The sequence below is a fragment of the Glycine max genome, chromosome 12 (genome assembly GCF_000004515.6).
Source record: "Glycine max cultivar Williams 82 chromosome 12, Glycine_max_v4.0, whole genome shotgun sequence".
Lineage (NCBI taxonomy): Eukaryota > Viridiplantae > Streptophyta > Magnoliopsida > Fabales > Fabaceae > Glycine > Glycine max.
Window position 1 is genome coordinate 5278757 of NC_038248.2, and position 60021 is coordinate 5338777.

General features: G+C 32.8%; 6 protein-coding genes and 1 pseudogene across 14 annotated transcripts; 4 read left to right on the forward strand and 3 right to left on the reverse strand.

Annotated features, from left to right (window-relative positions):
• Positions 1-597: 597 nt before the first annotated feature.
• Positions 598-2805, reverse strand: LOC100797804 (LOB domain-containing protein 1-like). The gene is made up of 2 exons (NM_001317549.2): positions 2312-2805; positions 598-1390 (listed from the first exon to the last, which is right to left on the reverse strand). The coding sequence occupies exons 1-2, from the start codon at positions 2552-2554 to the stop codon at positions 1025-1027; spliced, it is 609 nt and encodes a 202-aa protein (NP_001304478.2). The 5' UTR covers positions 2555-2805; the 3' UTR covers positions 598-1024.
• Positions 2806-9546: 6741 nt separating this feature from the next.
• Positions 9547-14198, reverse strand: LOC100798336 (tetraspanin-3). Its single transcript, XM_006592164.4, has 2 exons — positions 13470-14198; positions 9547-10049 (listed from the first exon to the last, which is right to left on the reverse strand). The coding sequence occupies exons 1-2, from the start codon at positions 14091-14093 to the stop codon at positions 9705-9707; spliced, it is 969 nt and encodes a 322-aa protein (XP_006592227.3). The 5' UTR covers positions 14094-14198; the 3' UTR covers positions 9547-9704.
• Positions 14199-24816: 10618 nt separating this feature from the next.
• Positions 24817-25349, forward strand: LOC106795255 (RING-H2 finger protein ATL80-like; annotated as a pseudogene).
• Positions 25350-25770: 421 nt separating this feature from the next.
• LOC100798862 (interactor of constitutive active ROPs 3) lies at positions 25771-32805 on the forward strand. 8 transcript variants are annotated; one of them, XM_006592165.4, is made up of 5 exons: positions 25834-26065; positions 27698-27755; positions 28191-28293; positions 29875-30046; positions 30937-32805. In XM_006592165.4, the coding sequence occupies exons 3-5, from the start codon at positions 28274-28276 to the stop codon at positions 32590-32592; spliced, it is 1848 nt and encodes a 615-aa protein (XP_006592228.1). In that variant the 5' UTR covers positions 25834-26065; positions 27698-27755; positions 28191-28273; the 3' UTR covers positions 32593-32805. The 8 variants fall into 8 exon arrangements, with proteins under 8 accessions (XP_006592230.1, XP_003539735.1, XP_006592228.1 ...); XM_003539688.5 differs by lacking the exon at positions 25834-26065 and adding an exon at positions 26511-26777; XM_006592167.4 differs by lacking the exon at positions 27698-27755 and having other exon boundaries at positions 25771-26065; positions 28205-28293.
• Positions 32806-34725: 1920 nt separating this feature from the next.
• On the forward strand, positions 34726-36593 carry LOC100787234 (40S ribosomal protein S23). Its single transcript, XM_041007527.1, has 4 exons — positions 34726-34787; positions 35705-35872; positions 35956-36082; positions 36182-36593. The coding sequence occupies exons 1-4, from the start codon at positions 34726-34728 to the stop codon at positions 36320-36322; spliced, it is 498 nt and encodes a 165-aa protein (XP_040863461.1). The 3' UTR covers positions 36323-36593.
• A 2285-nt stretch (positions 36594-38878) lies between these two features.
• Positions 38879-41145, reverse strand: LOC100799737 (dof zinc finger protein DOF2.1). Its single transcript, XM_003539689.5, has 2 exons — positions 40720-41145; positions 38879-40034 (listed from the first exon to the last, which is right to left on the reverse strand). Exons 1-2 carry the CDS (start codon positions 40744-40746, stop codon positions 39144-39146), a joined length of 918 nt encoding a protein of 305 aa, XP_003539737.1. The 5' UTR covers positions 40747-41145; the 3' UTR covers positions 38879-39143.
• A 10775-nt stretch (positions 41146-51920) lies between these two features.
• LOC100787759 (arogenate dehydratase/prephenate dehydratase 2, chloroplastic) lies at positions 51921-57339 on the forward strand. 2 transcript variants are annotated; one of them, XM_041007424.1, is made up of 12 exons: positions 51921-52316; positions 52397-52464; positions 53060-53152; positions 54641-54841; positions 54912-54992; positions 55358-55453; positions 55542-55619; positions 55749-55838; positions 55946-56007; positions 56193-56274; positions 56356-56431; positions 57102-57339. In XM_041007424.1, the coding sequence occupies exons 1-11, from the start codon at positions 52100-52102 to the stop codon at positions 56413-56415; spliced, it is 1128 nt and encodes a 375-aa protein (XP_040863358.1). In that variant the 5' UTR covers positions 51921-52099; the 3' UTR covers positions 56416-56431; positions 57102-57339. The 2 variants fall into 2 exon arrangements, with proteins under 2 accessions (XP_040863358.1, XP_040863359.1); XM_041007425.1 differs by lacking the exons at positions 55946-56007; positions 56356-56431; positions 57102-57339 and having other exon boundaries at positions 51922-52316; positions 56193-56263.
• The last annotated feature ends 2682 nt before the right edge of the window (positions 57340-60021 follow it).

A 60021-nucleotide genomic window follows, 5' to 3' on the forward strand; every position in this document is an offset into this window, starting at 1 on the left:
CTTGATTTAGTCTTTAAAAAAAGTCATAGAATAATTACTTAAGATTATAAATGAGACAATTTATTTATTTATCTATTTCAGTTAATATCTTCAAGGATCGATTTAGGTTATTCATTATTTTTTAGGGATTAAATTAGTACGTATTCAAAATTTAGGAAGTATTTTCTTTGAGAAGTTTTAGGATATAATTATATACTAGAAATAAAAGAAAAATGAGTAAAACACTAAATTGTCTCATATTTATAATTTTGAAAGATTATTCAGTAACTTTTTTCTTTAAAAATCAAATTTTGGGTTAATTTTTTTTTTCAGAGACTGAATTAGGTGTTTACTCGAATAAAATCATGCAGTTTTTCCAATCTATTATAATCTATAATACCTCACCCCCTTCTCACTTAAAGGGCGAAGTCGCTGAAGCGAGTCTAAAGGCCAAAGATTGATCTTTGAAAAGTTAAAGTATGAGCATGGAATTGTCATGTTAGATTAATCTCTTATTTTAGAGTTTATATAAGCAAATTTTATACATTTTCTAAGATATGATTTTTCTAAGTGAGAATGTCCATTATAAAATTATATGATAAATAAGACTTAAAACGTAACAATTTCCTTTCTCTTCAATTCCAAACAATTTCCTTTCTCTTCAATTCCAAATATTACATGGAGTAAAACACCATCTATTATTTTTAGGTTGATGTTTTTTGCCTAGCAAGTGATCGAATACATCTCCTAACAATGCATTTTTTATACACAAAGTTAGGAATCAAATTTGATCAACATGCTCAAAGGATTGAATGCAGGACCTTCTTACTAGATAGTAAATCATATTCTTTCCCTCCAAATTTTTCCTCATGCAGGGAATTAAATTAACATAATTGCATAAATCCTAGCTTAATTTGAATTAACTTTTTATTAGTTCTAATTGATTCGTTCAACTTTCTCCTTGGGAGACAATCATACGAACCACTTTGTGAATGTCTAACCGTATTCTATATTTAATTAATATTTATATGATATTGATTCTCCTTCATGTCCAAAGGGGCTGTTCCCATAGTGAGTTTAGGCTAGTGTTGTCCTCAAAGAAGTTCATGCCACTTTGATAGGCACCACCACTGTGGGGAGGAGTTGAAATGAAATCATCCACTAATTGTTGTGGTGATTCCTGTGGACTCTGTGCCATTTTCATGCAAATTAGAGCCACAAGATTGGCTTGCTGAATCTGCATGTTCACAAGCTCAGCTTGTGCCTTGGCCAATTGTGCTTGAAGTTCATTGATCTGCTTTTGGAGCTGGCAAATTGCCCCTGCACAACCATAAACAGGGTCTCTTATTCTTGCACTAGCCTCATACACCATGCTGGTCACTGCATCAGCTCTCTGAGACTCTGGAAGCTCCTGAAAAATAAATGCAAAAAAAAAAAAGTTTAGATGATAAAAAATGCCCAAGTTTTAATTTTCTACCCTTGAGAAAATACATTGGACAAAAAATATTTAATGGTTAAGAAAAATTTAGGTATCTGTTGGTTGCTTCTAGATCTTAAATTTCTTTTTAAAGGCTAAGACTTGGAATACAGGAGAGTGTTAATTAAGTATAACTACTTGAATGCCCACCACCAGGTATTCGTTAGAATTAGGTTGTTGAAAATGCATTTCCAAACTCCGTTTCATCTAATTAGGAAAGAGTTATTGACATTAGGAAAAAAAATAAAGTCAGGAGATTCGCATGATTAGACATTTGTAGGTTTCACTGCTAAAGTAGAGAGTTTTTTTTTTTAAGATAAAATATATTTTTAAGTTGTTATAAAGTAATGTTTGCTTTTACTTTTTAGTAAATAAAAATATCTCTTTTTACTCGTTATTATGTATGAAAATGTGTTATGTGGGATCTTTGTTTCATACATAAGAAACTAAAAAAGACGATTTTATAAAAGACAAAGACCGCAATGGACATATTTCTATAAAAGAGAAATCAAAAAGAAAATATTTTTTTAGAGATCAAAGACGAAAATTTCTATAACTATAGGACTGAAAATATAATTAATCTTATTATTTATTTATCTACACTTTGTCGACACTTTTGTTCATATGTCTTTGTGGAGAGGACGCTTTGACGGGTGATACAGGGAACTACAACTCAACAATGGAGGGATTCTTAACACTGTCATCATCGACTCAGAGAAAAAAAAGATGTTGAAGAGAGAAGAGAACGAAAGATAGATCGCAGATTCGAATTCCAGTTAACAAAAAAAAAATTAATAATACAAATAATTAATATTTGTGGATAAAAAAAATTGTTAGTATTGATCGTGTAACTACCTGAAGGAACTTGATGATGTTGCTGGCACCAAATACCCGGTGTGCAATGGTAAACTTGGCAGGTTCAGTTGGAGGAAAATAAGGTGCCAAGACACATTTCTCAGCACATCTTCTCCTCAAAATCTTGCATGCAGCACAAGGACTCATCACAACAGTAGGAGGTGAAGGTGGTGTTGGTGAGGAAGAAGAGGAATTAGTGGGGGAGTGAGAAAGTGGGGCAGAGGAAATGTCACTGTTTTCCATGTTAATTTTCTCAACTTGCAATTTGTTCCTTTGTGTTTGTCTACTTGTGCTGTGTGTTTTTTAGGAACACAAAGAGAAGAGAAGACAAGAGGGCTTGTTACATTGTTATTCGAAGTTAATCTTTGTGGTTTTTATAAGGGAAATGAGAAGCTTCAAGCCAGTATAGCATTATCACGTGGAAAAAATGATGTCACCAACGACGTGGCTGCTCGCGGTTTCTACTTCTTCGTTAGGTGCTGTGGATTTGGCTCATTGTGTATGAAAACTCTTAGAGTTTGAAAAAAACCGTTTTCATGACCAATTCTTCTGATTGTGACCCAATTTTGATCTTTGAAAAAAAAATAATAAAATTAAAATTTTCGTCACTATTAATTTCTTTCCATATGGAACCAGCTTTTGCATTTTCCACTGGAAATCTTTTGTGGTTTGCCTAACTTGTCTAGGAATGTGGAAAGTGCTTTCCCCTATAGATAGTTAGAAAAAAGAAGTCCATGTGAGTGTAATCGACATGTCCTCTTCAGTCTCCACCTTTGTTGGGCTTGAGTTGCAGCATACCCATAAACCACAAAATGGATAACATATTAATTGAAATTAGCCTGCTTAATTTTCTCTAGAATTCATAGTAATACAATTCTCCTTCCCAAAATTATTTTACGTGTAAAACAAGCAAGGTAACTGTATAAATTGGACACTACGACCTTACTCCTTCATTTGTTTGTTTTCGATTTTTTCCTCTTATTTTTTAACCTTATCATAGCGGACAACACAATGTAAAGCAGCCTCAGAGGACAAAGCAAAAGTAGTCATATTTTCTCACCATCTGAAAAATCTTTGGTTGAGTCAGTCACAATTTTATTTTTAATTTGCTGAATTGATTCAATAAATTGATACGGTGGACTTAAGTTTAGCTAACACTAACACAATTTGTGATGAAACTAAAATGTGATCTCATTCTCATTTTACATATATAATTTTATCGTCCGATGTTAAAAAAAATTAACAAATTAATAATTAATATACTTGATTGAAAAAAAAATAATCTTACTACCTCCAATGTTCCTAGTTGTGGGTAATGTAGCTAGCTAAGCAGGTTTAACATTATAATTAACTTGGTCCACACTATAAACTAGACTTTTTATGCTTGTGCCAAGTGGCTTAATTTTTTACATTATTAGTTAGGAACGGTTTGCTTAAGTGAGTTGATATTAGGGTACTTTGCTGCCACGACAGAGACAAGGCTATCTTTCAAGTTTCTACTCAATCAACTACTACGAAAGACTCTCTGTAATTAGTATCTGCTGGTAGAATATATGCACACGCTTCCTTGGGTGTGTGTGCTTGTTTGCATGTGTGTGCAAGTGCAAGGGAGTTAATTGGCCACAAGGTGGGGCAAGGTTGTTGGGGGTCGTTCAGCTCATTGGACATGGCCATGTAACAAAAAATGTTCAGAATTAGTAAACCAAATTATGAGTTCAAAATTGGCACCATAAGTGTCAAGCTAGAAAAATAACACCGAGAATTTTATTGTGAAAAACCTTCTCGTTGTTAAAAGGAAAAATCAAATGACTTAATTTTGTAAAATATGCCCACTCAATAAGATTGCAATAAATCTCTCAAATTCAATCTGGAAGAATGGTTCATAATATTTCCATGGGTAAAGTATTTTTTAGTGCCTAAATGTTTTAGAATTTTTGTTTTTAATTCTTGAACTTTTTTATTTTTATTTTTTAGTCTTTAAATTTTTTTATCCTTACTTTTAATCATTTTAAAAGGACTAAAATAAAGTACAAATAATATGCTTTAGGTTTTCACAATATGCTTCAAAAGATGTGTGATTTGAACTTCCAAAGCTATTTTTCCAAAATCTTCAATTCTTCTTCTTTTCTTACATAAAACATAAAAAACTAATAAAATTTCTTAAAAGTTAAAGGCACTAAACTTTCTCCTAATTAATAATTATATTAGCGTAAAAGTTATTAAAATAAAGTAAAATATAAGATAAATACTAAAATATGTAAGCATATAAAACATTTATCAATTAACAAGACTACTAGAATGTGGTGCTGGAGAAAATTCCAACACAAAAGGGTCTCTATGATCAAAGTCTTTAAGTTCCAATTAACCAATGTGAACTTTCAAATATTGATAATTAGTGTATAATATATATGGAGTCAATACTCTATTCTACAATGCGTAAAATATAAATCATAGGTCTTTAAGTTCTTAAATAGGTATTATTTAAGACTGTGGGATTCTAACTTATCTTCAAGTGATTAATTTTTCCACGACTTGGAAAATTTTAATTTTAAGTTTCAACTTTGCGGTGGAAGCAGTTGGACCTTTGTAATTTACAACATTTTTCTTCCTCAGTTGCTCTGTATAGCCCTCAAGAGTCTTCAGCGTGTGGACCTTAAGAAAAGAACATTAGCTACCACCACTTTACGGTTTACTCCCACTATAATCAACTCTTTTTTTTTTCTTCCCACTTATAATAAACATGTTCATATTAATGTTAAAGTAGTGGTTAATTAGTATAGACACAAAACAATTTGATTAGTTCATAGCAAGCTGGGAGGGTAAAATTAAAATCTATCTAGTTTAGGAAACAGATATAGGGGACTCCAATAAATGAGAGAGAGATAGAGACGTAATCACTCAACATTCAAGCTCGTGGCTGCATGACTTCTTATCATGTCCAAGATTTGTCACATGTGATGTGATAATTAAATAAATTAGCCAACTAGAGGGAAATATCCTAACTAAATTAAAAGATGTTAATAAGTGAAATATTGCATCTAATGTTCGAATGATTAGTCTCTCACAAAAAATATTTACATTTAATGTCTGATTATATCTCAAATGAAATTATCTCCGAAGAAAAAAACTTATGAAAAGAAAAAAAAAGTAATGAAAGGTTGCATCTAAAACCAGTCAAAGTTGCTGTAGTCCCTACCTGGCTTTCGTCACCATCACCCCTTATCCTGGCATGAAAGGAATGGCTCATATGTTGAATGGTCGTACTACAACATTATACAACATGTGTCCAGGAAATCTTTCATTGGTCTTAGATCAAAATAATTGAACAAAACTATGTCGTGAGCCACATGGTACAGAGACGGATGGGTTGTTGTGCCAAGAGGACCGTGATTAAAAACATTCTCTAGACTTGACCAAAACTTCCAACCAAAGCCTTGGTGGATAAATATTGACTATTGACACACACACGATTGAGTTGTGCACCACATTGATGTGCGAGGATCATGACACATAAGTTCAAGGGAATCATGAGCGATTATGCTTCGTACGCATAGAACACTTATTTCACGCAATCTTTGGAACTGATGAACAACGTACAAATAAGTTATTGTGAGATGAATGGGGATATATATTAATTGAATATTCTTGGATTAACTAGTAGAATCGTAAGAGTCCACTTCATATAAATATCAATAAAATATCTATAAATAACATATCAATTAATTAAACATTTCCGTAATATAATAAAGCAAAATAGTAAATCATAAATTTCATAATACTTAAATAATCAAGTCTAATAATGCATTATTACTCTAAATTAGTTGCAGTTACCTACTCAGACCACCGATAATTCTTTTGATTTATGATTTCATACAAACTACTCAAACCACTAATCACTAAGCCGATCCTAATGGTTACTTGGACTGATAAATAGAGTAATAATCCATCTTTCTTGAATAAATACATAGTTGTACAAATGCATGGACTTACCGGATTGAAGGATCAAGAAAAAGCAAAGACAATGCTGAGACAATTTTTCACTCTCTATGGTCTCTACAATTATCTTCAAGTGAGTCATGTTGGCACTGTCATTGAGATCCAAAGTTAAAAATCCCTTAGGAGATTAATTTAGATTAGCTGATTAGGTTTTTATAGTAAATTTTTTCATTTGGAAATCAATCACTAAATTTATTTTTGCTTTCATTTGGAAATCAATCACTAAATTTATTTTTATAGTAAATTTTTTCATTTGGAAATCAATCACTAAATTTTTTCATTTGGAAATCAATCACCAACATTCAAGGTCAAGACAAAGTTGTTAATTAGTGCCTCAAGTCCAAAGTCATCAATCAATGTTCACCGAAAAACAGAAAATCAAAGCCCTGTTGCAGAATGACATGTTATCGTTATTCAGCAATTTACAGCACGTAAAACTCACCCATTAGAATTACTTTAGCAATCGCTAACTAGATTAGGTAGACTAAACAATCAATAGTAAATAAATTATCCAATAGTAAATAAATGACATGATAATATCTTTGTTTTTGAATGTTGACTACATAGATATTAAGTGATAATATCTTAGTCATTCATCTTAAGTAGACAGCGTTTACACAACATGCAACAATAACTTCACTATATGAAAATGTTACCAAAGGCTAATATGCGAATCAAAAGCTGCATCGTTAAGCGCTTAAACAATTTCGGAAGATGCTAATACAGCAGCAATTGATGAAGAGCTACATATAAAAGTAAAGTTCCCCATTCATTCATATGCTTTCATTGTTAATTATTAATTTATTTATAGCTCTTTAGACAATGACTTCAAAATCAAAATCAAAATCACCTTGTGTGAGTTGTGAGCAAGACTCCATTCCCCCTTAAGTTTGTTTTTTGAAAATGCACAAGCACATTTGTTTTTGAACCTGCACTGCACATTGCACAACAAGGATTCATCTTGCAAAAAGCCACCACACTTCCCCTTTTTCCCTGTTCATTCGACAGCAACCTCAACACTCTTTTGGGGTCTGATAGAGATGGGGTCTTGCTGTGGTGAAAGTGCAGATAACATGCAAGTGAGATATTAAAGCTATAAGAACTTTGTACTTAAGCAGTAGCATTCAATTTGAGTCACAAGATTTTTAAACTTTAAATGATTATAAACAGTCGAAATTCAACACATTCCAAAACAATTTTGTAGTGATTTATCAGGAGCCAGGACACACTACATGACCTTTCATATCTCTTTCTGGTCACTTTTACTCCACAAGTGAAAGTATCCCATCCAAAATCATTTTCCACTTTCCCTACCTAGCAAGTTTAACGACCTAAAAACTATCTGTAAATACCATGTTTAAGAGAAGTCAATAAACAAATCCAAAGATGTTAAACATTTGGCCATATCTTTACATGCTTGATGAAGGAGGGCAATCCAAAATAAAACGTAATAGAAGGTTGCTTTATAGTCTAAAGTTAAAAAAATTCATTTCAGGGGAAAATGAAAATGTAGATAGTTATTAATAACTCAAAGTAGAACATCCCACAAACGTAAGTTTTTATGTCTTGTTACAAAAATTTGTGGCATTTACACATAAAACTACATAAAGCCAAAAAAATCCATACAAAGTACATATGCTCAAATTATGCTGCGAGAACCATCCAAAAGACTAAAATTAATGTTAAACAAACACTTCATCTTTTATATACATAAAAGAAATTGCGAGAAATATAAACTTTCAGAAGCCAAAAAGAGACACTACAAGAGCACATATTGTCAGTACCATATACAAAGAGGAAACACAGATGCTTACTACTGTTATCTATCACCTAGCCAATTCAGGGAAAATGAGGCTGTCTGCAAATGTTTTCTCAATATTTGAACTCTCATTGTAAATGAAGTCCTGAAGAGTGAAGACTAATCATTCTGATACACTTACACTTTAAGCTATTTATTGCTTAAGCAATTGCCATTGCTCCATTAACCGTTATTACAGTAGGAACCTTGTAATCCATATCCTCTCAGAGACACCAGCTATGGAATCAGGACATGAGATTTTTCCCAAATGCATGCAAGACCAACCCCGCCAGCACACACTCACTAACTTATACAATGATACCATCAGGCTTGTCCAAATTGAATGATGTCCAAAACATTTTGGGTGTTGAAAGGTTCAAAGTATAAGCTTACTTCACTCACACTATGAATTTTAGCATTCTTGTGTTGTGTTACACACTTTAACTTGCAAGCATTTCCTATATTTTATAAGCTTACTTCACTCCCGTTACGATCATTAGGCCGGAGTTATAAACATTAGGATTTTTGTGTCCATTTATAGTTTGCCTTGAATAAAAACATTTCCTATATGTTATAAGCTTAACTCACTCATTCTAAACATTGGGCAAGAAGTTAAATTAAAAATATATATAATCCAAATTAAATGTACCTAAAAGTGTAACTAAATTAATTTTTCTATAAATAATACATTTAATTAATTCATCTAGTAGACTAGGAATTGTTATAAATCAATCTTATTCATGTTTTAAATTAAAAATATTAGATATTTTATTAAAAAAATGGATGGAGACTGGAGAGATTAATCTAGTTGCATCACGTTAACTCATTTTCTTAATAGACTAAATGAAGATCAAAACTTCTTGCACCTCATTAAAATCAATCAGCATCTAATTTGTATTCCTAAAAACTCAATCCAGAATGTATTTGGACTTTTCAGAATACAAAGGGAGTGTTAGTTGATTTTAAGGGGGTGGATGAAGAACTTAGTAGATTGAAGACTTCAACTCACCCATATTGTAAACTATAATCTTCTATTAAATATTTTCTTTTAAAAAAAGTTGCTAACAACACACTTTTTTTTTTTTTTTACTTTATAATACCTTTTATTATTTATTAAAATTTATTAAAAATTACTAATTTTATGAATCTCGCTTATTTAATAATATACATAATTTTGTAATTCTTAATAATTTTTCAAAAGCATATTAAAAAAATATTACTAACACCTCTCTTCCTCTGTGAAATTATTCCATCCTCGGCACTACATTGAGGAAGGCACATGAATTGAAGGAAATGGGCTTTGCAGAGTTGCAGTTGTTACGAAATGCATTGCAACCCAATTTTTGCATTCCTTCCACACCTTGCAAGTGAATCCGGTACTAATTCCAACATAACAAAATCAGTATCTTCAAAGCAATAACAGAAGTTGCAAAGTAAGCAATAATAATAATAATTAAATACATTCAGCCTTTCAAGATTAAAACACGTCACGGGTGTTTGATACAAAACCATGAGAGCAACCTAGTTACAAGGGAGAAAAAGGTCCAAAATCATAAGACAAGTAGCTGAAATTAACGTTTTGGCATCCAAATAGTGCCACTAAAGATGAAAAGCACTAGGTTGTGCCTTTGTCATCCTTGCTTCACCATAGGGCTCATCGTTATCCATCTTGCGGTTGTTTCTATATGCTGCATAAGCAATTATGTAAACAATCACAAGGATGATCATAACAACAATGTTGATCACTGAGACCTTCCTCCAACTCTTCTTGAGACTTGCCAGCACACCAGCCTTGCAAGAATCACAGGCATAGCAAAGCTGCTCTTGGTCATTGCTCCACCTTGTGCAATCTGCGTTGGTTCCCATCAATCCTGATCCTGGGATCCACACTGTCTCATTCTGATACACATATCCACAATCTGTTGGGGGCTTGCAGCAACCAGACTATAACACAAAAGAAAACATTAATTACTTCGATAAATTTCTTGATAAATGGGTTTAGCAACAACATATTAAGGTCAATTTAGTTTGACAAAAAAAAAAGCTAAAATAGTTTTTGATCGCTCATTTTATTTTATTTTTAGTTGCAATTTGATCTTATAAGTTTAACAAACTTAATTAGCTCTGGTTTTTAAAAGTGTTTCTATTAGATCAAATTGATTCTTTGGTCAATTTCTTTTATAAAAATTATGCTAGTTCTGATTGACTTAACAAACTCTCCTATGATGTGACTATTGACATCTCTTATAATGTATTACATATTATCAAGTTAACAATGTTAATGTGATAGATTGATGGAAAGACTAACTTAATTTAACATATATATTTTAAGAGATTAAAATAAAACCTTTTAAACATGATAAACCAAACTATAAAAAATAAGTAAACAAATAAATAAGAGACTAAAAGTGTATTTTTAGTCCAAAAAAATTATTAAAGTGTTACTTTATTTTTGTTTTTGTTTTTTTATATAAAAAAAATCTATTAATCCGGTTTAATTAAGTTTTTTATATGGGGGTAACTGTGCATACAGGAGTGTTTTGAACAAATAGAACCTTAACCCCACCTGTTGTTCTGTTCTAAGTTCATGAAAATAGTTGCATGAATATTTTGTGTTTTGAAAAAGAAACGATTTTGTATTTGTCTTTTATTGTTTGTATCTGGTTGCTGTTAAACTATAATTACCCTTTTTCTTTCCCCTAGAAAAATGTTATGGCATGAGCATGCATTCAAAAGTTACTTTGTTTAGTGGAACGGATAACATGCGGACCAGACACCAGCCTGACTGAGACCAAATTGTCTGTGTCTCGTCTACCAATTGGAGCAAAACACGAAACAATAATTCGATAAGGAAACTGTCAAATCATTCTAAAAGATCAAAATATCAGTTACAACATGAGAAATCAACACTTTGAAGTCAGAACCTTAAATCATAAAACTATTGACCATATAAGTAATTAAAGTAAATGTAGCTATTACTTAGCATAAAAAAGGGCAGCTATTACTTTTTCTTGTTACATAGTTAGCTACACATATCTTTACCAACGAGATTCTACAATAAAATGTCAATTATACATCATGTAACGAAAAACAATGTCAATTTTATATGACTATTATTTTAAATAAAATTTATGGGCATAATTAAGAAATTTAACATATAAAAACACAATGTACAAATTGCATTATTGAGTGATAATTAGGTGTATAAAAATGGTCAGGAAGGATTCTTACTTCTACGATTTTGTCCCACCAGCCTCTTACACATGTACTGTACCCTTTTTTTTTGGTGAAAACATATGTACTATACTAGCAAACAGAAATGAGAAAGAATATCCCACTCCAACCTAAAAGATAAATCATACGGGCACAAGAAAATATAAAAAGGGCCACCCCAGCCATTCAAAGTTTAAAAACGTATCCTAGAACATTCTTATGTGAGTTGAGGGAAGCTTGTAAAAACTATAAAGGAGAAAGCGACAACTTATTAGGTTATATGTATACATCAAGTATGCCCCATCCAAAAAAAGTAACAGGTGTAAATGAAGCCCAAAAAGAAACCAAAAAAAGTAAAAGGTGTAAATGAAGCCCAAACAGAAACCAAAAAAAGTCAATAATTCTAATTGACTATGCATATAGTCGGCAATATGATTATCATGCTTAATTAACAAGAAAGAGAAAAAAAGTTAGGAATATGGACAAAAACAAAATTAAAAAAAGGTAAGATCATTAAGCCACCCATAAGTTTCAAATTCCAATACTTTTTTTTAGTCCCCGTTTCAAACACAAAATTTCAAATCATATTTTAAAAAATTAATTACACTACTACTATTTCATATTATGATATACAACTAACACATCTCCTCCATTCAAATTAAGCAATTATCACAAACTATAATTTCTTTGAAATCATAATTATGTTTTATGAATGCCATTGTTCAGTCCCCTAATCCCATTACTTATCTGCAACGTGGGCACCGCTTAATATGGTCCTATCATAGATAGTATCAAGATAAATCACTGTCTATTTGTCATTACTCACAAACCTGTTCAATAGTCTCCACAAAATAAAATCCCTTCATGACATGTTTTAACGTTATCACTCTTTATCTGATGTTACACTATAGAGTATAGAAAATTATGTAAAGATCAAAGCAAAATATGTGAAGATGACACATTTGGTATCTGGTTGTGATGCCACGATTTCCAAAATAATGTCCATCAATTATCACCGCTATACTAACTATACTATAGTGGTGCCATATTTTCTTTTCTTTATTTGTCCCCCGTTAGCTTCGGTTGCAATCAATTGGACAAACAACCACAAGTTACGGGAATTGACGAGTGAGAACCCATCACCCCCACATACCCATTTAATGAAACATGTACTTCATTTCCTCCAACTTTGTTTCTCTATGAGTACCCATACTTTCTTTTAAAGCACTAAACAAAACTTTTCCAACCCCCTCCACCCTTTACTTAATTTCCTTCAAGTTTGCTTCTACGACCCATATACTTTCTTTAAAAACACTAAACAAAATAACTTTAAAAAAAAAAAAAACTACCCCCCCCCTCCTTCCGTATAAAAAAATACAAAAGACGATTTGTCTCTAAGTGGAATGATATAGCATACATCAACTTAATCTCTAATACAATCATTGATCTAAATCAATCATTGAAAATGTTAACTTAAAAAAAATAGAGATTATAGTGTCCACATTTATAAAAAAGAAATCCATATTTTCCTTTTCCATTTGGTGTGTATAATCTTGAAGGATTAAAGGATTATTTTTTTAAAGGACCAAAATATCTCATTTTTTAGTATACATCCATTTAAACATTAAAAAAAATTAACGTGACAAAAACCCCAAACGCACTTCCTTAGGTCAACTTTAACCGAGTAAGTCTTCCGAGATGCTAAAAATATTTTTATAGTATACATCTTATATTTTTCTATAATACTACACCAATTGTTTTTATTATTTCAAGCAATTCAGTTAATTTTTTTTTACTTTAATACATCAATTTAAAAAAATTAAACAGACCTCACAACTTACTCCATAAGTTAAGAATTTTATAAAGGACCTATACAAAAATGTAAATAACTGCAATTCCTCTTCCCAACAACCGTTCCTCTTAAATGATAGAATAAATTGTGCATGTTGTCTTGTTCTTAGAATTGCTGTCAATATGCTTATTAAAGAGTATTAACTTCATTAGAGTTGTCCTTCGGTTATGTATTATATGAGATAAGTTTATTAATTTTAATGATAATTATATATTATGAATAATGATTTGTGTGAATATAAAAATATTTGAGCATGTTAAGGTGGTAAAAGAAGGAAATAAAAAGAATGATTAAGATACCTGAATAGGCGTGAGGTGGGTGAGGTAGAACATATCAGGAGTTTGGGGCATCCCATTAACGGTTCTCCCCATCCTACCACACACTTTAGAATCCCTAATACACGAAGCAATCTTTCCCCAGTAGCTCTCACTCGCCACGCGCTCCTCCAACCACCCCGAATAGTCCTCGAGGTAGTACTCCAAGTACGCGCGGTTCATGACCCTCCGACCGGAGCCTTTGTCAGTGACAACGTAGGCGAATATGATGAACCCGATGAGGACGGCGATGACGAGGAACATGACGACGAGGTAGAGGCGCATGAGGAAGGTGTTGCGGTAGCACGCGCCGGCGAACCCCGCGAGGGACACGACCATGATGCTGACTCCGATGATGATGAGCGGCCACTGCAGGAACTTGAGGCAGTCGGTGTTGTTGGCCCTGCTGCTCAGCCATATTCCGCCACCTAGGATCGGAATCGACAGCAGGAACGTTAGGAAGTTCAGAAGACCGATCAAGTGGTTGCTTGTTCTCATCTTAATTATGGTTTTCTTTTCTAGTGCTCCGAACACAAGTAAGGGAGTATTTATTAGATGCAGATGAGTGTGGTGTGTAATTAAACAAATAACTGTGGCTTGGGAACGCATAGGGCTGTGGGTTTCCGACACGTGTTCATTTTGAAATTCCTGGAATGCCCTTGTTCAATGTTCATTTTGAAATCTTTTAAAACAATTTTGCTCTAATTTTGTTTTTCAAAAATGGTCGGTGCACTCTCAGTAACCTATTTAACATTCATTCGGTAAAGTTTAGAAGATAGTAAGTATGCATCAAACCAAATGTTAACCAATGGAAAGTATAAAATTATGTTGTTTATAATTTTTATAATAAATATTTTTTTTAATTGGTCTTAATTAATGTCTTGAGTGGACAGTAAAACTAATGTATTAATAATATAAAATAATTTTATACCATCTTTTAATCACAAAACTTTAATTTATTAACTTTATAATATTTATCTTAAAAATTTAGTTTTTAATTTGTCGGTACTCAGTACATGTTATTAAGCTCCGTGTGTATATTAAGTGTGTCTAATTATCAATTATAAATTATTGAGTATAATAAATTTATTGAATTTTATAATAATTAAATTAATAACTAATATTGTCCTTTAAATTTTTTTGATTAATTGACAATTTACATTATTAATACATTAAAATTAAATTTTTTAACATTTTGTGAGAGAAAAAGAAATAGAAAAAATAAAAGTATAAATATAAAAAATGAGAATAAAAATTTATATAATTTTATCAATCAAATTAATTTGGATCAATCTGAAATTTTTTTTTACTAAAATTGAATTTGAAAAATAGAGATTGACAAATAAAAAATGAAAATAAAAATTGGGTATACAAATTTTTACTGTTTGAATCAATTTATAGTGTAAAAATTTTTCGACGATTAATGGATATTTCTTTCTTTACCGTTCATGTTTCTTCTTTAGTCCAATTTTTTTATCCTAACTATACACATGCTTCCTTTCATTTGTTGCTTCACACTGCCTTCCTTCCTTCATTCTACCTTCACTTCTTTCTTTCTTTTTTTTCATTTTTTTCTCCTCCTTCTCTCCTGCCTCTTCTCCTCTACGGCTTCCCCTTCTTCCTCCTTCTCTCCTGCCTCTTCTCCTCTACGGCTTCCCCTTCTTCCTCCTTCCCCCTCCATCGCCTCCTTCATGACCTCTAGATAAGTCCATTTTTTTTATTCTTTGCCTCTTCTTTTGATTTTTTTTTCTTCAACAACTTTCTTCCTGCAAGTTTCTGTTTTGAAATTTTTTTATTTTTTTTCAAGTATGTCTAGAGATCTTCAAGATTCATGTACAACAATTCATTTTCCATCCTAGAGATTTCTGCTTCTCTTTTATTGTAAGATTCATATAAGATTAGATGTTGAACTCAATATCTGACATTAAAATTATTCTAATAATACTAATTTCCATTTATCAAGAACGTGTTATAGTAGTACTAAGCTACTCATTTGGACTAGATAGAAAATGAAGTTTTAAAGGCATAAAGATTTATAAATTAAGGAACATTTGGTAAAGGAATTTCAAAACTCCTTTGTCTCCTCGTATTGTCATGCAGTGCTTATTAACTATTTATAGCATCTACAATGTAAACTAAGGGATCTAGTCCACGTGCTTCAACAGTCGTGAGTTCTCATAAATTTTTGGTACTGAGTTTAATTTTTATAAATAAAAAAACTATCTATAATATATGATTGCTTAAATGAGTGTGATATTTATCTTACAATTATGATGAGTTTTGTAATGTCACAAATTTAAAAACTCTACACACAATTTCATTTTAATACTAAGGTTGTTAAAGTAAATGTTTAACTTATTAATTCTCATTTTTTTTTTGGTTGATTCTTAGTTTGAAAAGTTTTTTATTGATAAAAAATAGTTAAACGACATATAAAAAGGTACTTTTCACTAGTGGTTTTTTTGTTTGTTTAAGCCTTTACGAACTTAAGATATGGGTATCATCTCGTTATTGGATATTTTCATGGGCCATGTACTATAGTGAAAGCAAATTTAGCAGATAAAGTTGTATTCATCTGCCTCTGCCATTAAATTGAAACAGTGAAGTACTCTCAGTCTCGGTATTGGATTTTCATGGCTATGCCGTGTGGGTAGTTAGAGAACCTGAGTCCTGACAACTGCTTCCTGCACGGTCCGAACTTGCTTTATCACCTTAATTCGAAATGTAATTTATATTCTGAAAATAATTTTTTTATCAATAAATATTAGTTGAGAGCATTCGAATTTGTAATTTCTCCTCATTCTCTTCTTCCTTCACTCCTCTCATCATCCTTGTATATATCGAAAATGCTAATCCATACCGTTAAATTACATTCCTCTAACTAAAGTCAAAGTCGACAAAAATTTCTGAACGGCAGTTCCATTTTTTCCCCGCTTATTACATCATCGTACTAAGGATATAGTTTGAGTTAATTTATGCGTGGGCCAGAAAATTTTCAAAACAATGATACTAATTAATAATAATAAATGGCAGGGAGCATCAATCTCGCATGCACATTCTAAATAGTTTATGATTGGGGTGTAGAAGACGTTAGCTCGTTATTATTCGTTGATGGATCTTGATAAGTGATGACAAATCAAATCAGATGGTCCAAATAAATATATTGCCTAACATATATATGTGGGGGCAAGCCTAGATGGACATGCAAAATGATCCAGCATAAAGTCAGCAGAAGCTGCATGGTAATTCAAAGCTCCCGGACTTTATGGTCAAACTTTTTTTCTACGTATATTTTATTCGTACACAAATGATAATGATGTATATACTAAAAAGTGACATTCTTAAAAAAGTATTATGTCTCACCAACTATAATTATACTCATTGTTAATTTAAAGATCAAACGTAGCCTTGAGTTTTGGCTACATAAGCCATCCACAACAGCACAAAAACTGAGCCATTACCTTAGTTGTACATTTTGTATTTTATGTATCGGTTATGATTTGTGACAATATATATATATATATATATATATATATATATATATATATATATATATATATATATATAACTAAATAAGTACCCATAAGGTTTTTTTTTTGTGAGCCACGTGCCGAGTGGTTTATGCACCATTTGAGTGCATGTTTGGTTTTTAATTAGTAGACTTCAAATTATGCTTAAATAGTAAATTTGAAAGAAAAAAAAAGTCTAGTTACACTGTTATAAACTGAAAAGGTAAAATTGAGAAGAAAAAAAATGTTCACACGAAAGAAAAATAAAACTAAAACAGTCTCTAATGATTAAAAAAGCTTCTATCAACATAGTTACATAGATGATTTTTTATACACATCCACGTGAGATCGAACAATTAAGTATTTAAAGACCATGCTACTTAATTTTGTCTCAAAATTCAATTTGAAATGAAAGTAAGAGGAGAATTATTTTTACAAACACAATTTGCAAAATAAATTAATTCAAAACTAAATTTAATTTTTTTAATTCAAACATAACCTAACCGTCCCATGATTTTAGGAGTTTAAAATAAACTCTAAGCATATATTTCAAAATATAAATTTATATGCATGCATCATCAATAATTGACTTGAGATTATTTTTCCATTTAAGCAATGATCTTAGATTTGATGCTGAGCATGCAATTGACTGTTACTTGAATTAAATTTGTTATCCATATTACATAATAACTTTATGGGATTTAAAAATATATATATAAATAATATGAGAATAATTTAAACGTATATATATATTCATTCTATTGGAATCACCTGTAATCGATCCAAAGTCTTTCACGGTTTCAATCATTTGTGGGCAGTGGTATTCATTCATAAGTCTTCCATGGTTTCACCTAATACGATACTGCCTGTCTTTTGTTTAAATTATTTTTCTTCTTTATATATTTGTATCTGTGTGTGTTGTTTCAATTTCTTCCCCATATACTCTGTCATAAATCATTTGTTTGAATAAGGCTATTGATGATGAGCATGGACTAATGGTACTTTCACTGTGAGATCTGCGTACAATGAGTTGGCTTGTTTGAATAATTCCCCTACTATTCCTCTCTTCAACTCTATATGGATTTGGAAGGGTTCGGAAAGGATAAAATGTCTTCTCTGGATATAGCCTGTGTAAGCGGTCTCCTTTTTGGATCTTCCGTGTAACGTTCCTTGTTGTATTGTTGTGAATCAATTTCATCCTATTACGTGAATGCACCTTCTTAAAACAAGTTTGGAGTGTTTTCCTGTGCCCTGCATGATATCTTAGTTCGGGGCGTCCATGCCCCATGTAGATTTGGATGGAAAACAAGGTTTTTATATATGGTCCCTATGTTGATTATATGTGATTTTGTCCTTAAACCCATATAAATTTTGTTTAAGTAATTGGACTTGGTTGTATAACTAATTGGATCACAAGATCATGGCATGGTGTTTGCTTGTTTTTTGACCTGTGTGTATAACCGACTGTTCAAATTGATGAAATTTGGTTGGAATTATGGTTTCGGTCCAGTGCTAAAATGGATGGATACAAATTTCGTTGTAGGAATGGATGATACATCCTATGTGTAGTTTATTGGTGGTTGATACTGGTTAATTTGTGTTTTGTTGATGGTGTTGGTTGTTTCAATGTCATGCTGAATGGGGTGCTAAAATATTTTGTTGCCAATTAAATTGTGTGGTGATTATCTATATTTTGTTAATTCTTTTGTGACTTTTGATTGAGCATTGCCCTTAATTAATAGACAAGAATTATTTGAGTATAATATTATGTTAAACATGGTTGAGTTGTTTTGGTAGACTTTGAAATAGTGGCAATTGTTGGGCGAAAGGTTTATATTTTAATCTAGGTATGGAAAGTATTGAGGAGGAGCAAGAAGAGGTGGCCATAAATGCATCAAATGAAACGATCCTCAATGTAAGTGTTTAAAGTTTTTGACAGTATGCATCATATTGTGTGTTTAGTTGATTAAGTTAATATTTAATTTTTCTGTGGGTCTATGTTTACAGGTTGTGAACGAAGAAACCTATGTATTTAGAGAGAGTGATGATGTTAGTGGGGAAGAAGATAATGGTGTTGAAGATGAAAATGAAGATGTATTTGAGGATGATGGTACTTTGTTCAGTAACAATTTACTAGCCAGGTTGTGTGAGGAAAGTGTAGGAGGTGAACCAATCATCATCAATGGTTTAGTTGACATTGGAAAATTAATATGAGGAGCATTACTAGTGAAGTGGACAAATTTTTATTTGGTGACCTTGAAGCGCATATCTATTTTATTATTGGTACGCACATATTAACAGGTTTTCTGTAAGGAAGAGTAAAGTTGTTAAAAGCTGTAAGGCCGAAAAAAATACAGCAAACATTTCTTTTTTCAAGAGAAGGTCAACGAGATGACAGGCTGTAAGGGCGTCCACCAAGAAATAAGACTAGATGTGACTGTTCTGCAAAATTTGTTATGCATGTTAAGAAAAATTGTGAGCGATGAGAGGTAAAGGATTGGACTGATACGCATAATCACTAGATCTACAAGGAAGATTACTGTTCATTGTTACCTGACACATAGAAAGCTTACAATAGGTGATATTTTGCAATTTGAGAACCTTAGGAAAGCAGGAATTAGAGCTCCTCAGATTTTTGGTTTTTTTGCCAACATTTCCGATGGTTATGAGAACATTGGATTCTATAAGATAGATCTTCACAACAACATTACATGACAAAGAAGACAAGACTACTTTGATGCCACAGGAGCACTAAAGTTTCTTCATCGGTTGAAAAAGAAAGATCCTATGGTTTTTATAGCACACACAGTCAGGAGGTTGTAACATTTATTCTTTGAACTCACAAATTTTCCAAGGTGACCATGAAATCCTTCACAACATGAAGTAGTCCTTATTTCTGAAAAAAAAGTTCCCCCTAATGTGAGAGTTTGCCCACATTTTTCTCTTTTCATGCATATCTTTTATCCCCTTCTTTTCATGCAACTGAAACTCATATAACATTTCCACCCACATATTTTCAAATTTACCAACTTCATAATCACCTAACATGCATTTCTTAAAGGATATCATGAATGCTGGAATATGCACATTAGAATTAGCATTATGAATCAGATGCCAGACATATAGTCTGATGCACAGAAGGAAAAACTGTCTTTATTGCATTCTTCATCGCTAAGTCCCCGTCCATTATTATTGATACCAGTGACTTCCCTTTCATTGCATGCACAGAAGGTTTGCTTAGTGTCATCAAATACTAGAGCAGTGGCAAAAAATACTGTTTGATTATGGTTGTTAACACGCGGAGAAAATTGCAAAAGAACACGAGTACTTATTCTTCTGATATGTGGCATCAAAACTAATGACATCACCAAAGAATTCATAATTTAGTTGGCTTTCACCCTCAGGCCAGAATTTGAACTCATTAGGCATGCACCCTTTCTACACATAAGCCTTAACTTCAAATTAGTTAGTCTGGGCCACATATCCATTTTCCGTAACACTTCAAAAGTCATATAATGGGCCTTGCACACAAAAACATAACCAAACCATTCAGGGGACCATAAGCAGAATTGGTTCGGCCTCGAACTGTTCAACTTCCACCTTACACGGATTATGTTGGAACTCGAACTCAAACAATAACCACCGCACTAGAGTCGAGTACAACGCATAAAAAAAACGACAGAACACTCGAACAACAAAAATATGATATCGATTCAACGAATCACAGAAATACAACTTACACATATCGATTCAACAAATCAACCTCAGTTACTTATTAGCATCACCCCACTCAATTTCTTCACATGCCCTACCATTTCTTCTCAACCTCGGTTTCGTCAAAACAATTACTCTCCCACACAACATTCCCACCTAAAACTCCACTGCCACCGCCAATTACATTCCAACCTAGCGCGTACTAAACATATCAATAATCATTTGTATTAATTTTTACTAATCCTACTCAAAGGCAAAATGTGTCAAACACAATAACTTAAATGATTTATATTTAAATATAATTAATGACGGATTTAAGATTCTAAATCAGCGAATTTAAATTATAAATAATAAAATCAATGGATCCAATTATATAAATATAAATAAAATAAAATATAAAAATATAAGATTTTATTTATAAATTTAATAAATTTTAAAAAATAAAGTGGGACAAGTGCACACCCTCACATATTCCTAAGTCCACCACTGAATATGAATATAATGAAAGGGACAAACACGTCAAAAAAAAAAAAAGAACAACTACTAAAAACAATTAACAAATAGAGAAGATTCAACAGAAACAATTTAGTCATTCAATATTATATTGTTATATCTAACGGTTATTAAAAATTTCTCCACCATACACAAATTCATATATTTGACCCTGTTAGCCTGCGCATGTAATGCATGAATAGAATGAAAAGTGAAAACGTGAGACTGATCAATCAATTTATGCTTCACGTGAGATCTTTCTTTCTCACAGGTAATGTGGGGGTAAAAAAGGATAGCACATGGTTATGTTTGATAAGAAAGAGAAAAATAATATACTAAAAAAAATTAAATTAAAGAAATTTTTTATTTTATTTGGTGAGATTCACATCTCTTATATTTTATTTTAATTCAAAAATTTATCTTTTCTAAATCAAACATCTCTTAAGGAAATGTTTCTTCACATTAGAAAAAAAGGAATTGTTTAATATAGACTAATAAAAATTAAATAAAGAAAAATATTAGCACCACAATCTTTAATATTATCTTTTTTACTAAAAATTTAATTCAATTGAGTGAAAAATGTGTGTGAGTTATTATAAATTTGTTGGTACTTAAGTTCAATTTTTATAGATAATAAAATATTTTCTTTTTATTACTATTGAAAACTTAATTATGAGTGAATTTCATCTAATAAAGAATGTATATTTTAACAAGTTTTAGCCAACCATAAAAATTGGGTTAGTAAAAAAGTACTATATTGCTAACATTCTCAATAGACAAACATTTTTACCTTACATCTAGTCACAACAATTAGACAATGAGTGTCTCGCTTTTTCCTTTTCTTATCCAAGGTTCTTGACTTCGTAACAAATCAAAATGTGTAATGTATTTATAATTGCATATGAATTTATATTTAAAAGAAAAGAAAATCAAAATGCATATACAATATAATTATTCAAATATTTTATCAGAGTGTCATAAGAAAATGATAAGAAAAAATATTTTTATTTATTTTGATCCATATATCCAACTTAATTCCACCTGCTAATAATGGCATCAATTTGATTTGAAAAAATTACACAAATATATTCCATCCCAATCCTATTCTTAAACGTTCCTATCAAAAACTCTTGAAAACATTTTGGTTGAAGAAAATCTGAGTTGTATTTGATAGAACCGAAATATCGGTGAAAGAGAAAGGGAGGCGAAGAAGTGCTAGGAAGGGCGTGTTCTTTCCGTCGTTTGGCAGCAGAGAAATAGCCTTGGTTCCATGCATTTTCTTCTCTAATGCGAAGAAATGCCAATAAATAAGTACTGTGCTTGCAGTGTTACGTAAATACCCCTTGGTCTCTTGTTTTTCTGCTGTTTCCGTGAGGTGCCGCAGTCCTTGGGTTTGCTTCTTTATTGAATAATAATGTATTTTCATTATAAATTTATTTTTTATTTTATTTTGTATACACTAAAATACTTTAATTTAAATATTTTTTTTCTTATTTTTTCTCACATATCGATTTCCTTTCTCATTATCTTTTATTCTACCAAACACAACTTAAAAATATCTTCGTTAAAGAATGAAAGAAAACAATAGTATCTTTGAAATAATTATTCTTTGTTGGGTTCATTGCAGCATGAAATACAAGGAAAGGAAAGATGTTGTTTCCTAAAAATGAAGGCTCGGCCCAAACGAAAGGTGTTACCAGCAATCCAAACATAATTATAGAAAGGTTATTGTTATGTTAGTCAATCAACCAGCCGAATGTGTTTCGGGTAACTTTTACTCAAACACGATTCTAAAATTTGAATTCGTGATCAAGCAATTTTTGAGTTGAAAGGAAAAATTTGTCTTCAATTGTAATGAGTTCTCAAGTTACTCAATTGTAATGAGTTCTCAAGTTACTTTCAAAAACACTTAACTGGAAATGAATTGTAATATAATTTGGAGATAAACAAGACTTAAAATAAATTAATTTGAAAAAAAGCAAGACAAAAAACAAGTAAATAGAAAAAAAAAGAATTAGGAAATATAATTGTATTGACGAGATGGATTGATTATGTTTTCAAATACATATGTATATAGTAACAACTTAAGATTGTGTTTGTCCACATTGGGCCACTAACAACTAGATATTTAACTATCAATTCGGCTAATTTACATGTGATTCAACTAATCTTATATTCATTTGCATCCTTTTGAGTTTCATTTGAGCGAGAAAAGGTGGTGATACAATAGATGGAGACCTTACTTTCTCTGGTTAGATTGGATTTGATGATGGAGGACAAATGGTTGTGGACTAAGGGTGAGTCCTTCTTTTCATAGACCTCAACCTATTTGGTTATCACATCCAAGGTTTCTGATAGTCTTATGGTAGTGAATTTCCCCTTCCGGTTGTTTTAGAAGTGTGATGTCTCAACCAAGATCTTGGTTTTTTCTTGGAGGCTAATCCGAGACAGACTGCCTACTCGTGTAGCTCTAGTGAGGAGGGGGGTTATGGTGGAGGATGGTGGGTGTGTTTTTCATTGGGCTAGAAGGGAGGATTCACAACACCTATTTTTGGGGTGCACCTTCTCGTTTCAGATTTGGTGTGAGGACTATCTTTGGTGGGGTAATTCTTTAGTACAACATTAAGAGGTTTCGCTTCAATTCATGCAACGTGATTTTTTTTCTAGAGGGGTAAGAGAATACATAGAGTTCGCTATCTCATATGTCATACAATTTGCTAAAATCTTTGGTTTTACAAGAACCATATTATTTTCCTTGGAGAGGTAGCAGATGCACATGTGGTTTTGTGATAAATTTAGACTTTGTCTTGGTCATGGCTACTATATATGAGTCATGAGATGTTTGTTTGTTCCTTTGTCATTGGTGTTTGCAGTCATTTGTTGTTTTAGGCTGATTGCATTCTTGTTTTCTTTTCGTTCTATTTTTTTATGTTTTCATGCTGATGTATTCTTTTTGGGGAGTCACACTTCATAGTACCTTTTGTTAATATATCAATTTCATGTTGCCTTTCAAAAAAATTTTTTGCATCCTTTTGCTCCAATTTTTACTTCTATCTTCAAGGCACATTTAGTTAAGCTTATCACATCTTTCAAACTTTTGCCTTTGATCGCTTTGCTGATTAGCCCTAGTTTTTTTAATCCATGGTGACTGAAAGTTCCTCTTAATTTTGGTTGATCGTATTTCTACCAAACTGTAACTGTTTAATGATAATTTAATTCAAATAACTTTGAATTTATTTGCTTTATCATTATCCTTATAATTTGACAACAACCTTGACTCGACTATAAGCTATTCGGTTAACAAAAATATTTTGAGTGATAACATAGGAATTGAGCGGGTTTGTTTAAATTTTAAAAAATAATTTTAAAATAAACACATTTTATATAAATATTTTTAAGAAACAAATAAGATTTGTTTTTAAAATAAAGGTTTAATTACAAATTTAGTTCCCCTATTTATCTCAGCTCACTAATTTGGTTCTGATGTAATTTAATTCACCAATTGAGTCTCCCATTTTTTTACAATCTAGTTATTTTAGTCCACAACTCCAAAATTGGACGCTTACTGTTAATTGTTTACGTTGATCGTCACATGTCGTGCTTTTATTAGACGTTAATTAGGTGCAAGAAACTCGGCCACGGACTCCGTCCTCGTCGATTCCAACTTCGTCATCATCCTCACAACCCTCCTTTGCGCTCTTATCTACATCCTTGGCCTCATCGTCGTCGCTCGTTGCAACTATCTCCACTACCTCCACCTCTCCTCCTCCAATGCTACTCCCCGACCTCTGCCAATAAAGGCGTCAAGAAGAAGGTCCTTCACTCCCTCTCCAAGCTCATTGCCACCACCGAAACTGGTGTCAAGTTCGCCGACTGTGCGATTTGCCTCATCGAGTTAGTCGTCGTAGACGAAATCTAGGTGCTTCCTTAGTGCAAACATGGCTTCCACGTTAGCTGCATCGATGCCTGGCTCAAATTGCATTCCTTTTGTCCCTCCTGCCTTCATGTTCTGGTGGTTTCTTGCTGCAACAAGTGCGGTGGGATCTTGACTTCAATGAGTTCCAACTCCGTGTCACCGCTGCCGAACTCGGAGGCCAACTTCAAGGAAAGGGAGGATGTGGATAATTTCGTGTACCTAATTAACGTTTAATAAAAATACGATATGTGACGGTCAACCTAAACAATTAAGAGTCAACGTTCAATTTTGGAATTGGAAACTAAAATAATTGGATTGCAAAAAAAAAAAAAGAGAGAGAGACTTAACTGGTAAATTAAACTACAGAGAGACTAAACTAGTGAGCTGAGATAAATAAGAGAACTAAATTTGTAATTAAGCCTAAAATAAATATAAAATTATTTTTTAAGCAAAAACAATTTTAAAAAACACATAAAAATATATAAATATTTTATTAAAAATAAATACTTATTTTAATAAATAAATTTTAACAAAATGACCCCAGATTTTTTTGAATTTGAAAAGATGCGGTTGAATTAAAAAAAAAGTCAGTAAAAAGTGGAAGGAGCAGGTGAGAATTATACGGTAGGACACATGGAGTGCAGTTCGCGGACGCAAAGCTCTACTTCAAACCGATTAATTCGGGTTCCGTGAAGTGTCAAAGACTCTCTCTAGTACTCTTTTGTTTTGTTTCGTTCCTCTCTCACCCCTTCCTTTGTTACCCTTCACTTGCACGCTCAGCACACACACTATCCTCTTAACAAAACACAAACCAGTGTTCAGTGTTCAGTGTTCAGTGTTCAGTGTTACACTTCACACAGACAAGAATCCAAGACAACAAGGGAAACCAGACACATCATTAACACACGACACAAACATCCTCACTACTCTTCCATCTTCATTAAGTTAAGGTTAGAACTCATGGTTCCATGCACATTTCCCTTCCCATCTACATTCTACTTTTTCTCATAATACACGTAACATTATTATTAATTACTGCTTCATTTGTTACCTCTCACATAATTTCTTGCTGCCCAGGTTATTATAATATAGCACATGGCAAACAAAGATCTTCCACTTCATTAAAGTTCTTCACTTTAACTCCCTGGCTCCAGTTTCATCCCTTTTCCATCTTCACATTTGTTTTCTCTTTTTCGCATAAAACTGCTTTGCTTCTTAATTTGTCAAAATAAAAGACGTTACTTTGTTGAACCTGAAATGTGATAAAAAGCGCTTTTTTTGCCTGTTAAAAGTTATGCCAAAACAAACTGACACCAACATTAGAGCTGCAAGTGCAAGGTCTGGTAGCTTTCCCTGTATGAAATATTTTACTTGAATCCTTTTTTTAAAAGCAAAGGGAATATATTAAGAAAAAAGGGGTGATTCCTTAACGTACTTCTTTTGTCCGTTTCTTTCTCTGCGTCTTCCGCTTTTTATTTCATGCTTTAATAAATTAATCTCTCTCTTTCTCTCTCAAAAGATGGGTTCTCTTTTCAGTGTTTCTTCCTTCCTTCCATCGTCTTCTTTTGTTGCCTGGTTTAACGTTTTTTCATGCTTTCTCGTTTCCTGTAACATCTGATTCCTCTCCTCTTGTTCCCAATGAGATGAGAATCATTGCACGAGGTTTTTTTTCCTTATCCGTTTTGGCGTTTTTCTATTCTGCAATGCACATGGATAGAACATGCTTTGTTATAAAATTATCTTGTTTGTTTTCTCATTGAAGCAATAATCATGTGGAAAATGTCAATGGGTTACAGCCTAGTGTATTGATCATTTTGGCTTTTGCGTTTGGCAGACAGAATCAGAAGGTTTGAGCGTTTTTAGATAAATGGATATGTGTTCATATCACACCAACTTCACATCCTAAACTCTCGTTGAATGGACCGTGCCTTCTTTCAAGGCTAAAATGGGGGCTTAGAAAATTTCATTCGTGTTTTACAATAATACCCCTTGTAAATGTATGCATGAGAAAGAGGTGTAAAAACCGGTCCCATGCTGGTTGCTAGTTATAGTGGATTGGGGCAACCAACATGGTGTGACATGGTTAGTATATAACCTTGTCACTTGAGCATGTGGTCAAGGATTCAATGCCTCACTGGTTTGTATGGATAAATACATGTTGGAAGAGTTCAGCCTGTTAAATAGATTTCAGTAGCTTGAGGTACCCACCAAAAGAAAATGGGTTGGGGCAAAAAAAAAAAAAAAGAGAGATTAAATTTGGGTATCTAAAATGAAGCTCAAACTCAATGAAAGCTCGGTCTGTTCAAGCTTTTGGTGGGTTTTTGCGGTCTATGTCTAGATTGAGTCTTGATCAGATCAGACTAAAAAAGTCTACTTTTAATTTGGACTCACAATTTAAAGCTCAAATCCTTCATTTCTTTAGGCAGATTTGGGCCAAGTCAGGCGATCCATTTTGCTACCTCTAGATGAGAATGAAATTGATTCATTAGCACATAGGGGTGAATTGGTATTTTCCTCGTTTGAGATGGGGTTGATGTTAGGCCCCTGTGTAATTTCATCATTTTCTGTTGTTGTAATTGTAGGCCCCTCTTGATCATTACCGGGTGCTGTTAACCTGAAAGCTTGTCATAGCATCAGTTGGTAATGAGAACATTTTCCCTCATGTGTGGACCTGTGGTTGACATTTTGTATTAATACCAATTTGCTTGACTTTTATTTTTCCATCCTTTGAAGTGGTTCCCATCATCCTTACTTGCACACACCTTTCTAGTGATATCTTTTGTCACATTTTATTTTTATTGATACTTTTAGGGTGTAGGGAAATCTATGAAGGGTTTTCTTTATTCACTATGTGTTATTTTTAGGTACTTAGTCACTTGTAAGGTTAAGGTGCTTTTTTATTTTAGCATTGAAGTGAAAATCACAGTGAGCAAATCTTCTGCATTTATAGCATAGGAGGTGAAGATAAGAAGATCACCCCATCCTGCATGAACACATTTATTTTTTTTCCATAACTTCAACCTTCACATTGGATTCTCTTGTCTCAGTGTGTGATATTTGTCTGAACTGTTACAGTCCTTGTGGGTCAGGGAGCATTCAAGCAGTGAGGCCCAACTAATTAACCTGTTTCTCTTTACTGGATATAAGGCAATTAAACCATGCAAACACCAAAGACAAGGTAATCTTGGATTAATTGGTCCATTGCTCTTTTCCTGTTTTTATTAATTTGCTTCTTACTTTGCTAATTCAAAAAGATTTCTGGTTTTAAAATGCAATTAGAAAGTTAAATCAGCTCTGTGGTATTGTTTACCTTGATATATGTTGTATTTCTCTATTTTCTCCTTTATCAAATTTTAATGTCATTTAGTATTTCTAAAATAGAAAGAGAAAATGTGAATAAATAATAAGCTCTATATTAATTTTTCATGTTGTTAACAGCAATTAGTGCACCAAATGTTTGTCAAGTTTTTACAAGTGTCAAGTCTCCTCCTTCAAGCTTGGGGCACTTGCTATTAGCAGATACCCTGGGCTTCTCCTTTGTTGGGAGTAAATCCTTCTTTTTGTTTTCTTTTGCGTTTTCTCGTTCCAAAAAAAAAAATACCACCGAGTTCATGCCATTTTCATACAAAGCTATTAGCTGCAGTGGAGAATGCTTCAGATTTTTCTTTGTCTCAACATGCATATCTAATTGCAACTTGTCCTGCAATATTAATTTTGCTGGACTCTGGATTATTCTTTTATTTGTAAATTTGTATAATTTTATCTTCCAATATGATCAATTGCCGTAGGCTAACCAAGATATCATGACTACAACCAAAAAGGCTCTATTGAGTTTACCAAAATAATGTGTTATTTTTTTAGACCAATTGTGTTATTATAAAAGATAAATAGTTTGATGATGGCCCAGCATATTTGTCTCCAAACCTGAAGGCCTAATGATTCCTCTACACGTTTCCATTTTGGTTGCTTTAAAATGGCTTGTCCCTTTAACTGCGGAATGGGAGATTGGGACCTGGGGCAGTTATTACCAATTCTAATGAGTGAACAAAACATTGGTTTTTTCTATGAATCAACAGCCATATTATTACTTCTTTTTTTTTCTTCTCCCTAATGAGTATCAAATTTTAAAGGCATTATATCATTTGGTTAGGGCAAATGGGCAGTATGTAGCACCAACTATCCCCATTGAGCAATGGTGATAATATTTCTTGAAATGATAAGATTCTCTGCCAATTACTAGAAATTTGCAATTGAAAATTCACTGTTAGTCACCTTGTTAATTAATTGAAAATATTTCATAACATGTGCTTGGAAGACACTTTTCATTTTCAAACTGAATTTATGAAGTTGATGGCACCTAGGTTATATTAGGAAGACTTTCTTGTAACTTTTAGGAGTTTCTTCGTTTGTGCTTGGAAGACACTTTTCATTTTCAAACTGAATTTATGAAGATGATGACTCTATGTTATATTAGGAAGACTTTCTTGTAAACTATAGGAATTATTCTCACGTTGTTGTTATACTCAATTACTCTGTTGTTTTTTTAGCTTGTATTTGTGTATGTTTAAATTTGGCTTGAAGAATGGTTCGACTTATGTAGTCTCAAAGCTATATCATCTAAAAGAATTTCTGCTGCTATGTGAGTGTGAGGATAATGTTTAATATGGCTACGAGGTATTTATGGCTAGAATTGAGAGATATGGGTTTCCATTCCTCACAATGGAATTCACTTGTTTACATTTGTATATTCTGATTTCAGAAATGGATCCTCTGATGTGCCTCAGAAGGTGTCTCCACGTGCTGTACGCCAACTCAAGCCTACTACTCTGGACATTGATTCTGCATCTTCTTTAAGTCAGGCTACTAAATCATCAAAAGAAAGAAGCCCCAAAGTCACTGACCGCAGATCACCCAGAAGCCCAGTTATTGAGGTAAAAATTCTTTTATAAATACTATATTCAGTGCAGATATTTTAACTGAAAGTGTTTGAACCAAAGTATCTGTTGGATAATCTTCACAATGAGAACCATGATCTCCTATTAGATAAGCTTTTTTTGTTTGATATTTTAGTAGCTTATGAAAGAAGCTATGCCAAAAGTGTTTCTAAATGCAATGTGGGACTGTTTCCTGGTTTCCTTTCAAAAGTACTAGCTTATGGGTGCTATTAATTATTTATCTTGAAGTTCATTTTAGGATGTAGATTCTCCTCCTACAAAAGCACTTTAGCCATTTAGTAATTGGATAATAAATGGACCTTTTTTAAATGATTCTACTCTTAAATATTTAAGTGTATTCAAGTCACGGATGTACAAGTCACAGTTTTCTTAGTCTCCTATCCTTTACAAGTGAGAAGGGAATCACGTTGCACATGCTTTAGCCAATTTTACTTTTTCTTGTTTTAATGTGTTGGGTTGAGGATTATCCGTATCAAGTTGATACACCTATCTCTTCTGATGTACAAAATTTACATATTTCCTCTTGAATGAAATTCCCCAATACGTGTTGAACTTCAAAAAAAATGTCATTGAGGAGAGTGAGTAGAATAAACTACTGGGCTGCAATATAACAACTTATCATTGGTTTTATATTTGTGTTTGGGCATCGTACATAATGACTTGTAAAATCCTTGTTTTTATATGTTTCAGAGCCTCTGAGGTATGAGGTATCTTGTGTCATTTTTCAATTTTCATTTTTTTCAATTTTGTTCTACTTGGGATTTGTTATCCAGGTTGATATGATGTGTTTTCTCAAATTTGTCACATTTTTGTAGTCTTGAAATTTGTAGATAATTATAAACCATTGTAATTTTATGTTGCTTTAGAGGAAGCGCCCTAGCAAAATATCTGAGTTGGAATCTCAAATTTCTCAACTCCAAAATGATTTGAAGAAGGTGAGGGACCAGTTTATCTTGTCCGAATCATGCAAGAAGCAAGCTCAGCAAGAAGCTGAGGAGTCCAAGGAGCAACTATTGGCCCTATCTGCAAAACTTGAAGAGTCACAAAAACAAGTTCTGGATCTTTGTGCTACTGGAGAAGCTCGTGTTCTTGAGCTCCAGAAAATTGTAGAAGAACGTGATATGGCATGCCGATCTGAGCTTGAGGCCTCCAAAAAGCAGCTCTCAGTTGAGTCTGCTTCCCTGGCATCTGCAGCGAATGAAATTCAGTTGCTCAAGGCGCAACTTGAATTGGTTGCTAATTGTGAGAGCGTGCAATCTCAACATGCAGAATCAGCAGACATGGAGCTACTAAACCTTAAGCAGAACTTGTCAGAAACTCTTTCTCTTGTGGACGCCTTGAAAAACCAAGTAAGGGATTGCAAAGAGTCTGAAGCTCAGGCCCAAGCATTGGTCAATGAAACTACGGTGCAACTTGAGGCCGCAAAAGGAACTGTTGAGTTCCTAAGGGCTGATGTTGCAAGAGCTGTTGATGGCTACAACTCCGTTGCTTTAGAGTTAGACCAGTCTAAAGCTCGGGTGAACTCACTAGAGGCACTTGTTAGCAAAATTGAGAAAGACCCCATCAATAATAAATGCATCCCTTCTGAAAATGTTGCAGATGACCATAAATCTGAGCACCAACCTGAAATATTGAAAGAGGGAGAGGATCCTAATCAGCTGGAAGCAGAAGTTGTTTCTTTGAAGTCCGAGGTTGAACAATTGAGATCTGCTATAGAGACTGCTGAGACTAAATACCAAGAGGAACAGATTCGAAGCATGGTGCAGATCAGGAATGCATATGAGTTAGTAGAGCAGATAAAATCTGAATCAGGTAAGAGGGAATGTGAGCTAGAGGCTGAGTTGAAAAAGAAGAAAGCTGATATTGAAGAGTTGAAGGCTAACCTAATGGACAAGGAAACTGAGTTGCAAGGCATTGTGGAGGAGAATGACAACTTGAACCTAAAGCTTGAAGAGAGCATGTCATCCAAAAATGAGCACAAACTCAAAAGGGAAATTAAAAGACTAGCAGAATGTGTGGCAGAACTGAAGGCGGATATGATGGACAAGGAGACAACACTGCAAAGCATATCTGAAGAGAACGAAATGCTGAAATCGGAAATCAACAACAGTGGCAAAGCGAGAGAGGAAGTTGCTGCTGAAGTAGAGGGAGCCAAGGCGGCAGAACACGAGGCTCTCATGAAACTTGGGATTGTGATGGAGGAAGCAGATAAGAGCAACAAGAAGGCTGCAAGAGTGGCCGAGCAGCTGGAAGCGGCACAAGCTGCAAACTTGGAAATGGAAGCTGAACTGAGAAGACTGAAGGTGCAGTCTGATCAGTGGAGGAAGGCTGCAGAGGCAGCTGCTGCTATGATTTCAACAGGGAACAACAATGGGAGGCTCACAGAGAGAACTGTGTCTTTGGATAACAACAACTATATGTGCTCACCCTATGCTGAAGACATGGATGATGATTTCCAGAGGAAGAAAAATGGCAACATGCTGAAGAAGATTGGAGTCTTGTGGAAGAAGCCTCAAAAATAGTTGTGATGATGTCTGATTTATGAAGTGTTCTGAAATTGTAGTCCAATAAATAGTGTGTTCATGTCATGTTTATTACTATGTCTTTTGCAATTGTCTGACCCCTACATTACCCTCTGCACTGCACTGTAAATCCTGCCCCTATCTGAAACTGTTTGTGAACTGTACTTGAAACATTGGCGTTTAATTATTGAATGAACTAAGCTCTTAACATAATTCTCCTCCACCCGGGAATATGTTTGGATTCTAGAAAAATGCTAATCAGTCTCTTAGGAACTGGTTAAGAAACTTAAAGTAAAAATATGTTTTTGAAAGACAAAAAATTATGTTATCCGTGATTTTTTTATGTTGTGTTATAATTTATGTAATAAATATTTTTTATTTATTTTTAATAAATGTCTTAAGGACACTAATTAATAAAATTCTTAATTTTATTGTTTATTTGGGAAATGAATATTAATGTGGTATTTGAATTCAATACTTACATTTGGTAAATGTTTCTATTTTCTTTTAAAGTAGTAAATAGTTTTTTGTTTTTTTACCTATAATAAAAAAATACCTTCCTAATAAGGACATTTTGTAATAGTGGTCATCCTGCTTGAATATAAGTCTTCCATAAAAGTTATCTGCTGACTGCTGATTTGTAAAAAGAAAAAAAAAATCGCTAACATGTTTTGTAATTTTTCAGTTTCCTCAAGATTAATCTCTCCTTATGCAGTCAGCCAAATGGTAGGGTAAAATAAATTTAATTATAGTTCTTTTTAGGTGTTATTTGTACTGTACATGATGAAAGTTTTATCCACTTTAATGATTAAGTTAAATTTTAATTTTAATTTTAATTAAAGATATTTAAAAGCACTTAAAAAACGATATATTTTTTTTCCTACTAATGAGACCTTTTTAACAATGTTTTTTTTTCTTCATACAAACCTAGGAAGGCTTATTTAAAGAATTCGAGTTCCTTTCACTGAGATCAATGCATGTTAATAATGTCTTTCAAATTTAACATCAGTATCACATACCATTTTCGGTTAGGTAAATGAAATGCGATATATTTTTTAATTAGATATAAAAAGAAAAACTGTGTCTTAGGTATAAAACAAAATAGGGGCTTGATTTTTTTTCTCATTTTTTTATTTTGAAAATGTTTTTTTATAATAATTTTACACTAAGTAATTAGTTTCTTATGCAAAATCAATTAAGTTTTGAAAAATGTTTTCAAAACAAGTATTTTTTCAGAAGGGATTCAACCCAATTGGTTGAGTAATGTGAATTATTATAAACTCTTTCATATTTGAGTTAGATTCCTACAAATAAAAAAAATAAGATTTTAAAAACTAAAAAAAAAGCAGTTGAGCAATGGTTTTTCATAGGTTAAATTATTTTATTGTTTATTTAATTTGTTATTTAGTTTCAATTTGATTCTTTAATTTTTAAAATCAATTCAATTTAATTCTATCATCTAAATTAAATTGAAGATGCTAGAAATATATCTTTTGTGACCGTTTAAAACTATTTAGTAAATCACTTCAAAATATAATTTCTTAATACCAATTGACTCAATTTAATAGGTATGACTAAATTGAATCAATTTTAAAAATAAGAGAACCTAATTGAATAAAAAAAATAAAAAACCAAATTAAATCTAAAATATAAATGAAATGAAAAAACTAATTTAACCTTTTTCATATTTTTTTTTTATTTTCATCTTGTCAATGTTTTTCTCCCCCTTCACCAACTATCTAAGCAAGCTTATTTAGTTGCATTCTGAAAACTAAAATCAATTTTTAAAAATAAGAATTAAACACACCCTTGGACCTAGGAGCCTGAGAAAATAAATTTAAAATGAAAAAAATCATATGTGATAGGAGTACGAATCCTGATCGGTGTGTGTATAGAGAAATCATTCTTGAAAGACAACAACGCACCTATGAGTGCTAGCAAATTCTTCGGAAGAGTTTAAAAATCTCAATAAACAACCTGAATACTCCTTTGCAATCATATACGAAAAAAAAATTAAAATGGAAAATGGCCTTTTAGTCTAAGAAAGAAGGCTTCACACGTTATTAAATTTAGTTAAGGTAACGGTTAGGGTTTGAGTGTGGCGTGGTAAGTAGTGTAGTAGCTGGTTCTTACATGCCCACTCCGTCCGGCTCAGAAGCTGCCATTGGTACTCGCCACACGCCACCATGGAGCCAGTCTCATTTCGCAACGCTATTTCATTTAACGAAATCGTTTTTTCTGACTTTGAATGGTTATTTATGTTTCAGCATAATGATCATTACCTGTTGTAGTGCAATTTCCTTCATTCCATTAATCAACACTCTTAAAAATTCATGCTATAATGTCTTTTTTCTTTCCAATTCACATAGAGGAATCATTCTTAAAAGGGTGTTTGGACTTTGGAATAGTATTCAGCTCCCCGCCAGAATTGGAGGAAATTCAAAAATTAGTGTTTTTTTTTTTTTAAAAGTAAATTATGTTTCACATGAGCATGCATAATATGATATTGCCAAAAGGATAAGATTTTCCTGCAATCAAAATATACTATTAGTTATAGATTTGTGAGCTTATAACAATTTGTCTGTATAATTTAGCTCAGTGTTCACTTGTAAGTTGTAACTATTATTGAGTAGTTGCTTTGAGCTGAAAATGCTTTTATATTTGTCCAAATTATCATTCATGTAGTCTACTTTAGTTGCCCACAGATGTTTACTTTTGAGTGGTGCAACCGGAAACAATTGGAATCTTATGTTTCAGGAGCCATTTTCATGTTTGAATCATCTTGTCTTTTAAAAATGTCATTTTAATATAAAACGACGACCATTGTATAGCAACTGCAGGACGTGCCCTTCCTCTTTATATAGTTACGTCTAACGTGATAACTGATAACACAAGAACTTTCATATCTAATAAAGCTTAATTTATTCAGTATTTCACACTTCAGAGAAAATATTGACACACAACAATGCAGTAGCTCCTCTGTTGTGTATTGCTTTTGCCAATTGAATCACTGTTTACTATCCAGTCTTCTGTATTAAACTAAAGGGTCCATTATCATAGGGTGAACTAATAATAGTTAATAGCTATGTACTGGCATTGTTTCCTTTGTCAGGAAAACACATGGTATGGGAGCTGCTCGCAAGTTGAATTCCCACCGAAGAAGGCAGAGGAAGGCTGACAAATCATACAAGAAATCACATCTTGGAAATGAATGGAAAAAGCCATTTGCTGGATCGTCTCATGCAAAAGGCATTGTTAGCCTAATAATATATACTTTTCTGTCGATGGCATGCATACCATTTTTACTTTGAAATTTTCCATAAGCTTTAACAAAAGATTTGTCTAAATTGATATCTTACACAGTGGGATTGAGACTAAGCAACCAAACTCTGCCATTAGAAAATGTGCTCGAGTACAATTAATAAAAAATGGAAAGAAGATTGCAGCTTTTGTGCCAAATGATGGTTGCTTGAACTATATTGAAGAAAATGTAAGTTTTGCTAAAAAAGGGAAGTGGAGGTATTGGGGTGAATTTTGTTTTTCTTTTTCCTTTCCGATTAAAAATTGATGCTTGTTATGGCTCGTGCAGGATGAAATGCTTATTGCTGGTTTTGGGCGAAAAGGGCATGCAGTTGGAGATATTCCTGGAGTCCGATTTAAGGTTGTGAAGGTATCTGGGGTGTCTCTTCTCGCCCTCTTCAAAGAGAAGAAGGAGAAGCCTAGGTCTTGAGTTATTGCTTTTAGGAGTCCCCATCTTTGGTTTTTTATGGTTTTCAATTGTAGGAATTGGGACAAGTAGAACATGGTTCTCTTCTCTTCATGGATCTAGAACCTTGCACATTTCAATCCTATGTGTGGACTTGTTAAAAGTCATGCTCATTTGTTGGTTTATTGATTGTTAATATTATGGAGAGTATGGCTTGTATATTAGTTTTCCACGAGATTGCTCTTTCTTCAATCACCTGCGGTTGGAACTTGGCATTAAAGAATGTAAAATCCATAACAAGGTTACAGAACTAAAGGGTTAATCTACTGTTGAACATTATAGGATTGTTGACTTCGGCTTGACAAACAAGGTCATTTGGCATGGACAGAAATTTTATGAAGTTCCTCTTCATCATTTAAAGTTTTTATGAAGATTTATTAGTTGATACAATATGAATATGTATTTGAAATATTACTCATGTTAGACCGACTCCCCTCGCATCAGTTGTAGAGATTTTATTCTCTTGAACCTAACTGGGGTCTCATCTCATTCCCACGTTTTATTGCTGTTTAGCGGGCGCTTTGCCCTCCTGCAAATTAAAATAAATAAAGTTCTTCACAGATCATAGATAATCTCACTGTAACCAAAAATTAAAATCTTACGTATTCCCATTATGATCTGTAATTTTTTATTTTTATTTTTTGCTTTATATTTCTTTCCTTACATCTAATTACTCACAAATTGCCTTGTGAGATATCTTTGCTGATAATGCTTTTACACATAATTTATGTAAGTTGATATCATAAGATTAGTTCCTATGTAGTGTAACATGTGAAACTCGGGTTCTAAAAAAACTCCTCACTCTAAATTTAATAATTTGATGTAATAATCATCTTACACTGGAGAATTTCAAAGACAAAATATCTTATTACTCTTCTCTTTGAGGATTCTCTGTCGTTTGTCTCGTTTTAAAAGGATTTATATTACTAAACTTAATTGGAAGAACCTATGTGTCTGCATGTGCTCATCTGATGAGTGACTCTCAAGTCTGAACAAGTGGCACATTTGTCTCGTCGCCGTAATTCAATTGTCAAGACAAGTGACATGTCCCTTGGCCCATAAGGTTCCAAATATTCCAATTATGTTACATGCTTCAACTTATTTTTGGGGTCGAAAATGACTTGCTTCAACTTAGAAGATCTCAAAATTCATGCCTGCACATACTTCAACTTATAATGAAAAACCTTTTTTGGTTTGAACCACTGCTTCATTTTCTGGAGTGTTATTTTTGGCTACGTAAGTATGTCGAAATTCCGTAACTCTGAAATGTATTGTACGTAATTCAAAGGAACAAAGCCAAGCATTTTCTTTAATTTGTTCCCCAACACTTCTTAGTCCTACATAAATATATATATCCAATTCCATTAAAAGCACACAAGGGTAATGTAAAGCATTATTTAAATTGTAAAGCCTTGTGAATACAAGATTAAGAAACTAAAAGTAAAGCACATAGATGGAATAATATACTATCATGTTTGTGCCATGTGCTTGTCAGATAAACAAGAGATAGTGCTAGTTGGAGACTTTGACCAACTGTACTTGCTCCACCTCGTTCTCATTTGAATCCCCAACCAAAGTAGGCCCAGTACTTGTTGCTCTTTGAGGTGAATGTGACGGTCAATTTAAAATATTGTTCATTGCTGACATAATTTAAAATATAGTCCCTTTAGTCCTATTATAATTTGTCATATCATAATCATAATCATCTAATTAAAGATCAACCCTAGGCCCATCTCCTGCCACCAATCCCTCTACCCTTAATTAAGGACAAAACTGTAATCTCATCTAAACTAGGAGGAAAAAACACTTCTTCAATTATGCTATACAGCTGCATATATCTATTTTCATACCCAAAGAGCGAATTCTCAAAGAGTGACAGCAAAACAAATCAGATTCTCCCTCTGACTCCATTGAATTTTTTATGCCGCAGAACCACGTCCTCTTAAAAAATTTCAAACTATGATGTAGTAATGTAAGCTCATTGTCATTGATTACTGAGGCAAATTGAAATTATTTTCAAACTTACAACTGACGTTTCCTCACGCCCAAATCCTAAGTTGGATATGGTCTGCCAAGTGCTAAAGAGGGACAAAATCCTTCCCGAAGTTGGCGCTCATGCTTCACTGAAATTTCTATTCTAAAATTCTAATCGCCTGATTCAGCTCCACTATCATATATCATATGATATAATGGTACACATTCACTACATTGGTAACAACTTTAATTTAATTTAATAATGCATTTCAATAATATATAGTAGTCAGTTGTCAGTACAAAAACATGTTCTAAGAATCTACCTGGTGAGAATAAGATGCAATCGTAGAAGAATAACTTGAAACCATCACACTAATTATAAATCCAAAGCTCCTGAAAATTTGATTCTAACTGTTCAGGCTCGATCAGGCTGCATTAAACCATGAAACATCACTCTCATTCTCTCTCTCTCTCTCTCATATGTCAAATAAGGAAATGATGATTTTGATTCTCTATATCTACTTCTCTCCAACTTCATTGACTTGGTTAGCAAACAACCTCTGAATTTCATTAGTCTATTCACCAATTAAAAAGATAGTAGTAGCGCAAAAAATTTGACAATTTAAGGGGCAAAAAAGAGAAAAACAAACAAGAAAAAAAAAAGGAAAGAAAAGATGATTCAAGGGAATCAACCAAACCCCTATAATTAACCCAGCACTCAAAAGGATATTGAAAGTCCTAATTAGACTAATAATATTTTTAATAAAAACATGAGAAAGGAAATAAAATTATCAGTAGTGCCTTGTGTTGTCTACATTAGGGGACTGTTGAGAAGTCCATGCCATGATGAATTGATGCCATTCCAACTAGCTCTTCCTGAGTCAAGTTCACCCATGTTTGTGTCAGCATTATTGAATTGCCATGGAAAACCCCACAACACCCTACTCTCACTACTTGGTTCCCTTCCATTGCAAATTTCTTGCTTCATGGTGGTGACTGTCACTGCCTGTGTGGATGCAACACTCATTTCTTGATCATTATAAGGCATCATCATCATCTCTCCACCACAAGAAGCATTTCCATTGTCCACCTCCCCCATGTCTCCATTCCCATATCCATAGTACAGATTCTGCTGCATATTACTACTTTGTGTTCCAAGGAACCCACTTCTGAGGGCATCCAAGAACCCTGGGTTTGTGGATGATGATGAGTGATGATGCATGCCAAGGATATTATCACATGGGGTGCTTGGGTGGTGGTTCCCCAACATTGAAAGATCATGCTCATCATACCCCAATTGCCCACATGACTGCTTTTGAAGCCTTGCCAATGCAAGAGTGAGGTCACTTGAGTCATAGGACAATGAAGGAAGGCCAATGAGAGAGTTAGGATTTGGTGTGAATGCTTGGTCTTGAACTCTCTTTGATGTTGAAGATGATGATGATGATGACCTTTTGTTCTTCCTGCACCCTCCTCCCACAGGGACATTCCTAAGTGTACCTCCTTTGGTCCAATATCTCCTGCAGGACTTGCAGAAATACCTTGGTTGGGAGAGGCTGTAATTATTGTAGTAGCAGAATTTGGTGTTGGTGGAGTCACATCTGGGACACTTCAGAGCCTGTTCTGGCTGAGGCCTTGGCTTCCTCTCTTGCTGTGCTTTTGAACATGCCAACATGTTCTCCAATGACTGGCTAGACATTTGCTGCAACAAACAATACATCCAAATTAACTAATTGATCACATGTGAAATGAAACATAGGAATTAACCAATTAATCCTCAACCCAATTCGAATATATATTTTTTTATTTGTGGAAATTAAAAACAATGTCAAGAAAATTTACAATAACTTATTAATTATATTTAACCAACTGAATTAGATTCCTTTTAACATCCCATTTGAGTGTATGCTTACAAGTTATATACATATAGAAATGAAAGGTTAATTTTAAGAATTAAAAAATTACAGTACATACATCAGGTATATATATACGTATAATTGAATTTCCAATTAACTCAAAGGGATTTGCCTTTACTTTCTACTTCGAGAGACAAATCAATTACATACCCCGGCTATATATAAGTATGAGTTTCATAGAAAACGCCATGAATAGTATAGTATATGGTTTAGAATAACGAGGGATGGACAGAAGTTTCCTATATAAAAATGTTAAATAATATAAAATCAATAATTCTGTGTGAATTAAGACCATTAATTTCCTTCTTCACTCATCCAAATTCATCTTAAGGAAGAATTAAAACCAAAACCAAGTATTAAAAAAGCCATGAAAGACAAAAGAAAAGACAAAATTAAGACACGTTGATATAAAACACAAAAAAAAGCACGCATGCATGTTATGATATATATCATGTATGCAATGATATTTACCTGGTGTTGTCCACTGGAAGGATCCATCCATACAAAGAAAATATGCAAACTCCTGAGGTAAGTGATGAGTTTAAGAACTTGAAAAGGAAAGCAAGAGTTTTTGCTTGTGTGTGTGATGTGTATGATAGTACTTGAGGGAAGGGAAAGAGGGTAGAGCAAAGTGTAGAAGAGAGAAGAGTATAGAGAGAGTTTAGGAAGTCATGCAAAGAAGTGAGGTAATGGTAATAGAAACCACAGGCGTAGGACTAGTTATATATAAAGCACCCCACACACAAGCAATCCCAAGAGAGAGAAAGAAGGGTAATGTGGTAATGATGGGTTTTGCCGTACAAGATGATGGATGAGGTTGGCTTGCACGCAGAGAAAGCATTAAGAAAATTCGAGTGCCTTCACTTCCCTACTTACCCAATTCTGTTCTGCAACGGTTTCATACGAACCAAAAAAAACACAAACAAAAAGAAACACAAAACACAAACACACCCTTCTCTCGTGGGTCCCCTCTCGCGTGGATGCAACTATTAGTGGACCCCACCTCACCAACGGTCCCCACACATCCACCACTCCCTCTCCATAATCCACTCCTCCTCAAAAAAAAAAAAAAAAATCAAAATCAATATCAACTGCTGTTGGGATTAGCGTGGATGGGGATTAGTCTTTCATAATCCGATGAACTAAATTTGAATCTCTATGAAATATTCACATTTAATATTTAATCTACTTTGAATAGAATTGACTCTAAGAAATAAAACATGTGAAAACAAAAACCAATCCAATACCAATGAGTGTTTAATTTAGTGAAAGATACTACTCTTCCACAACATGATAATCAAGATTCAAATTTTTACTAAAAAGACATTATTTATATTTAATGTTGAATTGTAAAAAACAATCCAATTCATCGTCCAAACTAAAATAAAAAGAGAAACCTCCTGCGATCTTTTGTCAACCCCCAGATACAAAACCTCGTCCACTCGCATCTTTCCATGTTTGTTTTTTTTTTAAAAAAATAAAATTAATCATTCCATTTTCCATGTAGTACCCAATTTGTATATTTAGAAAAAAAAAAGAGAATAAATAAATAAAAAATGTTGGAATGAAAAACAAGGATTTGGTATGTGTGTATGATGAGGTGGGACCGAGAGGAAGGAGATATTATTAATTGAAATTGATGGAAGGGAAGGATTGTCGTCGTTTGTTGAATGTCCAGGTGATGTGGACTTGTAATGATGTTGGGGACAGGCAAGGGGACACTAATGACAGTGACAGAGGATCTCCATTTTCATCTTCATCCTTCCTTCGTCTTTTTTGTGCATTCATTCTCGTGTGGACACTCACTCACTGTTTCCCCCATATCCCTTATTTACATCTTCCCCCCTCATATATACATATGTTAATACTAACATATATACCTACTTAATTAACATTTATCATCAAACCAAACATTGTAAATCAATCGACATAAAAATTATTTAACTTAATCAAAAGTTTTAGGTTTGAATTTTAAATATACAATCAATACTAATGAGAAAATTTTTATTGTTCTTAATAATCTCATTTAACTTAAATATGATTGTTTCTATTATAGTTTAGATAAGAAAAAAAAACTTAAGTAATATCTCGAAATTAAAATGTAATTAAAAAGAAAAAGTATATTGAAATGATGAGTCAAATTTTTTAACAAAAATAAATTATTAGTTGAATAAATATTTCGGTACAAATATGATGAGTTTAAAAACATATTGATACATGTATGGGACGGAATTAACACGTTGTGCCTGACTCAAGAGTCATTGGTTCATTCATTCACACCTAACAAGTACTACTGCTGTCACCATTCACTCACTCACTCACTCCATATTATTCATCAGTCAATTTTTGCTTTACCTGTTTTGGGGTCTCTTGGTTTGGCCCTTCAATTTTGGTGCTGGTGGTCCCTCTTCCTGATCCAGATCAATAATAATTTGAAACACAGTCACTGACTTGTCTTACTCAACTCCCACTTATTGGATGGATGCAATGCAATTCCTGCATGCCCTTTGTTTTCCCTGTCACTCTACACGCATTAGCATTATTTCCCATTATAATCACTTCAATATATCCACAACCAATATCTTTTTGCCAAAAATAATTAATATGACCATGCATAATCATCTCAACCCCCCCTCCCCACAAAATATCTTTAAGCATAGCTAACTAATGCTATGATGTCTTATCCCTCTTGTGCGTTAGTTAGAATATCTATCTAACTTGATTCTTAGACCAAATTCATTAATGGATACATTTTAATGGGATCATAACATGCAGTACAGAATTATGGTCATAATCACTATAATGACACGACTATTGCTCAATATAAATAAACACCTCAAGAAGTAAAAGCAAATAATTTCTGTGATTGTCGGTATAAAATAATTTATTTTAAAATAATTGCAATAAAAATCAACAAATTTATTATATATAATAATTTGTAATCAAATAATGATGTATATATTATTTATTTATAAAATAAAATTATAATTAAATTATATGTCCACCTTATTTTTTAGAAACTCTTTCATCTAAAATTTTACAAAGTTAATATAAATTTTATTTTAATTATTAAAAAAGATTAATTCATTTTAGCTGATATAATTAATTAAATTGACTCATAATTAAAATACATATCAAATCAAATAACAGTTGATTATGTTTAACTTCATATTCATTCATACTTTCATGCAAAATACATATTATACATATGTTAATTTAGCTTTATAGCTAATTAGAATTTTAGATATATATATATACAACTACATATGCCCAGTTATATATACATTTTTGTACTTTTTTTATATACACACATAGAGACTAGAGCATATCCTTGCAAATACAGCACGATTATGGTCAATTTCTTTTCCAACTGTATGTAATATAATTCAGCAAAACAACAGACTCAAAGATTCATCTGAACCGCCAAATATATAGGGAATGATTGTATGCTAGTTACTATTATTTGCTAATGCAGAACCGAATGATTAATTTCGTCTTCTTGTTTTCCTTAATCAATCTGCAGATTAATCAGATGTATTTCTTCACACTTGGCGTTTTGTCGCTTAGCTGTAGAAAAAAAAAACTACTTTCCTTTTTTCCACATCTGTATCTTTGGGCTCGTTCTTTACTCGAAAAATAATTAGAGAAAAGTTAAGAGTCATCATTGCATTTTATAAATTTTTAATCCCTAGTTTACATAAATCATGGGGTACACTATTTCTTTCTCTTTAGTTGCAATTAAGATGAACATGCAAACCATCGGAACTGATTGCTAACCTAACAAATCATAGCTATTATGTCTATCCCGGGAAAATAGTTAAAAGAAGAAACAAATATTGCATGTGATAGATAGCTAGGTAGGTATATATGACCAAAAATTCAACTAAACTACACATATCATTGTTTTAAACTGAGGACACAATTTCGTCGAGTTTCTTGCTATTGAGAGAAATATTATTATTGTGATCATAATTATGATTGCAATTCAATCACAGACACTAAAAAACTTTGATGTTATAGTTGAAATCGCTGTTGCACGCATATCATTTTTTAAAACCTTGCTACATATCATAGGGCATTTAAGTATCTATGAATTCTTCCCACTCGAATGAAAAAAGTAGAACTATGTCATGCTAGCTAGTACGTTCTATACCGTATGATCTGTTCCTAAATTGGGTGTTATGCCTCCATAGCCATTCGTATCAGATTCTTAAGAGTGCCTAGCGGGAAAATATATAGTATAATACTAACTATGATTCATAGTGTCATTATCGTTTTGGAGTACTTGTGGAAAAAAAATAGCAAACAATGATTGATCCCACTTTGACATCCTTTGGATCCCTTGGAAATTTTAGCTTTGAGTGCACCCTATGTAACCTTAAGTCCCTGGCTAGCTAGTATTCAAAGTAACCATAGATTGAAAGGAGAAAAAAAACAATAGTATAATGTTATCATGTGGTGATTGAAATGAACATGTGTGTGAGGATTAATGGCTGATGTTTAGGATATTTATTTAAATTAAATAATAGTCGATCAAAGATTGGAGGATGCGAAAATATGTGGTGGGCCATGGATTGTAGGTGGGGTCATGAGGCATGAACATCTTAGGGATCAGTCATGTTTGGTTGACTGGTCAAATTTATATCAGTCAAAGGAAACACTGAGAACAAAAAAAAAAAAAAAGTAAAAGTAAGTGATGGGAAACTGTGCCCAACACCCCTAGGCACACAACACATACGGTGATGTTGTTTGTATTAGCATTTCTGTGAAGAAAAGAATCTGGTGTTCCCACTTCTTTCTTCCGCGCAGAATCTTTGTCTCTATGGTTGAGGTTGATATGTCTTCTAATTTTGTGTGCTGGTTGGAGTTTAATAATCATAAATCATTCTAATAATTAACAAGTAAGGTGTGATGGGTTTGGATATAAACTTAAATATACTTTTTAATTTATTATTTATTTATTTTTATTATATGATATATTTAATGAAATATATTAAAAGAATTTTTTTAACAATATCAGATAATAAAATAAAAAATTATATAATAAACTGAAAAAATATTATAAATATAAAAATATATTTAAGTAAAAAATATATAACATAAATAAATAAATAAAAAGGGTGATTTGAAAGAATGGAAACTGTGGATCGTACAGCCAAAGGCGTGTGGAATAATTTTGTAGCATACAATTTAATTTCATTGGATTGGCCAATGAACATAAAAAGGCAAAAATGTTAACCACAAATCACAACTCGTTCTTAGTTTGGAACGACTTGAAGATAATAATAATCATGATACACTATTAGTCATCGATGTTAAAAGTCGATAATTTGCATAGCTATCACTTTTTAGTTACGCATTCCGGGCATCCCTTGTTGCTGATAATTTTACACACTGAGGTTCTGTTTTGTTTGTTGGGGGAAAATTAACAGTACTAGTGTCTAGTGTTAGGTTTGTTGATGTTTAGTATAATAGGCACTCGCCTAGTCTCAATTGAATCATCTTAAAATATCATAAATCGACACAGTTGTTCAAAGATTTGGAATTCAGTTTCGTCCTCTTTATGAATACAGGTGTTATATCTTCTGATGCCACATAATTTGGATTAGTGAACAACTATTTTTAGAAAAAATCTTTGTCATTTAGGGACTAGTTAAATAGTTATAACACAAAATTATTTACAGTTTAAGTATTACGTAGTAATTTTTTAAGTAGGTTCTCTACTGACAATTTCAAAGTATCATGAGGGTTTTGTTAGGTAATAGTATTATCTCCCTCCCATAATTAATTATTGATGTTTTAGAAATTTAGCGCTTAATCAATGCTTTTGTCTCAATTGTATTTTTATTTAATATCCCATTTCTAGTGGTGTAACATAAAAAATTAACATCCTCTAAAAAAACATAAAAAATTAAGATACTACATCAAATAACATTTTAGTCCAAATATATTAGTAGTAATATAATATATCAATTAAATATTACTAGTCCAAATATATTGAGCATGTTTCCCCTGTTCTATCACTTTATTGCATACAAAGTTTGGAATAATCTTAAGAACTGATAACGGAAAAACTGAGTTCCGTTTCCAAAGTTTTGTTAAAGAGGGAAGAATATTTGAAATTTACTTTAAGTCATTGCACCCCATTTTCGGAAAGACAGCGCATGTTGGAGATCGTACATGATATTTTTTGTTTTGCACAAAATGGCAAAGAAAAATTCTAGAAATTCTACATATATCAAACTTTGTTTATTAATTAAAAACGATTTTTGTTTCCTAAATATCATATGGAAGCATTTTTTTTTAATTACATCAGACCCGTTCTTGATAATAGTAAAATTAATTAAAAACAATCTGCACAAAAATATAACCATTGTGGGAGCTGTTAGACCGTATATTAAAAGATTACATTGTCAATTAATCTATAATATATATATATATATTTTACGTAGCATCCAATCAAGAGACAATATTAACTTAATTGTGAATAAACATGGAACTGACGTGTAACTATATTTGGCATATGTTAGCTTCACAGCATATGTAATGCAGGTAATGCTTTGCTACCCATCGTCTCACGAGTTTTAGTTAATTTTTTAATCATGACTTGGTTTAGTGATCATTACAATATATAATCCCTGCTTTTTCCCTTGAAGTTCAAGGGAAATTAGTTGTTAAAAATAGAGTCCTCCACTTGAATAAAATTCTTAATCGGTGAAGACAGAGTCCTCAACTTTAATAAAATTCATAATAAATATTTTATGAAATAATTAATGTTCCCGCTAAGTTTTGATGAGATCAGACTGAGTTATCTAGTTCTCTCTATCTGAGTGATGTGGAAATGAGAATAAATACATGTAAAAAGAACTCTCACGAGCAAGTTAGTGGTGCTATGGTATGATATTTATGTATTTACTACTAGGATAAGATAAATGTACTAGGGGATCTCCTCTGGGTCTCTATATAGATGTTTGATATTGAGATAGTTACATGATGTTCAAAATCACGTTGGTAAATTATTCTTCTTTGTAACGTAATCAAGTTCATAGGTGACTGTTTGATGAGGACAAGGGATCCCGCGAGTTGAGTATGTGTCAAGTTTTTCGGACGGTGTGATAGAGTTAGTTTTGATTTTCTGATTTTCACATTCGAATGAATTCATTCTTGTTAACGTAATTAACAAAAGTATATAAAATCCAATTTAATGAATTTTATATAAATAATTATCAATTTTTACATTTTTTAAATTATTTCTTTAAAACGAGAGTAAACAACATCAAAGAAATCAAATTATAATTCATCTCGATTTTATGAGAGAAGAAAATGAGAATTTTATAGTTGTCAATGAATGAAAAACTTATTATTTGCATAGTTTAAACTTTTTTTTTTATTTACCAAAAACATTCATTTTACTTGCATTGCTTTCTTGTATCCTACATGTTTCTACGCCACGCGACGGTTGGCCAGTAGCGCGAGTTACTACGGAGGCCACTATATGTGTGTTGGTTAACTGTTGGAAGGTAGCAACTGTTGAAATAAAAACTATAAATTATTATTTTTCACAAAATGGCCATAAAAATATGTATCCGCTCAGTTTAAGATTAAACCAAAAACACATAATGTTTATTGAGAAAAAAAAATCATACAATCGTTGAATCATAATTTATTATATCTGATAAATTTATTTATTTTTAAAATAATTTATATGTATCATTGTATGGACATTAAATACGTTTTTTTTTATAATAACGTTGTGTCTGAACTAAGAATAAGAATAGTGTGTTTGAAACCAAATAGGAGGGAGAGAGTAGTAAAAGATCGCGGCGAGGTGTAAGCTAAAAACAAAAGAAAGATCGGCGAGGAAAGTGATTATGTTATGGTTATGGTCGGTGTAAGGTGGGACCTTACGAGGATGGCAGGTGTCTGGTTTGAACACGTGGCATGGGAAATGCGGCTTGTGACTTGTGAGACGAATATTGCAGTTTACGAGGAAGGAAAGAAAGAACAGTGGAGTGGTGTGCAGAGTGAGTAGATAGATAGCAATGTGCATTATAGAATAAGAGAGAGAGTCACACACACTCTAATAACCTTGGACCCTTCGTGCCCTGTTAGTGGGCCCCCACTAACTTCTCCTCTCTTGTCAAGCAAAGAATCCCAATTTCGCAATCCAATTCCAACAACCCTAGTTACATAGGGTGACGTCCTTCTCATCCTAACTCAATAAACTTTCCCATTATTTTTTTTTCTTTTTTCAGTTTTACCGATCTATTTAAATTTGGGTCAGATAGAATAAATAGTATTGATAAAATTACACTCAGTGGGTAAATCAACATTAATTTTTTGTCTCAAATTGAAGTCTAAATACGTAAGTTCATTAAATAATGGAAAAATGGAAAGAATTTGGTTATATATAATAGTCTTATTATCTGATTAAGCGGCTGAGAACTTCTATAATTTAGATTGTATATATTTACTTATTTTTTAGTTTCAGTATATTAAAAAGTTAAAATACATGTATATACAATGAATAAATATTTGGGTTGTGTTGGATTCTTGATAAAAATAATTTTTTTATTAGATTTTACTTATTTTTTTTATTGAATTTTGAATTAGTCAATTTTTTTTGGAGGTTTAACAAAAAATAATAATAATAAATATACACAAAATTGTGCTGCAATAATATTTTAACAAATAAAGAAATATGTAAAGTTTTCTGAAAAAGAAATAGCATATTATCCGATTGCATTGAAAATGAGTGAAGGAAGGTGGTTTGTGACAGGGTATGAAATGTCACGTGGATAGAATGATGGAGGGTACACGAAGCACGACGGAATGAATTAGAATAGAGGGTTCAGTTTCGGTGGCATCCCAATCCCTAGAGTGGGAACTGAAATGATGAAGCTTATTGAAGGGGGAATGAATCAATGTTCGAGTACGTGGAATAGGGAGATAGAAATGAAAGTCAAGGAAACAGAATATATGTCGTTATGATGGCACAGTTAGGAGATATAAAATTGATTAGTTGATTAAAATCAAAAACATGAAAAGAAAAGTTACACATTTGATTCCTCTTGATGATAAAAATCTAACATATTAATAAATAAAAAATAGGGTTCATTGTTTTGATCCCACTATTTCTTGCTAATTACTTCCAAGCTACGTACCACGACGAAACGGCTACTCCTTTGTTAAGGCAGCCATAATTCCCAACGTGATAAATGAAAGTGGATACAAAAAATGTGGGTTTCATGCCAGAGAAGTTTCATCTCAAATTGATCTAAAAGAGAGGATCAACATGTTTGTTTTGCTAGTAAGTTTGTTGCCGCATATGTTCCAAGAGGAATCTAACGAATGAACGCAAAAATAAGGAAGGAAATGTTTTGGTCAGATTCCATTGTCAAACATGCACTTAATATACAAGAAAACATGCAAAGAAAGGGATTAAGACCCTTGTCTTTCTCATCTTAATTGCATTCATTGTTTCCATACATTTGCATTTGATAATGATGAGAGTGCCTATTTTAATACGAGAAAAGAAAGACTTGCATTTTTAGGAGTGAAACTTAAAAGATATTTTAGTAATATATTTTGTAATAGAAGTTAACATACTTTCACTAAAAATTAAAAGAAAAAAAAACAAAGTCACATTTATTCAAAATTGACAAGTAGTGTAATTTTTAACGTAAGAGGAGAAAATAATATAATATTCACATCTTTCCGGACAAGATACTAACTTATTCTTTTTTATATATATATTTTTTATAAATCAACATGTGAGATATTCTTAAATATGTATTATTTGACATAGATGGTAAAGCTTTAATAATTTTTTATATATAATAATACTTATAAAGGAATCTTATATGCGTCTTAATCTTCAGTTGCAACCCATCGAATTTGCGAACTAAACTTTAAAGTGTGCACTGTTATTTTATACTCCTCTTAAGTCTTAAGATTGATTTTAAATATCTAAAAGTGATAATATTTGATTAAAAATATAACAATATTTATGGTTTAACAAAATATTTATTTTCAACAAAACCTTAATAAATTAAGTTAAATAAAATAAACCTTAATAAAAGGCTATGTTAATATATATGTTTTCCTTTATACTATTATTATTACTTTGGATATTTATGGCCTCTCGATCACAGAGCACCAAATTTGCTTATCCAAAGTGGAAGTGGAGAGGGTTAAGGAAAGAAACCAAAAAGATCAACTCTTCATAATTAAGTATTCGTTTCCCAATCCATTTGGTCTGATTAAAGCTAGCCGCAAATCCAACAATTACATGCACCAATAGTTTCCTCGTGGCATAATATAGAATTGGATTATTGATACGAACAAATTATATATAGGTGAAGGGTCTTTATAAAAATGAATTTTGCATGTATCTGTCGGTCCAAGGTATTGTCTAGTGTTTTTGTTTTTAATGGGTTGGGTTGGTTTGTTCGCGCCACAGTTCAAATATTGTGAGCCAAGCATGCGTGTGTTGTCAATTTGGTAATAGTTTATAGGAGGATATTTGGAAAAGGAATAGGGAATGTCTATCAAAATACATACACGTATCTTTATCAACTCATTTGCAAAATCTTGATTCCGATTTTTCTGAATGCTCCACTTTGTTTGTTCCGTGATATTTTAAAACATAATATATGGACCTATATTCTAATTAAGATCACGTTTGAGCTGTTACTCATTGCTGATTTGAACTTTTCTTTTGTAATAATTTAGTTAAGGGCATGTACAAATATTTTATTTTATTTTTTAAAGAAAAGACTCGCGAGCATTTACTCAAAATGTGTGTTTTACACTATCCATGTTTTTGGGTACTACGAAGGAAAAGAAAGAAATCAAGAGAATGAAGGGAGCAAAATACAGAAAATGAAAGATAAACCATTATGTTTATTTAGAAGTTACTAATTTACACACAAAAAAATTAATTAAATTAAAATAATTAATAATAATATAAGTTTATATACTATTCTTCTTTTTTAGAAAACTAACAAAATTAATTTAATTATTTGTACTTCCCTCATCACTCCCGAAATATTCCAATATGGGATAACTCAGAAGTACACAAATAAAAAAAAAGGGCTAATTATAAGCCTTTCCATTATCCTTTTCCCTAATAATCTCTCAAACATATCAAGAGTGAACGAACATTCATAAATATAAAATTTAAATTATATAAATATATAATAATTAATTACTTGATTAATTTTTTAAAATTTATTTTTTTTTGCATTATATTTGACCCAGAGAGAGATAAAAAATCAAACTGAACTTAAGAAAATTTTAATTAATGAAAAAATAAGAGATTAAAATCTTTACAAAATTGACTTCTACTTTATTGTCAGGACTTAGGACGTATGTTTTCTATTTCGTCGGCTTCTGGTGTCCATTGTGACAAGAAGCCCATATTAACGTTGTATTATTGGGATACTTCATGAACAATGCATTCATTGGGCTTTTTGCTAGACTGAAGAGTAATGGGCCTTATTTGCTAAGTAAACCCCTTTTTGTTTCTTTTACGAAAAACCCTCCACAAAAACATGTTTTCATTTCAAAATGGGGCACGGGTTCATTTTCTTTGTGTGTAAAAATTTGACACATGGCAAAAATATTTTTGCTAGTGAAAACGTATTTCTATTGCGTGTATCTTTTATTTCTCTCTTCTGTATTTCTCTTCGGAGGTTATGGAGACAGAGTCACAGGGTACCCGGTAAACAGGTACTAGTCAGTAGTGTATATGGGCAAAGAATAGGAAGTCTTCGAATTGGGTTAACAAGCAAACTAAACGTACTTCGCAATTCGCACTCTGCGAAACCCAAACACTGTCTCCGTCTTGATGGCTGCGTCGCGAATCGTGGCCCATCCTCCGCCCTATCTCCACCGTCAATCTCCGCCATCAGACGCCGCGCCTTCCCTCAACCTCACACTCCTCCCAAAACGGTACCGTAACCTCGGCATTTGCGCTTCCCTTCGCGGCGATAAGCCCCACTCCGTCGAACTGCGAGCCACCACCTCCGACGTCGTCGTTTCCCGAGATCTTCTCTCTCTTCCGCGTACCTATATATACACACGCTTTCCCCTTTTTCTTAGCCATTGCTATTATTGGTGATGCTTTTTGCGATTTAATTTTCAGGGCCTTTGTCTTCGACTCAGTTATCTGCTTCAGTTTCCGATGGCTCTTGCCTTCGTGTTGCATATCAGGTGTTTGATTGCTGCATTGCATGTAGTCTTTTTCTCTTCCCATGCATTTGATTTGATCGCTGGAATGAAATTTTATTTATTTTTATCACAAACTAGCAATTCTTACATAAAGCACTTTCTATATAAGCACAATTATTGAAATAATAATAATAATAATAATAATGATAAAATAGATAACAGATCTTGTTTGAAAAATTGTTTGGATACTAACTTGAGCTTTTTTTATTAGCGGTGCCGGTGCTCATGCGAGAATTACTTCATAGTTTATACTCATTTTGTTTTTTCGTCTTACCAGTGTACATTTCTACATAGCTAATCTTAGAAATCACTTTAGATCAATGTTATCAATGGCGGATGGCCCAAAATTCCGCCAAGTAAACACCCCATTGCAGCCTATGGCACCACCATAGCGGGTCTCCCTTCACATATTGCCTATGGCAGTTGGCAAAAAATCAACCACGCCATTCCGCCATAGCAGCCATGGCGCCACCATTTAACAAACCACTTTAGATATGTTTTCTTAAAGTTATTATTACAAAATGTTTGCAATCTTAACATATACGGCGATTTGATAGCTAAATACTGCATTTTTCAGGGGGTTCATGGTGCTTATAGTGAATCAGCAGCACAGAAGGCCTACCCAAATTGTGAAGCTGTGCCTTGTGAACAATTTGAAACCGCATTTGATGTGAAGTTTTGTTACCCTTCCCTCTTTACTACTATTAGTAATATGTTACTTCCTCTAGTCCTTTTTATACAAATCAAATTAGAAGTTTGGCTTGGTTCTTTTTATAAGAATCAGTCTAGAATGTCTCTTGCATTAATTTAATAGTAAGTGGAATACATTAATGTCTTAAGTTCTTTGAGAGTCTTTTTATATAGAAAGCATTTTAGGAAACTTATTTTGATTATTCACATGCATAGTCAATAAAAATTAAAGCAATAAATATATTAGTGATGAAAAAGATTAAAGGAATTAAAACTAATAAAAATATTTGACAAAAGAATTAAAGTATGTCTCATTAACTGTTATGGTGCCATAACGCTATAACGTGGCATTTTTGGACCCTTTTGTCATTCACCACCTGTTATTTGTTGTTATATGGTGCTGTCAGCCATAACCTCAATGGCGCCTGCCATGCCACAGCGCCAGGGCGCCCATGGTGGAACTCCCCCCTTTTTCGTTTTGTTTTTAAAATCTCTTTTAAGGGTTAACTTCATACTTAAAACATATCAGGCCCCCATTTCATTACTTGTATTTGCTCCTTCTCTCGTGAAAGCGTGAAACCTAGGGTTTCACATGTCTTCTCTCTTGTGAACCTCTTGAGCTTTGGCAAGCTTTTCCAATGAACAAATCTGGCAACCTATAACTTCTTCCTTCCACTTCTTTCTTTTTCCCTGTTTATTCTTCACCTGTTCATTTCTTCAGATGTTCCTCATCTCTTTTTCTCTCTTCTTTTTTTTCTTAGTGTGGCTGTTCTTGTTCTTCATCTCTTCTATATTTTTGTGCTCTGTTTTTTCAAAGTTTCAGAATTTAGTTCTGTTTTTTAGAATTTCAGAATCATGTTCTATGTTTTTTTTAAAACCTATAATGTTCCCAATTCTTTTTCACTTAAAGGACAATTTGAAGCACCCTAAATCAAATTCTTTCAAGACTTGTGATGTTTTCTTGGATTTTAGTCTATAGTTCTGTTGTTTTAAATTTATTTATGCTTTTTTTTTTGTATAGTTTTTACACATAATATGTACTTTTTTTTTGTCTGCAGTATGTATATGGCAGTTTTTTGGCTCACTGCTACAGGCCACCACCCACTATTTAACCTTGATAAATTTAATGCTACTAACTAAATTAACTAATTTCCTTAGCCCTATTGAATTAGTTAATTGGGCCTTATAAAAAGGACTGGAGGGAGTATCTCTTTCTAAGTTTCTTTATTGGTTTCCCTTGTTTCTTTGTGGACTTTCATGTTAATCTTGATTAGTTTATGTTGTACTTGTTCATGTCTTGAGAAATTTTACTCTGATTTTTTGCCTTACTGCTATAACTACTTAAAAATTATGTTCTAGTTCTTAGCTTTTAGTCTTGTTTTCTTGTCGCGGTTACCTTTTTCCATGAGGGTTAATTCTAACTGTCTCTAATCTCTTTATTTTTCTCATTTTGGGTTTTCCATGATAGGCTGTTGAAAGGTGGCTTGTGGACAGAGCAGTTTTGCCAATTGAGAATTCTTTAGGAGGGAGCATCCACAGAAATTATGACCTTTTACTCCGGCACAGTTTACATATAGTAGGAGAAGTAAATTTTGCAGTTTGTCACTGTTTGATGGCCAACCATGGTGTTAAACGTGAGGATTTAAAACGGGTTCTAAGTCATCCACAGGTGTGATTCTAACATTTTAGGCCTTACCTTCTCCCAATCACAAACATATCCCTGACTGACACTTTTTCAGGCTCTTGCTCAATGTGAGAACACACTGACGAAATTTGGATTGGTGCGAGAAGCAGTTGACGATACTGCTGGCGCTGCTAAGGTAAGTGTAGAATTATTGAAAGCTATTTAGGTGGTATTAGGTGTTTCTGTTGATTGATGGTCGTGCTTAAATTTTTGTGATACAATATTTACTTCTGGTCATGATCATTGGAACCATACCCACTTTTTTTAGGTTGAGAAACATGCTTCTTTCCTTTACATTTCAGAGCATTTTATATATTTAGTTTATGTAAGTAGGTCATCCTTGGTCAGATTCTGATTTGCTTGGTAAATTAGCATATTCTTATCATCTGAAAGACATGATTAAATATTGTGCCTTGGGTTATAGGGTTGAAATTCACATTTTACTGCTACTGTTGACTTGTTTATCAGTATCACTCAACCTAACATAGTTACAAATTATAGCATGTCGCCTACCACAAACTACAAGATGCAGGAGCAGTTGCTAGTTCTGCTGCAGCAAAGATCTATGGCTTGAATATACTTGATCAAGACATTCAGGTCTGGGTCCATGTTGTCAGTGTTTACTTGTGTGGTTGACAGTTCTAGTTCATGGTAGATTTGATCACTGATGGATTTACATTTGCAGGATGACAGTGATAATGTCACCCGATTTTTAATGTTAGCACGAGAACCTATAATTCCAGGCACTGATAGGCGATTTAAGGTACTCAGCTAGAATAAATAGCGGGAATTATTGGATAGAACACATCACATGTCTCCCAACTCCCCTGTTGATTGGATTTATGCTTATCAATATTGAATATTGCCATTGATTGTGGTGTGGATTTCTCAGACCAGCATAGTCTTTTCTTTAGAAGAGGGTCCTGGTATACTTTTCAAAGCCCTTGCTGTTTTTGCTTTGCGTCAGATTAACCTTACAAAGGTTTGTTGTCTTTCTTGGCATCACCTGTTATATCTTTTGAGGAAGTTACATTGCAAGCATGCTTTTTAGGCATTCTTTGTTACATAATTTATTTGTTTCTCCAACCGATTGAAAGTCGTCCTTTGCGTAACCAACCTCTACGAGCATCAGATGATAGCAACAATTCCAAGTATAATTACTAAAAGTCATAGCTCCTGATCTTTTACTGAACTCTGATACAGTCATCATTATTGATCATTTAAACTTAGCAGTTAAAACTTAAAAACTTAAAATCATTATTCATATTGTGTCTACAAAAGGTTATATTGATAATGATTATTGTGCTGATCTGATCATAATTATTATCTTATACAGGTACTTTGATTATCTTTTCTATGTTGATTTTGAAACATCAATGGCTGATCAGAGTGCACAAAATGCCCTAAGGCATCTAAAGGTGTGCTTTAATTTAATCCTTCAAAGCATATTGAGAGTATTAATTGTGAGTAGACATTCTTAAAACTGATACACTATACAGGAATTTGCTACATTCTTGCGTGTGCTAGGGAGCTATCCTGTGGACACTAGCTCGATGTAAATAATCTCCAAAAGAGGTGAGTGTTATTTATCCGAATAATTTCCTTGGAGATTTAGCTTAGCAAGTTTACTGAATGTAAATGACCTCCAGTTTTGAAACTTTGGTACTATATCTTGATTGTTATTGCAAACTGCGTGGAGCTTTATCCACCGTTGCTCTTATGAATGAGATAGCCTAGTCTTTTCTTGATGCTGTGTCAAATCATCTAATTTGATGGGAAGTGGGAACAGCTAATCATTGCAGTTTGAAGTGTTGTGCATGAACTTCATCAATTCTGTCGTATTGGTTTTCTTGTGTATGAGTTTACCAAAATCATACTACATGGTTATCGTTTAAAAATGGTTCAGTGTCTCCATTCCTTGTCCCAGGAATCCCTGATTCCTTGTTGCTTCTGCTGGTATTCCATTAATCTCTGTTTTCTTGGTTTGCTAACGACTCTGCATCCTCCCTCTCCTCCCCTTCCTAGAAAAAGAAAAGAAAAGTGAGAAGATCTTCAATGTAAATAATAACAACTTTGCTTTCCTGATAGATGTTTGTCATTGCTAAAATTGATTTAGTGACGTGATGTTGCTATTGGATCATTGCTTTTGTTGGGAATAACCGAATAAAATTGTATCCCTTATGTTAGCCTTTTATTTTGTAGCTATTCTTTTTTACGCTTTTGCTGTATGCTTTTGTTGTTGCAGGACTCCCAAATATAATTACAGTTGTGTGGAGCACAGTTCTTCCGGTGGTCAAATCATGCTGATGGAAATAGAGTTTGCATTGCTTCAATACAAGATATATACAGAAAATAGTATCAAATGTACAAGCTTCTTTAAATTTTGATGGGCCTCCCCTGCCGTTAAATTTATGTTCTCACAACTAGCATACAATGAATCAACAACTTTTTTTATTTTATTATTACTCACATGTTAGTTCAAATATCTATTTTCATTGCCCTTACTACCAATTCTCCCTATGATGTTTCCATATGTTCAACCTAAGTGTGACACCTCCATGAGGACACAGTATTCGGATTGTCCTTGAACAAAACGAGATACAATTGTATCTAAAAGCATCGTAGTGATTGACCCATTTGGGTTATTTTTACGAACTTTTTTTTATCAAAATGGGTTCAGTTTAAAACAAATTACTGGCATGAATCTATTTTTTTACTCAGAAAAAGATAAAACAGTTATTGACTTGTTTCACTGTCTCGTATTTTTTTGACTGAAAAAATTGGGATATACTTCCATGTAAACCAACAATTTGCAATTGTTGATTCAAGAACAACAATCTTGTCATGTCCCATTGATGCAGAAACAACAAATTTATTTTGCTGGTCATCATGTGTTGTCTCCTCACAGTCAAGTACATGTTTAGAAGTTTTTACAGTTCTTATTTGAAACATTGCTTTTAAAAATTTTGTACGTGGAACATTATTATGGTGTTAATTGAGTTATAAGTGATTTTAGTATGTGTAGTTAAGAAAATTCACTTTTTAAAATTTGAAATTTATTTTCACTACTAAAATAATTTTTTTGTTCGTAAGACTTGACAACACATTCTGATGTAAGATAAAGCATGACACGACATTGTTGTAGTTGATAACACAAATAGAAATCATCTGCACGCGTCTCTATTTTTAGTAAACATGTAATGGAAATGAAAGACGACATGTCCTTGTCGCAAAATTAGCATTACTTAGTTGTAGTATTTCACGCAAATTTTATTTCTTTCCACTATATTGAAGTTAATGTAATGTTTGAATTCGTATCCATTACGAAATGAAACCGTATAATTATTATTTTATGTTCATGGTTTACCTTAATCAAGAAATTCGTTAAATTAAAATGATAACAGTGGGAGGAGAAAATAAATTTGTTGGTAAATAAAGAAAGTATAGAAAGATAAAAAAAAAAACAAAAGAGAGTAAATAAATAATAAATAAAAAACTCCCCATCTATCAACTTATTACATTTTTACTTTTTTTCATATTCTTCTTTTTCAACTCACATATAATATTAGTTAGGATTTTTCGATCTCGCAGTTTAATCTAAAGAGAGAATGACAAATATATATATATATATATATATATATATATATATATATATATCTTTTGTTTTATTGGTAATATCATAATTATGATATTTAATTATCAAGTGAAATTTGAAAGTATATTTCAGTCCTTTGAATTAATTATAGAACTAATCTTTAGTTATAGATTGAGGTTTACTCATATTCATAATTTTTTGTTCCTAAGCAATGACGTGTTTTGCAAAAAATTGAACTCATATTTTCTCTATAAATATAAGTGGTTTATTTTATCCTCCCACTGTTATCATTTTTGTAATTTTATATGAACCTAGTTTTAGTTGTTTGCTTCAATTTGGAATCACATTCATACTATTTTGACAAATTTGGAATCAATTTGGAATTAAGTAATTTAAAAATAAGATTTTAACGTTAACACTGATATTTTGATGAATTAACATTAAATTAAAATTATAAACCAAAATAACTTAAAATATACAAAATGTTCAGTCAAAAACAAAATGTTTTCAAATACAAGAAAATTATATACATCGTCCAAATATGATAATATAAAATGTCTAAAGAAACTATGGCTGATCCGTGCGCCGCCTACGTCGAGACCTCACATACACATTGCCTTCTTCTGTGACACCCCTGACAATCCTGATGCATTCTTCCATGACCTCGTGTGTCTCTGTGCCTGCTGTGACTATCCTAAGGTTGAGCAGACGCTTCAACCTTTCAGCGATCGCATGACAAACATCCTATTAAATAGAAAACAAACAAGTTAGACGAATTAGTATTAAAATAATTACGTAAATGGCATTTGATGCAACTAAGCAATAGTAACACTTACCATTGCATGTCTAGGCTGGTCCACATCAGAACGGGCATGTGTCGGTGATGCTACTGGTGTTCGTGAGAAGCATACGGATCAACTTGATCTGTATGCTTCTTGCGGATCAAGTTGATCCATAGGACACATACGGATCAAGTCGATCTGTATGCCTCTTACGGATCAAGTTGATCCATAAGAGTCATACGGATCAACTTGATCCGTATGCTTCTTATAGATCAACTTGATCCGTATGCGTCTTACGGATCAACTTGATCCGTGAGAAGCATACGGATCAACTTGATTTGTAGTGCTTCATACAGATCAAGTTGATCTGTAAGAAGCATATAGATCAAGTTGATCCGTATGACTCTTACGGATCAACTCGATCCGTGAGAGGCATACGAATCAACTTGATTCATATGTTTGTTCCGGATCAAAATACATTACGGATCATCTAAATCCTATTGCAGATCATCTAAATCCTAACTTATCTCTACTGCGGATAACCTAAATCCCTATGCGGATCAACTAAATCCCTACAAACTACACTACACCAACAAAAATGGAAGCAGAAACGCAAACGACACAACAAAAGGGAGAAGAGGCTTACCTCGAAGGTCGACGGTGGAGCAGCGCAATGCACGTCTTGCGGGAAGAGAAGAACCTCCAAAGCACCACGAACACGCCGACAATAATGCTGAAGAAGAATGGAATAAGAAGATAAATCGGGCGCGGACTGAAGAAGAAGAAGG

Excerpts from the sequence above, each read along its gene's own strand:
- LOC100797804 (NM_001317549.2), bottom strand. The coding sequence starts at position 2,554 with ATGGAAAACAGTGACATTTCCTCTGCCCCACTTTCTCACTCCCCCACT. Across the intron at positions 1,391-2,311 it reads ACATCATCAAGTTCCTTCAG|GAGCTTCCAGAGTCTCAGAG; the intron begins GTAGTTACACGA and ends TTTATTTTTCAG.
- LOC100798336 (XM_006592164.4), bottom strand. The coding sequence starts at position 14,093 with ATGCGTTCCCAAGCCACAGTTATTTGTTTAATTACACACCACACTCAT. Across the intron at positions 10,050-13,469 it reads CCCACCTCACGCCTATTCAG|TCTGGTTGCTGCAAGCCCCC; the intron begins GTATCTTAATCA and ends TTTGTGTTATAG.
- LOC100798862 (XM_006592167.4), top strand. The coding sequence starts at position 28,274 with ATGCAAACACCAAAGACAAG. Across the intron at positions 28,294-29,874 it reads ATGCAAACACCAAAGACAAG|AAATGGATCCTCTGATGTGC; the intron begins GTAATCTTGGAT and ends TTCTGATTTCAG. Across the intron at positions 30,047-30,936 it reads CCAGAAGCCCAGTTATTGAG|AGGAAGCGCCCTAGCAAAAT; the intron begins GTAAAAATTCTT and ends ATGTTGCTTTAG.
- LOC100787234 (XM_041007527.1), top strand. The coding sequence starts at position 34,726 with ATGCCCACTCCGTCCGGCTCAGAAGCTGCCATTGGTACTCGCCACACG. Across the intron at positions 34,788-35,704 it reads CACACGCCACCATGGAGCCA|GAAAACACATGGTATGGGAG; the intron begins GTCTCATTTCGC and ends TTCCTTTGTCAG. Across the intron at positions 35,873-35,955 it reads CTAATAATATATACTTTTCT|TGGGATTGAGACTAAGCAAC; the intron begins GTCGATGGCATG and ends TATCTTACACAG.
- LOC100799737 (XM_003539689.5), bottom strand. The coding sequence starts at position 40,746 with ATGGATCCTTCCAGTGGACAACACCAG. Across the intron at positions 40,035-40,719 it reads CTTCCAGTGGACAACACCAG|CAAATGTCTAGCCAGTCATT; the intron begins GTAAATATCATT and ends TGTTTGTTGCAG.
- LOC100787759 (XM_041007424.1), top strand. The coding sequence starts at position 52,100 with ATGGCTGCGTCGCGAATCGTGGCCCATCCTCCGCCCTATCTCCACCGT. Across the intron at positions 52,465-53,059 it reads GCCTTCGTGTTGCATATCAG|GGGGTTCATGGTGCTTATAG; the intron begins GTGTTTGATTGC and ends TGCATTTTTCAG. Across the intron at positions 55,620-55,748 it reads GCACTGATAGGCGATTTAAG|ACCAGCATAGTCTTTTCTTT; the intron begins GTACTCAGCTAG and ends TGGATTTCTCAG.